The 67,679-nt window shown below is 37.4% G+C and overlaps 3 protein-coding genes and 1 long non-coding RNA gene across 6 annotated transcripts; all 4 read left to right on the top strand.

The window, feature by feature from the left end:
- The first annotated feature begins 11,794 nt into the window (after nucleotides 1-11,794).
- On the top strand, nucleotides 11,795-28,391 carry LOC141828899 (myosin-11-like). Of its 2 annotated transcripts, none has more exons than XM_074716287.1 (39): nucleotides 11,795-11,864; nucleotides 12,037-12,165; nucleotides 12,318-12,461; nucleotides 12,538-12,683; nucleotides 12,762-12,918; nucleotides 13,023-13,081; nucleotides 13,155-13,314; nucleotides 13,416-13,565; nucleotides 13,658-13,794; nucleotides 13,875-14,021; nucleotides 14,139-14,240; nucleotides 14,329-14,386; nucleotides 14,675-14,776; nucleotides 18,979-19,016; nucleotides 19,129-19,255; nucleotides 19,331-19,501; nucleotides 19,609-19,740; nucleotides 19,836-19,945; nucleotides 20,053-20,110; nucleotides 20,390-20,567; nucleotides 20,641-20,846; nucleotides 20,928-21,047; nucleotides 22,145-22,243; nucleotides 22,423-22,644; nucleotides 23,186-23,325; nucleotides 23,967-24,078; nucleotides 24,161-24,211; nucleotides 24,305-24,388; nucleotides 24,489-24,659; nucleotides 24,747-24,896; nucleotides 24,972-25,178; nucleotides 25,304-25,447; nucleotides 25,537-25,607; nucleotides 25,692-25,791; nucleotides 27,006-27,062; nucleotides 27,372-27,428; nucleotides 27,518-27,598; nucleotides 27,691-27,773; nucleotides 27,863-28,391. In XM_074716287.1, the coding sequence occupies exons 1-39, from the start codon at nucleotides 11,862-11,864 to the stop codon at nucleotides 27,984-27,986; spliced, it is 4,587 nt and encodes a 1,528-aa protein (XP_074572388.1). In that variant the 5' UTR covers nucleotides 11,795-11,861; the 3' UTR covers nucleotides 27,987-28,391. The 2 variants fall into 2 exon arrangements, with proteins under 2 accessions (XP_074572388.1, XP_074572387.1); XM_074716286.1 differs by having other exon boundaries at nucleotides 24,741-24,896.
- A 2,485-nt stretch (nucleotides 28,392-30,876) lies between these two features.
- On the top strand, nucleotides 30,877-32,826 carry LOC141828901 (protein BZR1 homolog 1-like). Of its 2 annotated transcripts, none has more exons than XM_074716288.1 (2): nucleotides 30,877-31,211; nucleotides 31,855-32,826. In XM_074716288.1, exons 1-2 carry the CDS (start codon nucleotides 30,993-30,995, stop codon nucleotides 32,560-32,562), a joined length of 927 nt encoding a protein of 308 aa, XP_074572389.1. In that variant the 5' UTR covers nucleotides 30,877-30,992; the 3' UTR covers nucleotides 32,563-32,826. The 2 variants fall into 2 exon arrangements, with proteins under 2 accessions (XP_074572389.1, XP_074572390.1); XM_074716289.1 differs by having other exon boundaries at nucleotides 30,878-31,211; nucleotides 31,858-32,826.
- Nucleotides 32,827-41,324: 8,498 nt separating this feature from the next.
- On the top strand, nucleotides 41,325-44,966 carry LOC141828802 (uncharacterized). Its single transcript, XR_012601831.1, has 6 exons — nucleotides 41,325-41,716; nucleotides 43,278-43,331; nucleotides 43,637-43,746; nucleotides 44,311-44,413; nucleotides 44,499-44,739; nucleotides 44,821-44,966. It is a non-coding gene; the product is annotated as an uncharacterized LOC141828802 (long non-coding RNA).
- Nucleotides 44,967-53,033: 8,067 nt separating this feature from the next.
- LOC141829590 (trihelix transcription factor ENAP2-like) lies at nucleotides 53,034-54,699 on the top strand. Its single transcript, XM_074717102.1, has one exon. The coding sequence runs from the start codon at nucleotides 53,198-53,200 to the stop codon at nucleotides 54,329-54,331; it is 1,134 nt and encodes a 377-aa protein (XP_074573203.1). The 5' UTR covers nucleotides 53,034-53,197; the 3' UTR covers nucleotides 54,332-54,699.
- The last annotated feature ends 12,980 nt before the right edge of the window (nucleotides 54,700-67,679 follow it).

The following is a 67,679-nucleotide window of genomic DNA, read 5'->3' as shown; positions in this document are numbered from 1 at the left end:
ATGTCAAAGTATAAGCCTCTATGATCAAGGTGACTTGAATACAGAGGTCCAAGGAAACTCACACTTAAGCTGCACTGAGATCTTCATTGACATATATAGAACCATGAATCTTCAAGGCAGTTCACTCCAATGAACTAGTTACCTTTAACCAACATCCACGTTTACTCTCAATATCTAATGTCTTCAGCCAGTGAGAATAGCTGCTTGGCAAATCACGGAGTTTAAACGTGCTAGTCTCAACAGAATCAATGACGTCCGTGCTCATCAATTTCTTAACTAGGGATAATTTTAATACATTCATAATTGCACATGTAGAGATGTTCACTAGTTGTGATCCAATCACAAATTCTATCATGCTATGAATCGTATTATGGACATTTAGCAATTGAGTTTAAGATCCAATCAAACGCATAGAAAATGTGCACTTAAATAGTGAATTGCTATTTATCCAATAAATAGTATAACCGTAAGGTGATTGCCTTAAGACATCTCTCAAATATAACAGACTTTCACTTGACCTAAGGCTAATTGCTATGGTATCCAATACCACGCGCCTCTATGTGTTCCTCAAATTTACTTTGAGGTAGAGATTAAAGAATCGGCAAGATTCCTTCAAGTGTAGAATTTTCTTGAGTTGTATTTCTCTTCTACTGATGATCTTTTTGATCAATTAATTTCATCGAAGCATGTGTTTAGATCGATAGTGAGACCTCGGTTCCATCGCCTGCACGATTGCTTCATTATTGTCGTAGTAAGCAAGTAGTTCTTCAACAATGGTCGAAACCACTCTATGTTCAGTGATGAACTTCTTGATCCAAACCGCTTCATTTGCTGCTTCATAAGCTGCAATGATGTGCTATTTGAAACACTTTTAACTTATTACGTCATAATTTAAAGTGAATATGTATCTAGATTGTGACATAGAATCGTTTTTGTCAGTCTGGTAGCTGGCATGAGTATACCCACATGTAACCAATATACCAAGAACACATCCTTAGTTTTTCAAAAATATTTAAGGATCATTTTTTACAGCCGCCCTATGATCTATTCTTGGATCTGACCAGTATCCGCTCATGACACTCAGAGCACATAATACATCGGGCCTCGTACACATCATAGCATACATGATTGATCCTATTGCCGAAGCATAAGGAATTTTACTCATGTAAATCCTCTCACCTTTTGTTTGTGGACACACATACTTCAAAAGGTGAACCCATGTCTAATGGGTATGTAATCTTTCTTGGACTCAAACCTGCTAAACCGCTTTAGCACCTTGTCTATTTATGTAGACTGCGAAAGACTAAACAACCTCTTTGATCTATCTCTATAGATCTTAATCTCGTGGATACAGGTCACTGTCTTTCATGGAGAACATTTGACCAACTCTAATTTGATTGACTACAGAACAGGCAAATCGTTTTCTATCATTAATATGTTATCAACATATAATCATAAGAATACGATCACACTTCCACTAACCTCCTTATATACAAAGGGTTCATCAGATTTTGTAAGAAATCAAACTCTTTTATTGCCTAAATTAAAATGGATATTCTACCAAGTTCTTAAGACTAGCTCAATGAAATCCATTTCTGACTTTATGACTATTAACCATTTATCTTTTTTGAACTTTTCAAATTTTTTTTCATAATAAGTAGGTTCCTCATCGTCAATGAGTAACAAGTCATTCGATTCGAAGAAGGGGCAGCAGTTCCGGCTTCAGGAAGAAGCTGACAGCGACTCCGGCTCCGGCGAAGGTGGCTGAGGCTTGCTGTTCTTTTCAAGCATCCGGCGGCGGCATACAAAGAGGGGCAGGCTCCTTTCCGGTGATGGTGGAGGAGGAGACCAGTGTCGAGCAGAGGAGATCAGGTGCTTGGCAGAGGAGAAGGCTGCGGCGGTGGGAGAAAAAACCAAGCAGGGGAGAAAGCTGTGCGGTGGAGAAGATGATGAACAAGGGCTCACGACACTCCAGCCCTGCGACGGTAGCCCTCCAGTCCGGCAGTAACCTTGCGCCAACCGAGCATGGAGAGCCGCCCATCCTCCTATCCTCATCACCGCCGGCTGTTCCTCGCAACTCCGGCGAACAGCAAGCAGCAAGGAGCGGCGGCACACCGTGGAGAGGAAAACTTCGGTGCCGCTTAGGGTTTTTGGGAAGCCACGAGAACAGAGGCAAAAACCTCTGTTTTATCGCGAGGAAGGGAGAAGACCGCATTGTGCGGCACTGTAGCGAACCCAAGCCAAAAACCTAAATCGAGTTAACACTGTAGCGAACCCAAATTTCTAGGGTTTACTGTAGCAAACCCTAAAACACTTGGTTCACTAACCAAACGAACTCTGATTTGACACAAACCAATTTTGTTCGTTTCGTCTTCGCAAGACGAACCTCCTAATTGCATCCGCTCTGCCAAAATTTCTTCCATCGCGAACCAAACCAAGTTGGTTCAATTCGATTCAAAACTGAATAATTTGGTTCACTAACCAAACGACCTCTGATTTGAACGAAATCAGTTTCGTTCATTTTATCTTCGTAAGACGAATTCCATCATATTGTCCTTTGTTTGGTCTAGCCAGACTTTATTTCTTTCATTCTGAGAATCGAATTCTCAAACTCGTTTTAAGTCCTTCGGAGAACTTGTAGTGCATGTGACCCAATAGGTTTTCGGTTATGTTGGTCGTCCATAATTAACCATTAATTACGGAACGATCATGAGTGGCACCTAGTAGTACATCATGATCCCCAATTGATCAAAAAATCAACGATTGATTCCAGAACATCTTCTAAACCTTTCAGCAGCTACACTGAATCGTGCCTCGTTCCTTTCACCGTCTTATACTTGCTTGGTTCAGGACATGGTCTATGTGTCGGTCCCCACTAGGCTGACTACGTCACACCTAGCCCAAGCTGCTTTCTTGTCCTGTGGATTCAAGTTACTCGTACACGTATCCAAGAGTACCGTACTCTTAACATGTAATGCTTGCTTAAGATGTCAAAGTATAAGTCTCCATGACCAAGATGACTTGAATACTGATAACTGACTATTTGACCGGGTTAATTAGGATCATATTGGGCTGATTTTGATTATATTCCATGTTATAAATTATATTTTGGGCTAATTATTTCTTGTGGATGAATTTTTGATGTTTATATTAATTTTTATAAATTTATAGCATTGATGGATATTAATTGGTTGTAATTTATTTTGCAGGAAATTTAATTTGGAGAAAATTAATTTTGGTTCGAGTCGGACTCAAATCGGATTCAATTGACTCAATCAAATTGAAGAAAATCAAGTTCAATTGGGATCAAATTGGATTTAATCAACCCACAAGCCAGCCCACTTCACTATTCGGCCCATTTCACTAAGCCCACATTCAAACTGATTCAGCCAAATGCAAAATGATTTAGACCAAAGTTCACTTGGCTCAGCCCGGTTCAAATTGGTCCGGTTCGAGTGGAAATAAACCGCCGATTCAGCCTGTGTTAAAAAGCTTCCTTCGGTTCAAAGAAACGAGAGCTCGGTTCGTGTTTTTCCCGATCCCTAATCTCGCGACACCGTCTTCTTCGCCGAGCTCCCGTCGTGAGCTTCCACCTCCCTCTCTCCGATCAACATTCGAGCGGCGGCCGACAACCTCTACAGATGACGAACGCCGACGCCAGCGCAGGAGCCGTCGCCGTAAGCGAAGTGCCCGGCGGTCGGTTTCTTCATCCCCGTCTGCTGCAGGAAGTTGTTGGGAGTGGCCAGCTCCGGCGACCGGCGCCCGACGTCCATCCCGCACAGTAGAGAGCAAGCCATGAGTGGTTGCTCCGGCAAGCTTTCTATCCCTCCGCATCCACCAGAATTTCGAGCAGTGGAACCTTCGCTGACGTGGTTTCAAAGGCGGAGGAACCCCTGTTCTGATCTCTGACCATCTCATCCACCGAAGACGCGAGGTAAGGCTGTGTTTTGGGTTCTAACTTTGTCTGTGGTTTCAGCAAGGAGAGAGCTTGAGCAGAGACTGCATCTGGTGTTCTTCTCCGATCTGAGTTCGCCGGGATTGGCCATCTCCGGCGGCGCTCTTCCGTTCCTGTTAGTGTTCTTCGACTAGTGGTTTCCATACCTCTGTTTGGTGCTGATTGGGGCCGTCCATCCATTTCCACGCTTCATCACTTTCCTCCCCTATCTTCTGTCCCGAACCGTTGAGGGAAGGAAACTAACCCTAACCCTAGTTTTATTTGCTATCTTTTGGTAGTTTGTTAGCCAATTTTGATCAACCAAAACCCCCCCTTATTTTGTTTGCTCATGTTTATTCTTGTTGTGCCGAATGAAGGAATGATTGTGAAATTGAATTGCTGATCAAATTGAAATTGAGTTTCATGTATTAATGTTGACTTTGGATAGAATAAATGATTCATTTTGGTTGTGATAACCGGTTTAGAATGTTTTATTTGTATATTGTTAAAGAATGGGAATGGTGAATGTGATTTGAAATTTGAATGCATGGTTGTGGTGAATCATAGGCCTATTGGTGTGTAGTCTTCGGGTTGATGGTTGAAATGGGAAAATTAAGCATGCTTGCTAGCTGATTTGAGAATGATTGAATATCTTGTTGTGTGGTTATGGTTAAGCTTAGAAGATGTGTATTAAAGTATATCTGTGGAAACCATTTTGTTGACGTTGTAAAGGCATTTGTATGGATTGATTTGTTGCATGAATTGAATAATTGTTGCAAAGTCATTAGTATGATTTGTTGATATCTTTGTTGTTTAATGCTAGAAATGGATGTGTTTAGATGAGTTCATGAACTTGTTATCTTCGCTATTGATTGTGAAGTGTTGCTTGATGTATAAGTATGGGATTTGCCATGAGATGTGGATTATGAGCATGCTCATGTTTGCTTCACTAAAATTGTTGATACCATGGTGGTGTTTGTGCACTGGTTCAATTTAACTTAGCTTAGTTGAATAATTTGTAAGTTGTGTAAGTTGTTGTACTTTAATGTAGTGTTTGAATGATGTTGTGATTGTTCATGTTGTAAGTGTAAAATGATTTGTTGTATGTATAATTTGTAAATAGGATGTATGATTTGATTTAATTTGTAAATGATGTATACTTAGTAATTTTTCTATTAGGATTTAGTTGTGAATAAATGAATTCTTTAAATAATTGGAGTGAATAAAGTTAATAATAGAACCCCGCACCATAGGTCTAGAACAACTTCCATCATTGAGTCCGAGAGAGACGACTCGGACCTCTCTATATTACTTAAGGCGATAGTTAGGGGTTTGGTAAATAAATAAATAATTAATTTTGATGGGTGTTAGTGACACAATAAATAAGGGAATAAAAGTATATAAATAAAGCCTAAGTTCTAGATGTTTATATCTGTGCATCAAACCTAACATGGACTTTAAACAAAGATGATGAATCAAGTTAAGTGTTCCTAAGCATAAGCTAAATGGAATGATACACTTAAATTTGACTAATTGGATCAATCTACTACTTCTTAGTAGTTATCTAAAACCTAAGTTGGACACGCGCACCACGGATATAATTTTTTTATCTAAGTATTTTATTTATAAATAACATGCTTGGACTCAAACTCATTACTTATTTATTTTGATTATGTCAAAGGGGGAGAGTAATAGAGATTTCAAGTTCAAAATTTTTTTATAATTTTTTTTAAAATTCAAAAATATTTTTAAAAATTAATTATGATTTTGAACTTATGTTTTCAAAATTCAGAGATATTATAAAAAAGTTTAAAATTATTTTAAAGTTTATCAAAAATATTTTTTTTCAAAAATACTTTTTTAAGAACTTGAATGGTTTTATATCAATCTGATCAAAACTAAACCATGTCAAATTCAGGGGGAGAGAATAAAAAGCTTTTTCAAAATCTTATTTATTTTAACAAGTATGAATTTAGGGGGAGTCCTAAAAGCAGGGGGAGATAGGTCATGCTATTGTACATTACATGCATGAACTTTTATTTTTCAAGCATGAGTTAAACTTTTATCTGTCATAAATTTTTTCTTAACTTAAACTCAGGTTGTCATAATCAAAAAAGGAGAGATTGTTGGTGCAGGGAGCACCAGATGATCGAACTTTGATTTTGATGATGACACGAGATTCAAGTTAAGTGTATGGTATGTACTGATATATTTATCTAAGTGTGCAGGGAGCACAGGAAAATCCTAGTTGAGGCTAGGCAAAGTAAGTCCTAGTTGAGGCTAGACAAAGCAAGTCCTAGTGTGGAATCTAAGCAAAGGAAAGTCCTGATTTGGAGGATCAGGTAGAAGTCTTAGCAGGATCAAGTGCACCAGGTGCAAGTCTAGGCAGGTCACGAGAATCAGATGTACGGTAGAAATCCAAGCAGGTCAGTTGGACCAGATGCGTGGTGAAAGTCTAGGCGGTCAAGTGGACCAATTGCCTAACAGCAAATCCTGGGAGCCGAAGATTAAGGCTAAGCGGGAAGTCCAACAAGTCTAAAGGACTTGTTGGCAATCAAGTAAATTCTCCCAAGTGGAGTGGGTAAGGACGCGTTCTCAAAGTGGAACAGTAGGCGTCGGTCTAACCCAGGATTCCACTGAAAATTTGAAGTTAAGATCACTTAACAGTTCGAAACTGTTACTCCTTTTTTGCTACTTTTGTTTTTGCACTAACTTGTAATGTAGGAATGGAGGGGCGAGAACTTTGATTCCAGACGACCTTATCCGGAATCTAGGCGACCTGAGTTCAGGTGCCCGGATTGTTGATCCAGGTGATCGGACGTCAGCGGAATCGGCCAGCAAAGCAGTGAGGTGGCATTGCCCCAATGGTCGGGACACCTCAGCTTTCAGGCGCCCCGATTCGAATAAATGCAGCGGCAGTCAAAGTTTATCCGAAACCTCTACGTCAGCATACAAGCGCCCGAAAAGGGAATACAGGCGCCTGGAAGTGCTGAGTCAGCAGCGCCGATAGTGGATCGGTGGACAGCGTTGAGGCGCCTGGAAAGGAGTTCCAGGCGTCCAGAATGCCCTATAAAAGAGCTTCGAGGGAGAGCCCTCAGAACATCAATTCAAAGCAACCCGACGACTATCTATGCATGAAAGATCATTTTGGAAGTCGTTATAACGTCGGAGTTCTGCACCACAAGTCTACATCTTCTACTTCGGTTCGGTAATCGATTACTTTGTGCATTTACTTTAAAAGAATGATAATTATTTTATCGTATCTATTCTTTTGTAATCGATAAAACTCCTCTCCGTGAGGAAGGAGTTTAATAGTGGATTGTCCAACATAAACTGTCAAACGATCGTGGGTCTTGGAGTAGCAGCCTGTGGCTGTGAACCAAGTAAAAAATTATACCTCTTCTTGTTTGTATTTTCGTACTTATTATTTTCGCTGTAAGTTTTATCTCTTCTTAATCGAATTCACGAACAAACGACGATTTTATGAAAACTGGGAAAACGCTACAGATAGCGCTATTCACCCTCCCTCTAGTGCTCTCTTCGATTCTACATTATATATTGCACTAACTTTGTGATGCAAGAAATTAAGGGACTGAAATTTCAGATATTGGGCACCCCTATGAATCCGGGTGACTGAACGGTCCAAGCACCCAGATTGGGTATAAGTGCACGGATGGCAGCCAATCGGGCTAGTGAGATGAATGAGGTGGCAACTAGGAGTGGCTGGAGACACCTCAGCTTTTAGGCGCCCGAAAGGCTCCAGGCGCCCAGACAAGGATAAGGTGCGACGGAGTCAAAACTGACCCATCAGCCTCTACATCAGCATTCCAAGCGTTTGAAAGAGATACAGGCGCCCGGAGATGCTAAGTCAGCATTGAAAGTGGATCGACGTGGCGAGGGAGGCGCCCAGAAGGATATTCAGGCACCTGGATCAGTCAATAAAAGAAGCTGCGAGGGGGAACGCTAGAGCATCCATTCTTAATCAATCCACAACAACTCTGCACACGACTCTCCAAACGCTACCGCGATACTGGAATGCAACACTGACAAACATACTCCCTTGTTAACTCTTGTGTTGGTAAATTTGATTTCAGCTTTTCGTCTATTACTATACTTAATTACTAGGACAATAAAGTATTGTTGGTCCTACATCCTTATGTAAAAGGCAAGATTCTTTCTCGAAAGAGTCCAACGTAAGCAGTTAAGTATTGCGGGCCTTGGAGTAGCAACTAGTAGGTTGTGAACTAGGTAAAAACAAACTTATATTTATTTGTGTTTGATAAAATCTTCCACTGTGTTCTTTGATACTCGAATTACAGATTTTTTGAATATGTAAAAAAATGACAAATGCTATTTACCTCCCTCTAGTACTTCGATCCTACAAAGTCCTACAAAATGGAAGTTGAACCTGACACTTTAATGAAGCTGAATATTGGGCTATAACTTGAGCACATGAGTAGAAGATAAGAGCAGAGATGAGGATGCTCAGGTAGATATGCAGATATATACAAAGATGAATATGATAAGAAATGAAAATATTAAAGAGAAAGTTGAAGTTGTGTCTATTATGAAAAATCTCTAAGAAACTTATTTAAAATGATACAAATAGATACTTAGACGATCAATAAATACTTTAATTAAACAATGAGAAACTATAATAAATACACACATTAAATAAGGAAGAGAACGATCAAAGAAAATTTAGTTAATAATTATAAAATAAGATAAAATTTATTTAAATATAAATGATGATATAATAGGGGATAGAGTCTAATGACAAGAATCCATATAGTCACCTCTACTTAGTGGATAATGCTTGGTTATTGTTGTCATTATTGTAGAGTCTCAAAGTACATCAAGAACTTTTTACACAAATATTCTTGAAGGATCTAGACGCATTTGAGTTGTTTCAAATTAGCACCATTGCATTCATAACATTCCCCTAAGTCATCTGATGTTCAATTTAGCTAGTTCCAACAGTTGCTAAGTTCATTAAGCACTTTTACCATGGTATTTCCCTTAAGTCTTTTACTGTTTAATTTACCTAGTTTCAGAGTATTCAAGTCCATTAGTAGTACTTTTTATCAAAAATGTTTGATGGATGTAGAGATATTTGATTTGCTCCAAACTAGCACCATAGCATTTCTGGCCTTGAGTCTTCACATGTTCTATAGTTTTTACCTAAAGTGCTTAATGAGGAGACAAGTCTTAAAATATGGGGAATTGAGTACAAGAAGAATTACAAAAATATTAGGAATGTAAAGTTATGGGATCAATCTAAGTCATCTAGGTCAATTAGACATTTTTTGTCAAAAGTCTTGATAGGTGTAGATGATTCCAAACTAGGGAAATTGAGCATGCAAAAAATCAAGGAATGCTAGGAATATAAAGGTGAACTTTTGGACTCAATCCAAGTCCTCCAAGTTCATAAGATGCATTTTGCCAAAAGTCTTTGATGAGTATGGATGTCTCAAAACAAGGGAGATTAAGCATGGGTACACTTAGGAATGCCAAAAAAAATGTAAGAGTGATTGTTTGGTCTCAGTTTGAATCCTCTAAGTTCATTAAGAACTTTTGGCAAAACTTCTTGATGGCCATGTTGGCTTCTAAACTAAAAAAATTGAATATGTAAAGAATCAAGAGGATGTCAAGAATACAAAGGTGACAATTTGGATATAATGAGGCATCTAGGTCTACCAAACACTTTTTGTCAAAAGTCTTTAATGGGTATGGAGACCTTAAAACTAGGACAATTTAGTAGGGACAAAATTAGAGGATTGTCAATAACGTAAAATCCTTGATATAGTAAACACATTTTACCAAAATTCCTTGATGGGCATGGGGGGTCTCAAAACTAGGGATATTGATAATGAAAAGAGTTAAGGGAATATTAGGATTGAAAAGGTGTCCATTTGGACCAAATTTGAATCCTTCTAGTTCACTTGTCGTCAAAAGTTTTTGATGGACATGGATGCCTCAAAACAAGGAAAATTGAGTATGGAAAAAATTAGGAGAAGATCAAGAATATAAGGGTGACCATTTAGACTCAATCTGATTCCTACAAGTTCATCAAGTATTTTTGGCAAAACTTTTTGATGGGTATGCAAGATTCAAAATTAAAAAAATTGAGTTTGTATTCGGGTAAAAGAATTGTAACATAAGAGGATTCGAATCCCTTAGGGTTCATTCCCATAGGGAATAAGTTCCTCCTACCTAAGAAACCGTTTGGTATCATGATTTACTATTCCACAAATCTTGGGGGGTGGAGTGGAGAGGGGTGTCTGAGGTAAGCGTTATACGTTTTGCAACACAAGATTCAAAATTAAAAAAATTGAGCATGGAAAGAATTAGAATTATATTAAAATGAAGTGTTTTTTGTCAAATATTCTCGATGGACTTAGAGGTCACAAAATTAAGATAATTAAGCATGAAATGAGTTAGGAGATTATCAAAAATGTAAAAGTGACTATCTTCTTAATTCATCGAACACTTTTTTAACAAAAGTTGATGGGCATGGAGGCTTCAAAACTAGGGATGTTAAGCATGAAAAGACTTAAGGGAATGCTAGGAATGTTAGGATATCCACTTGAGCCAAAATTTAGTCCCCCCAAGTCGATTAAGCACTTTTTGTCAAAGTCCTTTATGGACATTCATGTTTCAAAACTAGTATAATTGAGCATGGGAAGACTCTAATATGCGTCCTCTAAGTAGATCATCATTTTTGATAAAAAGTGTAGAGTGATCTTAAGCACTCCAAGTATGAATCTGAGATAGTAAAGGAGCGGGCTTGCTAAAGTGGGTAAAGATCAAATCTTGATGAAGCCGAGATAATGTCCTCCTCGTAGTGGCCAACTGTAACTTTTCAATTTACCTCCTCATAGATGGCCGTAGAGTCAATCGTATAGGACCGCTAGGGTAGCAAATTCCACATTTTACTGAATGAGATAGCGAATGGATTAATTATGATAAAAGGGTACTCTCCGATAGATTTAGATGACAATTTTGAACAGTATTACTTATACCTAATTCATTTTGAGAATGTAACTTTTTATCATGGATGAAAATAGAGTGGAAGAGTGAGAGATATGAAATTTAACGATGAGGATGATCATAGGGAAAATATCATGTTATAGTAAAAAATAACATTTGTCATCCTAACAGTTTTACATGATCAATTTTATGATTAAATTGATAAATTATAATTGACCATTGGAGAGGGCATTTTCTGAAAGTATCATGTTCTTCTACAAGTATCATGTTGCAGAAGAAAGTATCATGTTCTTCTGTAAAATATGGAATCTGTCACTCCAGCGGTTTCACATAGTTGGTCTTACGACCATTTGTGAGAGAAGTAAATCAAGAAATTATAATTAGGTATGATGCAAGAAGGTATTGTCTGACTTCATCAGAATTTGAATCTTTATCCTCTTCTGCTTAATGGGGGTAGTTTGGTATCATGTTCGAGTGAGTGGAAGAGTGATAAATTAAAGTGGAGTGCATATCTGATTAATGGGGGTAGTTTGGTAAATTGTCAAAACTAACATGATCTGAGAAAATGGAGGGTTCTTCGTAAAAATGGTCGAATTAACCATTTCTGGTGCATCTTGTTTCGGAGAGAAGGAGAGACGGTGAGCTCCGATGGAGGTGGCGAAGGTGAAGGGGAACATCGGCAAACGGACACCACCAGCGACCGCGGATCTCGCGGGAGGTTTCGTGGCTCCCCTCGCGCGTCCTCTCCCAATGGCTGGACAGCGCGCTAAGTCGCTTTTGGTTCAAGCACTCCCACCTTCTTCTCCTTTACTCCCCTCGCCTCGTTTCAGGGTTCCCCGCCCTGCTGCCTCCCCTTCGCCTCCGAATCCTTCCTTACCTACCTCTTTGTCCTCCCTCCTCCTCCTCGAAGAAATTGCTTGATGCGAACTGATCCAAAATGGTGCGTAATTCTAAACGGAAACCTTCCATTTCTGGCCGTATTTTGTTATTTCTCATCCCTCAGAAACAATCTTTCGGGATTTTTTTTTCCCGATGAAAAGGAAAACACCGATCCTTTTTTTTTTTTATTTTTACGATTAGAAGTGGAAATTGTAAAAATTCATTTTTTGCAGGGAACTTCCGTTAACATTATTATGGGTTCTCATGTGTGGGTTGAAGATCCACAGTTGGCATGGGTTGATGGACAGGTCACTAAAATTACTGGTGAAAACGCCGAGGTCCAGACTTCTAATGGAAAAACGGTAAGCCAAATCTAAAAGAATTAATCACAGATTTTTTTTAAAAAAAATCATCTTGGATATCAAAAAGGCGGGAACCTACCAATTCACTCGGAGAATTATCTTTTTATCACATGCAAATGACAGGCTCAATTATGTGTTTCTGGTGATATTAGGTTGTCGCTACACTGTCAAAAATGTATCCAAAAGATACGGAAGCCCCTCCTGGCGGGGTTGATGACATGACAAAACTCTCGTATTTGCATGAACCGGGAGTTCTGCAGAATTTGTCCACAAGATATCAACTGAATGAAATTTATGTATGCTCTACCTCATTTATTGTATGTTTTACTTTTGTGGTTAGTGTTCTAATATTGATAAGCATTTCCGTGGCAGACTTACACAGGAAATATTCTAATTGCTATAAATCCATTTCAAAGGTTAAGCCATCTATATGATTCTCACATGATGACACAATATAAAGGGGCTCCATTAGGCGAGCTAAGTCCTCATGTGTTTGCAGTAGCAGATGTGGCATACAGGTTTTACTTAAATGGTGTTGCTTAAAGGATTCTGTTCTTTAACTTAAAGCAGTATGATTATGAGTTATGTATGACCAGGGCAATGATAAATGAGACAAAGAGCAATTCCATTTTAGTTAGTGGTGAAAGTGGTGCTGGAAAAACTGAGACAACGAAGATGCTTATGCGCTATCTAGCTTACTTGGGTGGACGTGCAGCCACTGAAGGCCGAACAGTAGAGCAGCAAGTTCTCGAAGTAAGTTGAGGGTTTGATGGTTGCTATGCACTGTTGAACTAGAACTGTCTACTAGCTAATGCTATCATCGAGTACTAAGTGTTTGATATGTGACCATTTTTCAGTCAAACCCAGTTCTTGAAGCATTTGGCAATGCTAAAACTGTGAGAAATAACAACTCAAGGTAACACATGAGAAGGTTCTGTTGGTAATGATGTAGTAAACCTCTTTACTAATTCATATTATCATGAATGCAGCCGTTTTGGCAAGTTTGTGGAGATTCAGTTTGATAATAAAGGTAGAATATCTGGTGCTGCCATCCGGACCTACCTTCTTGAGAGGTCAAGAGTATGCCAGATATCTGATCCAGAGCGTAACTACCACTGCTTTTACCTTCTATGTGCAGCACCAACAGAGGTGCGTCTTTCTTTTTCTTGGACAATTATTATTTGTGATGTAACTATGTGCTGTAAGGGTCATGGTGATTGTTGAAACATTTTCCCATCATAACATTCCAGGTGACTGAAAAGTACAAATTAGGGAAACCAAATACATTTCATTATCTTAACCAATCAAACTGTTATGAATTGGTTGGTGTGAATGATGCCCATGAATATTTAGCCACTAGGAGGGCTATGGATATTGTTGGAATCAGTGCACAAGAACAGGTAGAGATTTATTTTATTTTATTTTTTATAACAACTATCATGACTGACAAAAGGGAATAATCTGATTATATTCTGTTTGATTCTCTTCACAGGATGCCATTTTTAGGGTTGTTGCATCCATTCTTCATCTTGGAAATATTGTTTTTGCCAAGGGACAAGAGATAGATTCATCAGTTCCCAAGGATGACAAAGCTAAGTTCCATCTTAAGATGGCTGCTGAGCTTCTAATGTGAAGTCTAAATTCTCATTTACTTATACTCTTGCTATAGATGCTGTCTCTCCAAGGTTGTGAAAATTATCAATTATCAGGTGTGATGCTGATGGTTTGCAAGATGCATTGTGTAAGCGTGTAATGATAACTCCTGAAGAGGTCATTAAGAGGCCACTTGATCCTCAATCTGCAGCTGTAAGCAGGGATGGCTTAGCTAAAACAATATATTCTCGCTTATTTGACTGGTAAAGAAATGCCTGATGACTCAATTTCATAATTATCTTAATGCTCATGATAATTAGTGATACTAAAATTATGAATTTTGTGGGATTGTTTGTTGATCTATTTCATTTTACCAACAGGATTGTTGATAAAATAAATGTTTCAATTGGACAAGATCCAACTTCTAAGTCACTGATTGGGGTCCTAGACATCTATGGGTTTGAAAGTTTTAAAACGAATAGGTAGTTTCTGACTATCAAAATTTCATTCATGATGTGGTCTATCTTACTAGGCTATTTCAAAAGTTTGACTGGAAATTGTTATTCACAGCTTCGAGCAGTTCTGTATCAACTTCACAAATGAGAAACTACAACAGCATTTCAACCAAGTAAGCTCTTCCTATACAGTTCATTCATTCTCGGCTCTAGTAATTACAGTGTGCTAGGAAGCACAATTTCACTTTGTAGACATCATATGCAATTTTTGCAAATTTTCCAAATTACTTTCCAATATGACAAAATTTCCAATAGCAAGTTACTTTTCAAGTTAATGCCTGTTTATACAGTAATACTTCTTTAACCTAGCTGATGAAGAATTTGATCATTCATTGGAAAATGAGGATTAATGATTTGAATGATTAGTTAACAGTTAACTGGATCACAACTTTTTATTTCAGCACGTTTTCAAGATGGAGCAGGAAGAATACACAAAAGAGGCAATAGATTGGAGTTACATTGAATTTGTTGATAACCAAGATGTTCTGGATCTTATTGAGAAGGTTCTTTCATTTCTCTTTACCAGCACACAATCTATTTGTAGTATAGTTTCCTTCTTTCTGGCTCAGTTTCCTGTTCTGAAGCATGCATATTTTCCAAAGTAGTGCTTTGTGCGTGTACCTTAATCAGTGTTCTGAATAGTGTCTATATTGGCTACAATGCTGCTTGAAATTCATATGGTAATGCTGTAGTTGAAATGGGAGTATTGTTGATTATTAAGACTGTTTAAATCTGAGTATTCGAGCTCATTATGATATCCATTAGACTTATTAACACGAAAACAGACTTGTTAGGAGATTTCTGTCAAATCCAAGCAATATAATGGGATCAACTTACTCTATGGCCTTAGATGTCGAGAGTCTTGGATCCATTTGGATAACAAATACATTCTTGGGAGATCTTATCATACGGTCTTACCTGACTAAGATCGTTGAATTTTTATTTTGTGCATCCACACTTCTAAAATTTTTTCTTTATGCTATGGTGGTACTAAGAACAGCAAGTCATTTATGTTACTAAAACTATTTGACATTGTTATGTAAAAAATGGGAAAATTTGTGACCATCTATCTTCAAACATTATAAGGAGTATCCAAATATATTGCTAGGGTGTGGGCAACTAATGTATAATTACAAAATTATGAAATGAAGTGCAATTCATAGAAACCAAACCATACAAAAACTCTATCAATTGAATTATAAAGAATTATAATGTAATTGAATTAAAACAAAAAAAAGTATACAAGAAGCTTGTAGTTCTAAGAATGTCACTAGAATAATGTGATTGAATACCAGATCTACAATTTACAGGAACTATATACAAACTATATTAAAGAACTACATTAGAACTATAAATTGTGGACTTGAAAAGAAATATGAAAACACATGCTATTTATATATCTTTTAGTTGTAAGCCACTATTATTGACTAGAAAAGGAATAATTTAATATTTCTTCTCACTATAATCAAGTATCTCAGGTAGTTAATCAAAATTGGCAACAATGAAAAATGTGCATTATTAACTATTTATTATGGATCCTAACCATCCTAAATGTGAATATTAACAAGGAATGGCATATGGGAGTCTAAATATAGAAGGTATGCCAAATAAATTTGTGTTGCAAATGTGGAAGAAAAGACAAGAAGGTAGAGGCAAATGCATTCAACTTTCTCATGAGATAGTGGAAGGTAGTAAGGATGCTAGAAGGAACTATATAATGGAAAGATGCAAGTGATAATCTCCTGAGATTGTGGAAGGAAAAAGGGATTTCTGAAAGGATGTCAGATGTGGGAGGGAAGGCGTGTTGATGAAGTAGAATGAGATGAGACAACAAAGGCAGGGGCACAAAATGGAGACAAACGGATATGATGGAGGCGAATTGTTCAATCTTGTGAGGTTATAAACAATGGAAGAAAAAAATAGAAACTTGGAAGTTGAAAGAAGAGACACATGTAATGACTGTGCAACTTCTCTAAAATTAAGTAGCTATTTTATTCATTAATCTAATATACAACTACTTGATAACATAAAGCATATAAAATATATATTAATTATGTGAGAAATGTTTTTGTTAATATAGTGTGTGTGTGTATATTAACATATGATTCACATTATGTAATATCAGGTTTTTTTTGCCTAAACACTTGGACACCTTATCCAAACTCAATATAAAATTTTGGATACCCAAACCCAACTAGAAAGCATTTTGCATTTTTGGGTTGGCATGGCTTTATTACCCATTCCTAGTGAGAAATGCATCAATCTAAAAGAAATAAACTAAGCATATGTGTAAGTAGAGCCTAAGCAATCTCAGCTAATTGATGATTCTTACTTTGTAATTTTGCTATAGAATGTAAGGGAAAGAAGGCTAGTGAAGGCTACTTTGGCTCAAAAGAGAAAACTAATGTATAAGGTTTCTTAGAATTATCATTGTGAATCACTTTAATAGACAATTTTAAAATAAAAAGTTGAAAATATAGAGAAGTTTAAGGCTTTCGTTCATTAGAAAGTAGCATGCCATTTGAGAATAATCATCAATGACAACCATAAAGTACTTAAACCCAAGAGTAGAACTCACATGACTCAAAACCATTTGAAGACTAGGATGATCTGAAGAGGAAATGGGATTGTGAAAAAGTAGAAGGAAATGGAAGTAGATCTAGCTGCCACAATTACCGAGACTTATGCTCTACATCGATCACCTTGCTAGTTATTGAATCTTAATGAAAACAGAAATGACATCGAATGCTACACAACAAAGGTGAATAGAAATATTGTGAGATCTATTGACTATTGTGGCATTGGTAGGACATGCTTGTAGTTAAGCTATATGAGTAGTGTGTGAAGGATGACTAGTGGGTAGCCGTGCAAAGTAGCAAACATCTTTGATATTGCTTGAATTTCTCTTAGTTGGAGTGCTTGAGTTTGTCTTGTTCACTAGATTGCCTGTTATAGCCTCATTGGGTGAGAAGGTAGTATAAGCTTTCAATATCCTCATATATATGTTCGATAAAGATGGAATGGAGGAGTCTCATACAATGTGAGTTTGTCACTGGCTGTGGTCCAACGGATACAATCGCTTGAGTGAAGTTGGTAGTCTCATCTCATTGCCAAGAGATGAACCAAATGTATAGGATTAATTTCTCATTCATACCATGTAATGAAAAAAATTATTAAGGTTGGTAATCTCATCTCATCTATCTTTATTATTCGTCAATGTAAAATTACAAGCAAGCCTCTAGTATTATATGGTATTTATATTTAAGTCCCTAGGTTCATAACATATTTCTTTAGATTAATCTTCTGCTGAGTAGCATGGAAAAACCTTTTACATTTAGTAACAAGGTTCACAAACCATCATACAAGATTTAAAACACTCCTAGTACACAAGGAATGATTTTAGCTTGGTTCACAACTTTGCCAAGAAGCCCAGCGAGAAGCAGCTGCAACATGATAAATAGGTAAGGTGATATAGGATCCCCAGTCTGATGCCAATATTCCCCTTAAACTCCTTGGAAACAATTCCATTTAGTCGGCAATAAAAAATAGGTGAAGCAAGATAGGCCTTAATCCATCCTAGAAACCTCTATGAAAGACTCATGAGTTTCATGATAGCATTATCTGCATTTCAAGAAAACTCTATCAAAAGGACTTTGCCAACAATTACATAAAGACTTGAGCTTTGTCACAAATAGAATGAGCACACTATCTTACAACAATAATGTTGTCTTGAATATTTCCTACCAGGTAAGAGAGTCCCTTGGTTCATTGAAATCTAGGTTCATCATATGAGGCGTCATTCTTTTTACTAACAACTTAACAAAGTCATTCTGTTTTCATTTTTCTTAGGAATGAAAATGATCCTTCTTGCTCCATAAGCAAGGCACAACCCGTTCAATCAGCTTAATACTTTCCTATATAAGCACTTAGACTCTACACCACATCCATCTAGACCTAGGGTTTTACCCTCACGCAAGTTATTCAAGGCAGACCACGCCTCTGAAGGTTCTTAACTAAGATCAGCAGTTCTAGGAGCCAATCCATTCCACCCAACCCAATACATATTTTCAATCAGGTTAGCAGTAGAATTAGATCTTCACAGGTTCTATTACCAATGGACAAAAACCCTACATTAATCCTTATATCCCTTACAGTGCCATTATCCCATTGATCAACAACTTCAATTCTCTTCCTCCTTGTTTTAACTGAATTAAAATAATGGTTTTTTTTTTGTCTTGATCTTTGACCTAGATCATCTTGGAATTAGATTTCCACTTAGATGTTCATAGAGATGATAAAATTTGCATAATTGCATTATATTTGGTCCCTAACAGTAAATAATTGCCTCTTGTGAACTGCAAGCTTCTTCTATTGTAGTATTCTCTTTATTCAATGAAGTTTCTTAACCCCTTGCTACCAACTCTTCCTTCATATATTGCTCCTATTTCCATGATTTTCTTGTTATTTGATGAGATGTCTTATTTCATGCAAACTCATATGAGTTCTTGTTTACATGTTGCTTCTTATACTATTGTATTTCTCTTTATTCGATTTAAATTCTATTTCCTTATTAACTCACTTGATTTTCTTATATTATAAAACTGATTAAGACTGTAAATGCAAATGGTTATAAACTGTTGTAATGAATGGAGATTCATGCAAGGAAGCTTATTCTTCTATTCCTCTTTTTTTTTTTTTTTAACAGAAACCTGGAGGTGTGATTGCACTTCTTGATGAAGCATGGTTTGCCTTTTCATCTTATTTATTACACTTGTGCTCTTCTACATTTTAAATGTTTTGGATATAAACTTTTTTAGAATGGATAACTTATGACTGATAATCTTCTTAAATGCAGTATGTTTCCAAAATCAACACATGAAACCTTTGCACAAAAACTTTACCAGACATTTAAAACGCACAAGCGCTTCATCAAGCCCAAGCTTTCACGCACTGATTTTTCTATTAATCATTATGCTGGAGAGGTTGGATTTCTTGATTTAGCTTATAATTATTAAAAAACATTTTTTAATTTAATGTGTTTGTTTTTTTATTATTAGGTTTTATATCAATCTGATCAGTTCCTGGACAAAAACAAGGATTATGTTGTTGCAGAACACCAAGATTTGTTGAGTGCATCAAAATGCTCATTTGTTTCAGGACTTTTTCCTTCTCTGCCTGAGGAGACAAGCAAGTCTTCTAAATTTTCATCAATTGGGTCTCGATTTAAGGTGTATAATTATCTTCCTCTATTGTTGATAAAATTCATGTTTGAACATTTTAAGACCCTCTTGATATGGAATAGTGTTTCTAACTATAGTTTGAACATTTGCTTCAGCTACAACTGCAGGCTTTGATGGAAACATTAAATTCCACAGAACCCCATTACATCAGATGTGTGAAGCCAAACAACCTTCTAAAACCAGCCATATTTGAGAATGTCAATGTCATGCAACAATTACGCTGTGGTGTGAGTATCGTAGAGCATGCTATTCAGTTTTGAAAATTTTCATACAATTAGGCATTCCATAATCTATCTTTTCCTTATGATTTTGGTGGCATTAGGGTGTTCTTGAGGCTATAAGGATCAGCTGTGCTGGATTTCCTACACGTCGTATATTCTATGAATTTTTACACCGTTTTGGTGTACTTGCTCCTGAAACTTTGGTTGGGAAGTAAGTTCTATTTAATCTTGCATATGATAGAGTGTGTGGGTTATAAATTAGATTATATGACTTTGAATTTATGAAGTTTTCTTTTTTGGTTTTGCATTCATGATTAGTGATGAAAAGACAGCATGCAAGAAGATTCTAGAAAGTAAAGGGTTGAAAGGATTTCAAGTAATTCCTCGACTATATTTGTCACAATAGTTTTCTATATTTGCAAATTCATCATTTCTGAATTCTTGCTATCATAGTTTAGTAATATTGACCACATTTGCTATATTGACTACAATTTCATACTTATGACACATGTAGGCCACTTTTATCTGGAATGAGCTTGCATCATGAAACTCACACTAGAAACTTTTTTGGTGTTTGCCTTGGCTTTCAAGTTTTGGGTCAATTATTAACTCTTTACTCTTTGTGTCTTTATTGCACTTCTTCCTGATTTTGCAGATAGGTAAAACAAAAGTTTTCCTTAGAGCCGGTCAGATGGCAGAGTTAGATGCTCTACGAGCTGAAGTGCTTAACAGAGCAGCAAAGACTATCCAAAATCAAATACGAACACATATTTTGCGGAAGCAATTTATTGCTTTACGGAAGGCTACCATTCACGTGCAATCATTGTGGAGAAGTGTGTTCAACTCATCTCAATGTCTTGGTATACTCTCTGGCTCTTTATTCATCTAACATGATTATGTTTATAGGAAGATTGGCTTGTAAGTTGTATGAGCACATGAGAAGGGAGAATGCCGCAATTATAGTTCAGAAAAATTTGCGGCGATATAATGCTAAGAAGGCTTACAAAAAGATGAAACATTCAGTTCTGATCCTACAAACTGGTTTTAGATTTTTGGCTGCTCGGAATGAGTTCAGATTTAGGAGGCAAACAAAGGCAGCCACTATTATTCAGGTTGTTCTTTCACAATGAGATCATATGACATTAACTCTGTTCTTTTTATAATCCTCTTTATCTTCCTGTCTTCTTTTGCAGGCTCAATGGCGTTGTTATAGAGCTCATTCATACCACAACAGGCTGAAGAGAGCAGCAATTGTCACCCAATGTAGATGGAGGGGAAGAGTTGCAAGAAGAGAGCTTAGGAAGCTAAAAATGGTTGGTACTTTGCTTTCTGGTGATTTAGCTATTTGTGCTGGTTCATGAGGATAAAAACATGTGTTCAAATTGGGTTCTTTACGTTTTCTTCTTCATTAGCCTACATGTTTTCTTTTCATATCCTTTAAAAAAATTCTACCGCATCACTGTGTGAAGTTTTCACGTGTCTTTAATGTAATATTTACATATTTTCTTGGAAGATGTCAACTTCTTTTCTCTGGACAAAGTTTGCAATATGAAACACTTTTCTGATGAAACTTGTTGACACATGTTTATACTGGGAGACAATCATGTAGATGAGCATGCCAAGGATTACTTATTAACCTTTTATTGTCCTATAGATGAACTAGCATGAGCTGCATGTATTTTGAAGAGAGAATTAATGCATTTTGTTTCACTGCACTTGGTGGTGCAACCATAACTTTTAAGACTAGGATTTCATGAAGTTTTTTGTTAGTTTTAAGAAGGTCCAAACTGTGATTTTTGTACATATAATTTTACACTATAGGATATGCTTGGAATTGGCTTATTGTTTAATTTTAAGAAAATGAGAAACTATTAGTTGTAAACTGAAAATTTTACAACTCCATAATTTTATTGTTATGTAATCATTTTTAGAAATTGTTGCAAGGTATATAAATCCAGACTACATTTCTGTTGCTTGGAATTTCATGGGCATAAATTGGTACACATTCTATGCATTAGTATGAGAACCCTCATTTGAAAAGGAAAGAATAAGCATCCATCCCTTCCCTTCCCATCCCTCTGTATAAAAACATAACAACAAGAAGAAACTACTAGTTCCAACTACTTGGTAGCTGCCACAATGAATTAAATCAATGATTGTGTTTGTACATTGTGCTTAGTAGTAGTACTCTATAATCTTGAGTTGGACAACTGCAAAGAAAAGAGAGAAACAAGAAATATCATAACTGTTTCATTCCCAGATATCTATTCTTTCATTAGTGCTTATACATTAAGGAAATGCTTCCAAAAATAACCACATCCTTCCTAATTTTTTTATTAAAGTAGTTGTTTTTAAGAGGACTACTTGTAATCCATGATATGCCCCATCATTAGTCTTTTGTTTGTTTCAGGCTGCAAGAGAAACAGGTGCTCTCAAGGAAGCAAAGGATAAACTTGAAAAGGCGGTAGAAGATCTTACATGGCGTTTGCAGTTGGAAAAACGTTTGCGGGTAATGTTTGAATATCTCAGTCACTACTTCAACAGCTACAATTATGAATCTGGCCTACGGTGAATAATCATGAATGGAACACAGATCTTCATGCTATGTTTTTTGTATTCTCTTACTCATTTTGTTGCATTTTAAACATTGTACTGAAGTGGAGTTAGGTTAATCATGTGATAATACAGACAGATTTAGAGGAAGCTAAAGGACAAGAGATTGCAAAATTACAAAATTCTTTGCAAGATCTGCAAAGTAAAGTAGACGAGACAACTGCAATGCTTATCAAGGAACGAGAGGCTGCTAGGAAAGCTATTGAAGAAGCACCTCCTGTTGTCAAGGAAACTACTGTTCTTGTGCAAGATACTGAGAAGATTGATTCCTTGACAGCTGAGGTGGAGAATTTGAAGGTACTTATCTTCATCTATGGCCATACCTTTAGCTTCATGTTACTTTTTCTATAGTGCAAAGCCTAGTGGGTATGATGTTCTTTCAATGATTTGCAATCAAGAATCAAGTTTCATTTAATTCTGTGATTCATTTCCCCCTTCATGTTCACATCCTGAGGTAGTAGCTTCAGGAATTGATTCTGCTGATAGATTATATCGGGGTTAGTTAAATTGAATGAGAAATGGAAATACTCAGTATTTTCCTTTCCAGATAATGGATGTTTAATGAGGTAACATGGTTCAACATGTGGCTTCTTATCTATCAAGAGGAATGTATCGAGTTTAATTTTCCAGATTTCATGATTTTATATAGTTTATGGTTACTGGATTAGCTAACATGTGTTGGTCTTGTTGTTTATCCCTAGTTTGGAAGAATTTTCTAATGAAACAAATTTCTTGGCAAGTTCTTTTTATTATTTTATTTTACACATCTCCCAGAAATTTTAGCTTTTACAATGTGAACGTATCGATTAATTTCAATGCAATCTTCTTGTTCTTTTAGGCATCGTTACAGTCTGAAAAACAAAGAGCTGATGATGCTGAAAACAAATACACTGAAGATCAAGAAGTAAGCGAAGAAAGAAAGAAGAAGTTACTTGAAGCAGAAGGAAAGTTACTTCAACTAAAAGAAACTGTGCACAGGTTTTAACTTTTCCTTTGTCTTGTAGTGTATCTGGAGTTCCCCATTATTAATAAAAGTGTTTAGTAGCTCTTTCTCAAATACATAGTTATGGTGAAAATCAAGGACTCCATAGAGTTTAATAGGTTGATATTATTATGCCTATTGAGAAATGTGTTGACCTTAGCATCAATCTGTCAACTATCTGGTAAGTGGTATCTACTATACTAGTTTTGGGATCTTTGCTGTAAAAAATTGCCCATAAGTTGAATTCCCCTGCAGCATTTGTTATGAACTTTAGGAATATTTCAAGCAGTGTATTTAAAAATCAATCCCGCTGAGGTTGAATTATTTGCACCATCATTTATTCTCTACAAGTGATTGATGCTGAGAAAATTTATAATGATTGTGTAACAATAGCTCTCTTAAAAAATGCTACTGTTGACTATGGAAGATTAACTTTGTTTTGTTGGAAGAGACTCAACACCAAAAGTTATGGCTATGATTGTAGTTCCATTTGCTGCAAAATGCTTTCTATTATTATATTCATTTTATGTGGCATGATACAAGAAAATAGATATCTGAAGTTGTCTGTACTGCTGACCAGTTGAGTATAGTAGCAAAGTCGATTTTAGGTACATTAATTATATACTTGCTGAATTAGGCTGGAAGAGAAACTAGCAAACGTGGAGTCAGAAAATAAGGTATTTCGTCAGCAGGCTTTATCCATGGCACCCAATAGATTGCTATCTGGACGTTCAAAATCAATACTTCAGGTGAATGTAACAAAATTATTACTTCATTTATCATGCTCATATTTTGTCCTATTAAACCTATTTTTCCTGGTTGTAATGCCAGAGGAATTCTGAAAATGGTCATGCTATCACTGGCGAGACTAGAACTATCTCAGTAAGATGAAACTTCTTGCTGTCCATAATCTAGCTTTGTACAGAATAACTGAACATGATTTTTTTCTTAACTGATGTGATTTGTGTGGTTTAGGATTCCCTAAGTGCATCATTTAACATGAGGGAGAGTTCTGATATAGAGGATAAGCCACAGAGAAATCTCAATGAGAAACAACAGGTTGAATAACTTCTTATCTTTTTTCTGCAAGGATGATTCTCCAATTGTGCACGTTTGTTTGGTTCTGTCACTTCAATTAACTTGTTTACTGCATTTACAGGAAAACCAGGAGTTATTGATTAGGTGTATTGCACAAGACTTGGGATTTGCAGGGAGCAGACCTGTTGCTGCTTGTATTACTTATAAATGTCTTCTGCAATGGCGATCATTTGAAGTGGAGCGGACAAGTGTTTTTGATCGTATTATTCAGACAATTGGTCATGCTATTGAGGTTTAAATTGGTTTATTATTTCTATTATTTTTTCTTTGATTAGTTTTATTGATCATATGATATTATTCTTTCTATACTAAGACTCAGGATAATAATGAAATATTGGCATATTGGCTTTCCAATTCTTCAATGTTATTGTTGCTGCTCCAACGCACCCTGAAAGCAAGTGGTGCAGCAGGCATGACGCCCCAACGTCGCCGCTCATCATCAGCTACTCTTTTTGGGAGGATGACTCAAGTATGGAAATATGTTATCTAATATATTTATTAAGAAATAATGGCACTTTCTTATTCTGCACCTTTTTTCCCTTAGAGTTTCAGGGGTACACCACAAGGTGTGAACCTTGCCTTAATTAATGGGAGTTTGACAAGTGGAGTAGATAAATTACGCCAAGTTGAAGCAAAGTATCCTGCTCTATTATTCAAGCAACAATTAACTGCATATGTGGAGAAAATATATGGAATGATCCGGGATAATTTGAAGAAAGAGATATCTCCATTGCTTGGTTTTTGCATTCAGGTAAATTTGGGCTGCTAACTTTGTGTTACAAGTTTGACCATGATGCTTTGTTTCTGGTTAAAGTGTCTTTATGGTTTGGTGTTTTCTCAAATTTTATGGTTTGTTTCTGTAATTAAATGATACAGGCTCCACGAACGTCAAGAGCTAGTCTAGTCAAAGGGTCTTCTCGTTCACCTGGAAGTACTGCTGCACAGCAAACTTTGATTGCTCACTGGCAAGGGATTGTCAAGAGTCTTGACAATTTCTTGAACACATTGAAATCAAATCATGTCGGTTTATTCTCCATCCTCAAACCTTGCTGTACTTTCTCTATCATTTTCAATTCTCTTACTCATGATAGTTGCCCTTTTATGACCAGGTGCCTCCATTCTTAGTTCGGAAGGTCTTTACTCAGATATTCTCATTTATAAATGTTCAATTATTTAACAGGTGCACATTTTGGACTGCCTGCTTCTGAAAGAAATTTTGTGGCTGACATGGAAAAAAAATTTCAAACTCTGTTTCTTTGTGCAGTCTTCTTTTGAGGAGAGAATGTTGCTCATTTAGTAATGGTGAGTATGTTAAAGCAGGATTAGCCGAACTGGAACATTGGTGCTACAAAGCAACTGATGAGGTAGCTATCCTATTCCAGAATAATAATATATTACTGAGTTTTTATGCTAGGACGAACAACTGTCTTATAGGATATGCTTTAGCCTTGTTTCACTTCTCTGATTTTTTTTCAAGGTTATTTTTTTTCTTTAAATGACAGTGTCAGATGAAAAGTAGGCCAATATTATTTGTTAAGTTTGCTTATCTTAGTAAACTGTTTACTCTATGATAAACTTTACATAACATGTTGAGAAATTAGACATTAATAGGAATAAAGAACTATGCAGGGTATAAAATTTTACGTGTCTAGTTCTCATATTATCAGTTAGCAACTGGTAGTTTAGCTCTCCACCTGAGGTGATATTGGACTCAGGAAGGGGTATGTAAAAGGGAATTAGACTAACAAGAGTACCTCTTCCTTAGTTTCACATTGCTATTTGAGGCTTTCTTGGACATGCTCAATTTTCAAAAAAAATCCCACCTAAGAGTCTTGACATTTTGGTTTGGAATGGTTTATTTAGGCTTTCATGCATTGACATTGAGACATGAGATAGGAATAAGTCTCACCTCCTTCCTTTTGTTCACATGGCAGTGGGAGGTCCTCTTGGCATGCTTAACTATCAAAGGATCCCCCTTCCTCACATAAGTTTTTTGGTTTTTGGGTTGAACTGGCCTCCTACTATCAAGGCCCTCTAGTTATCTTGGGTCTAGGAAGGCATGCAAGAATAATAAAAGATAAGCTTCTTCCTTCAGTTCATTGTGGTTAAGTGGGATCCCTTTTGGTCAATGCTTCAATATGAGTAGCCTCTTCAACAAAGAATCTTGGCAATTTCAGTTGTACTGAGATTTCCATTGGGCTTTATACAATGAACTCATAATAGAGCATATGGTTATTATCCTATGGGTGTTTTTCTCAACAGTTTAGAACTATTAATGATAGTACCGCATGAAACTATTAATGATAGTACCGCATCTGAGATCTTGATGCCTATATAGTTTTTCTTAACTCTTGTATTCGATTTTGGATAAAAAACAATTGGCATGGTAGAGTACATAATAATCTACATGCAGCATTAGCAATGACAAGTTAATGTCCCAACTATTTGTTATACGTGAAGGTTGATTTATTTGTTTGCTTAAAATACTTGCTGTATGTTGAATTAAATTTAGTCAAACTAGGTTGGTCGAGATTACCTTGTTTATCTTCTTCCAAATCTATCCATTTCTTGGTTACAGTATGCAGGTTCGTCGTGGGATGAACTAAAGCATATAAGACAGGCTATTGGGTTCCTGGTAATTACTTCCACTTCATTTTACAGTGCATATTTTTAGAACCACAATGACTAATAATTCACCACAGTATAATTTTTTAATCAAGCTCGACCTGATACTTTCGACTAGTAATATATTCTTACAATTATATTCAGTTTGATCTCATGTCATATCAGCCAAATCAGCAGCTCATTCTACAATCAACACACTGCTTCATGTATCTTGCACGCTGTAATTAGTTGCTTAATTGTTAATTAGAAATTTAAAAAATGATTGCAAAGTCTACAACTTCAAATTAGAGAATCTACAAATCAACTGTGAATTTTTCAGGTCATCCATCAAAAGCCAAAGAAGACCTTGGATGAAATTAGCCATGACCTTTGTCCTGTGAGTGACAAAGTTTATTTTTAATCTTTTTTGCTTCTCCACTGCCACCTTTATTGAGAATCCAATAAATTTTACTTCTTACTTTGCAGGTACTTGGTGTGCAACAATTATACCGGATAAGTACGATGTACTGGGACGATAAATATGGGACACACAGTGTGTCTCCCGAGGCAAGATTCTTGTCCAGTACATTCATAAAGAATGCTATGAGAAAAACTATTAGATTATGAGATATCCAATAATCCATCTGCAAATTGACTAGGTTATATCAAGTATGAGGATGCTTATGGCTGAAGAGTCGAACAATTCTGTGAGCAACTCATTCTTATTAGATGATGATTCGAGGTAGGAATTGCATTGCTTTATGATCTTTTGATGGCTGTTCTACCATTTGAGAATCTTCTGGCTGCTCATATTCTTTTTGGATCATGCAGCATACCATTTTCAGTTGATGACATATCAAAGTCAATGGAACCAATTGACATTTCTGATATCGAGCCGCCACCACTTATTAGAGAGAACTCAGGTTTCATGTTCTTATTGCCTCGCATTGATTGAGAATCGAAGCCAATTGTCTTCATTCATCTTCAATTTTGTGGGTTATTTGAGTTACTCCTTGAGGTGCCAATGATCAGCTGCCTCAAAAATTTTCAAGCTCGCAAGATCATCATTTTTAGTGCCAATAATCCAGTGGGTTTAGACTCAATTGGCTCAACTCAACTGAAGAAAGCTGCTATCGCTGTTTCGTTTATTTAGAGGGGCCAATTCGTTAGGGTATCTTGGATGTAACTATATATGTATATTTGTCTTGCTAGAAACGACAGACACTACCATTACATTCTTTTATTTTTCCACTCAACTGAAGTATTCATCTTGAACTGTTAGTGTTTGGAAAATACTTGAATCTCGATGAAATCGAGGTAATATTTTCCTCCGTAGTAGTTAATTGTAATTTCTTAATTTATTTCCTCACATATGATCATGAGATTGATCATGTAAAACTAGTGGAGTGATAAATTTCATCTTTTGTTATAGTTGAATTGTTAGTGTTATATTAAACTAATAAGAAAGAAATAAAGATACTTTATTTCTCCTTTTGCATTTTGACTTTGAGTGAAGGTTATAATAATGAGAATGATTGTACAGAATCTATAATAAAATCAACATATGAGGCGAATGTTTGTTTAAAATTTGAACTTGTATTTACATAAGTTGAAAAAAAAATAAAAGCAAGCATGATAATCAATCTTCCTCGTAATGTAATATGATCAATAAAGTCAATATGAATAAGATGAATGTATTTTTTTTTATGACTTAGGTATCTGATTTTTCGAATTGATTAAATTTTAAGATGGTCAGTCTGATCTCACAGAAATTTTTTAACCGTTATTAGAATAAATTAGGAATTATGCGACTATCTTGCCAAGAGCGATCTCAACATCTTAGGTATATCATCTCATTAGAGGAAGAATGAATGCATTTGAAGTATATGCGATGAGGAACTTTGAATTAATCAATGCAAATTGAAATTTTAACGTAGTAGATATTTTATATTAATCATTTTTTAGCATTATTTTCAACCTATTACCAATAAATATATTCTTCATATGCAAAGTGGAGTTCTCAATTTAGCAAATACAAGGACAAAGCATTTAATTCATCTGATTCAAGAACATCAAAGATATAAGTAATTACCGAAGACACATGTTAAGTGATTTATAAATTTTTAAATAGTTGTCTTATATTATTAGAACATATATATATGTCTTTTTTCTTTAGTTTCCTCATTTGACTTCTTTTAATAATATAAATCAGTTACAATATCAAATTGATTAATCTTTAAAGAGGTCAAGTCAACAAGAGATTCTTCTAAGATGGCATTGTTAAAGTTGTATAAAGTGTCAGGGATTCTTCTGAATTGTCACCAGAGACTTGTTTTATAGGGGTTTAGTTATCAAAATATTTATTTGAGAACAACTCTTTTATTTTAGCCAAAAGTTCATGAATTATAAGAGAACAGATCTTCGGGTGATGATTTAAAAAAGACATAAGGCTGTTTTGATTTTACATAATTATTAGATAATTATCTATTAAAATTTGGTAGGACATATCTTTTCATCAATTGTCTTTTCATTTCATGTTAATGTATAATAGATTCTTCTTCATTTTGGTCTTTGATGCTTTAGACACATCACCAATAAATATGAATTTAGCAAATTATCCACATTCAGTAGAAGTAAAATTATGTTAGTAAAAATAATTTACAATGTCATCTGACTAATTAAGAAATAGATTAGGGTCCATACTTTCATGAAATATAAAGACACTTGTCCTACATGTAATTCACAAAAATAATTAGATTCTTCTTTAGACACGGGATAATGTAATTGTGATCTAGCATATATGTCACTCCTAGATTTAGCAGTAGCATACAAAGAATAACTATTATAGTCATTATGTTTATCATGTGAATAACCATTATAGTCATTATGTTTATCATTCACATGAGTATAATTTGGTTGATATTGTTGATGTAATCGACTTCCAGAGTTTTGATATTTATTTGATAATATATTTATTAAAGTTTGGTCAATGTTGACCTAATCAAGACAGAAGTCTAGTCAGATTAAGGTTGACCAGATAACTAGCAAATGAAAATATCCAAATAAGTCAAAGTTGATCAGATGATTGATAAAGGGACAAGTTTAAATAGGTCAAGAGTGACTGGATGCTTGGTAAGAGAAAAAAATCATATGCGAATGAATCTTAGGTAGTGAGAAGTTTTTGAGGAGTGAACTCCAAGTAAAAGGAAAAGCCCAAGGAAGTGAAAAGTTTTGAAGGAGTTTTGAACTCCAAAAAAAAGAAAAATTTCAAAAGAGTGAATCTTAGATAGTGAGAAGTCTTGAAGGAATGAACTTCAAATAAATGTGGCCGAAATAAGATTTTCAATTGATTGCGCATGGTCGACCAAACTAATATATTTGGTCGATCAAAATATAGTTTTTTGCATTGAAAGATAGTGAAGATGTGTCCCAGTTAGAATAAAACACTTAGACAATAATTTAATTAAGAAATCAACTTAAAATTTTAAATCGAGATCAAACAATCTAACTATCAAATTTAACAACTTTTGTTTCGCGCATTTGCTGTTTTCGGGTTGGCGGAAGTAAACCAACTCGAACCAACGCTAGACCAGGAATCGGGTACGAGATGGGCCGAAGCGGGCCCGTGCCAGTGCTCGTCACCCCATCGGAGCAACAAACGCACGTGCATTCCAGAGTGGACGGATGGCGACGTGATGCGAGGGAGGGATGCTTATCCCATTACTCACGCGTGAGGGCGACCCAAGCACGTGCGGGGGCTTATCGACCCCGGACCGTTGACCGTATTATTATTATTATTATATTGTAATTTTGTTTGGGTTGAGATGTTTTTTCTTTTTATTAGTTGCATACCATGAAATTAAACTAGGCGATGAGATGAGGTAGAGCAGGGAGGCTTCCCTGATCTGCCTTTTCTAACTCCTTCCTTTCTAGGCTGGATCTGAGCGCCGGATCCGGAGGGATGACGGCTGGAGAGGGGCGGCAGCCGACGCTGAAGGAGAGGGAGAACAACAAGAGGCGGGAGCGGCGCCGGCGGGCGATGGCTGCCAAGATCTTCTCGGGCTTGCGGTCGATGGGGAACTACAAGCTCCCCAAGCACTGCGACAACAACGAGGTCCTCAAGGCCTTGTGCCGCGAGGCTGGGTGGATCGTCGAGGAGGACGGCACCACCTACCGGAAGGTATCATCTTTGTTCTTCCCTCTGTTATTATTATCATGGTATCGCTTGATTGTTTAATAAAATATGGATAACTACTTGACCGAGATGTTGTTGTTATAGCAGATCTCAAGCTCAATCAAGTAGATCTGTGTTTCTAGTCCTTTTGATCATTTTATTCGTTTTCATGGATTATTCCTAGCTAGTTTCAGCCAATATTTTTTCCCCTCTTATTTTTCACTGCTTGGTATATGATGTTTTCTTATTCTTCAAGCTATGATCTTTTATTGAGTTTGAGTATATACGTTAGTGCGTCTTGTCGATCCCTAACTAAGGTTATATGTCGTCGTTTTTTTGTTTTTGAAAGATTTTATCTCGTATGGATCTGGATGCTAGCCATCCCTTATAATGTTTGCTTTCTTTACATCCATTGCTGAACTTCTTGTACCATTGTCTTACGTTTTCCCCTTGATTTTGGGTTCCTTTTTTAAAGAGAGAGAGAGAGACAGAGAAGAACTGATAGTTGATATAATAATAACTTCTCTAGATCAAACTTGATTTTAATTGAGAATTGAAGAGCATCTAAACAACAACGATTTCTTTAACCAAATCTTTGCTTCCTTTTAACTTGCAATGTATAAATATTGATTCATGATGGGTACATTAGCAGGGATGCAAGCCACCAACACCGCCTCCAGAATTTGCTGGTGCATCTTCAGGCATAAGTCCTTGCTCCTCCCCGCTGTTGAGCCCAATCTTGTCATCTTTCCCTAGTCCTGTCCCTTCGTACCATACAAGCCCTTTGACATCATCTTTCCCAAGCCCTAGCCGCAACGATGAGATCCACAACCCCAGTGTCAACCCCTCTTCTCTACTTCCTTTTCTGCAGAACCTTACAAGCCTTCCTCCACTTCGCATCTCTAATAGTGCCCCAGTGACCCCGCCACCGTCTTCACCTTCAGCTTCTCGTCCTCCTAAGATCAGGAATCTAGATAACACATTCTGCCACTCTCTTTATGCTATTTCTGCCCCTTCTAGCCCTACCAGAGGCCACCAACATGTACAGCCCATGACAATACCTGAATGTGACGAGTCTGATGCTTCAACCGTCGACTCTGGCCAGGGGGGCGGTTCCCATATGGCCGCCCCTGGGTCGCCCACTTTCAACCTTGTTAAGACCTTTGTTGCAGCAAAGGGGACTGCAGTAGGCACATCAGGAGGGGTGCCAGAGAAGGGACGAAGCATGGAGTTTGAATTTGAAAACAGATGGGTAAAGCCATGGGAGGGAGAGAGGATTCATGATGTTGGACCTGATGATATTCAGCTCACTTTGGGAGTCGGAGGTACAACTCCCAAGCTCAACATCACTTCTTGAAATGTTACTTTACTACTCTAGCACCGGTTTTCCAAGTTCAATTGAGATTAAATTCCTTGTGTATTATCTATGTGGTCCTGTCCCCAACTCATTTTTAGTCCTCATTTACGTACTTGTTCATGCTGATCACTTCAAGGGAAAATGATTGTCTATTGTCTGTCACAATTGTGCTTAGATATTTTGGTACCCAATTCACTATGGTATTTGAATTGTAACAGCTTGTAAGGACATGCTTCTAGATATCAGTAAATACTAGTTGGGATATGGATCTGGCCGTTTACTTCACAGTTAGAGGATTGTTCTTGATCTTTGTATGTAAGAGTTACCTTTCCGTTGGATTTTCTGTTAGAGTGGGAAATTCTAGTGTAGCGATATCTCATTAATTACTGCCAAGTGTATTAGCGTTCGTTCGTTTCTGGATCATGAATATTTGGTTATGTAGGGTTTATAACCTTCAGAAAGTGTTTTTTTTTTTCAATTTGCATGCACTTTTGTTTATTACTTTTCTATCTTTTTATTGTTTTCATCTACTAAAAGAAACATACGATAAGTTTTTTTTATTATTAACAACCAGTTCTGTAAGAGCGCCGTGCCCTAAAATGATTAACTCGCTAGCAAAATTATGTGATGTTAATCGGTGTTGGTTGGTCAAAATATAGAGCTGCACAAACCAAGTCTGCAGCAAGGTTATGCACTCGAAGTCACTGCGTCGGCTACAAGTGGATTGGGTCCTCGGTTGTGCCACCATGTGGATCCATTCCCATGCGGTGACGATGGTTTATGTGTTTGATTTAAATTATCAAATATAATCTTGGTCGTATGATTATTAAATAATTATATAATTAATATTATGAAAAATAAAATATAATTTAATATTATTTAATTTAATCTTAAATATTTTTATAATTAAATAAATTTGTAAGAATATTAATATTAATGATATTAATGATAATGATAGATTCATAATATTTATAATTGAAAATAAATATAATTGATTTATAATTTATAATTTTAAAATAAAATTTTCCTTTGCGATTGCAATCCCTCTCGGTACAAACTAAAACACTAAAGTCCTTTCTTCCTCCACAATCGCGATCCAAACTCTTCTGCAACTCTGCTGCAGAAGAGTTTGGCGAAATTGGAGAAGTGGGGGGGGGGGGGGGGGGGGGGGGGGGGGGGGGGGGGGGGGGGGGGGGGGGGGGGGGGGGGGGGGGGGGGGGGGGGGGGGGGGGGGGTCAAATCAATCAAATTAGTAATGAAGAAAATAAAATTAGGTGATAGATCGTGGACCATGGTCATATTGCGGACCATCATTGTTGTAATAGTCGATGAGGTGGACGATGTGTGTGCAGCAAAGGCGGAGTAGAATGTTGAGTCCCTATTGGAATGTTCAATGGAGGTACTCATTGGGGCGATGTAGCTTGACGACAAGGGAGGAATCCGGGAGGTGAGCCAGGTGAACATTGTTGGTTCCTCCTTACTCGACCATCGCGGAGGCAACAACCTCGACCTCCCCCCAACCAAATCGCCACGACATCGACGCAGAAGCATTCGACATCAAGCATGAGTGTCGTTTAATAGCGGAGAATTGGTGGGCATATGGGGAAAAAAATGAAAGGATAATTTTGAAAAAAAAATATGTTAACCTTGAAGTCATGAAAAATCTTATACTTTCGAGATAATTACATTCCGAGTTATATCTCTCATTGTTGACGTGACAAGTATACTTCATTATTTTAGAATCACTCATTACATGAATCAAATAAGGTTAAATAACATAACCTTTGGTAGACAATCAAAATTATCAACAATAACTCTCAACTAAACATTCCTTAGTGTATGGTTCAGATTCCATGCCTAATGCATCAATAAAATTTAACAAACTAGTGTTGATGTCTTCGACTAATCATGCCTCAAAACTCTTAATTCACGATCCTATCAATCTAAAAAAATTAATAAAAAAATTTAATCTTTTTTTACTTTTAACAAAGTGTCTAGTTTAAGATATACATCTCTAATGTACTTTAAGATATCATTGATATTTTTTTTACACTTTTTTAATCTTGTTCGTGCGAAAGTTTTAGGATTTCAAAAAAGTTATCAACAATTCAATCTAAATTTTAAAAATTTTAACTTTCTTTACTTTTGATATAATATCAAGACTTAGACATCTCTAGTTTATATTAGGATAATATTCTTACACTCCTCTATCATAAATTTTAACTAAAACTCATTAATAGAGATCAAAAAGTAAAAAAAATAATTTTTAAATAATTTTTTTAAATGGATAAGAGTCCTGAGCCTAGATTTTTTTAGCATAAGAGAGTGGAAGAAATCTATTGGACCAAATTTAGATTAAATCTAATATGTTTAGATCTATCAATGAGTTTTCGCCATTTTACTTAACTGAGTAAGTAAGTTTCGGTATCACCTAAATCACATACTCAACTTTCATAATATCCAAATCATATATCATATTTTCGAAATACCTCACCTCTTTCTTTATAGGTTCATCAATTAATTTCATCCAAAATGGGCCGATGGACTTAGAGAATATCGAATTATTTCAAACGAAAATCAATGTACTCATGGAAACCTCCTTAATATATTTATGCCATCGGATCTGAATTCAATAGTGTAAATTGAGAGCAATAAATTTTTAAACTTGTAAAAGCTTGATAAAATCTATTACAAACTCATTATAAGGCTTAGGGCAATAATACTCACTAACCTACACCACTAATAGATGTTAGTGCAGGGAGCACCAGATGATCGAACCTAAATTTTGATAATGGCAAAATGTTCAAGATAAGTTTGTGAGGTGATCTGATGAGCTTAGCTAAGTATGCAGGTAGCATAGGGAAACCCTAATTGTGGCTAGGCAAAGGAATTGTGGCTAGGCAAAGGAAGTACCTAATTGCGGCTAGGTAAAGACCTAGTTGCGACTAAGCAACGAAAGTCCTAGCTGGAGGCTAGGCAAAGAAAGTTCTAATATGGAGGATTAGGTAAAAGACCTGGTTTGGAGAACTGGATAAGGAAGTCCTGGTCAGGAGGATTAGGCATAAAGTCTTGGCGGATCAAGAGCACCAGGTGGAAGTCTAGGTGAGTTTCGAGGATCGGATGTCAAGCAGTGGAAGACTTGGCGACTGAGGATTGAGGCTACATAAAAGTCCAACAGGTCTAGAGGACCTGATTGGCACAAGATAAATTCTTCTGAGTGGAGTGGATAAGAATGTGTTCCCGGTAAGGGAAACAGTAGACATCGGTCTGACCTAGGATTTTACTGAAAATCTAAAGTCAATACCAAATAGTTTGTAAAACTGTTCACTTTCCTATTATATTTTATGTTTTGGACTAACTTGTAATGCAGGAAAGGAGAAGCTAGAACTTTGTGTTCTGGGCGCCCTTATTTGGATCCAAGCGACCAGACAGTCCAGGTGCCCGGATTGGTTCTAGGTGATCGGACGTCCGCCGAATGGGTCAGCAAGGCAGATAAGGTGGCAGAGTCCCATTGGTCGGGACACCTCAGCCTCCAGACGCCTGGATTTAGTTAAGGTGTTGCGGAGTCAAAGTTGATCCAGCAACCTCCATGTCAACATACATACGCCCGGAAGGGATACAGGCGCTCGGAAGATGCCAAGTCAACGTCGAAAGTGGATCGATGGGATGATGTGGAGGTGGTTGAAAATGCCCGAAAGGGATACAGGTGCCCGAAAGATGCCGAGTCAACGTTGAAAGTGGATCAATGGGATGACGTGGAGGTGCCCGGAAGGACTTCCAGCGCCCAGATCAGTCTATATAAGCAACTACGGGGGAGAACCCTAGATAATTTGAATACACCTCGATGAAGACCTCCTGCGTGCAAATCTACGATCCGGAATGTTGTCGTAACGCCAAGGAGCTGCACCGACTACTGCACATCCATATTATCGGTCGGTAAATTACTTATTGCCTTTTGTACTTAAAGTTTTTAGGACGGTATACATGTGACCGATCCTAATCGATTTGTAAAAGCGATAAAACTCCTCGTAAGAGGGAAGTTCTTTTAGTGGATTGGCCGTCGAAAACGATCATTGATCATGGGTTTTGGAGTAGCAACTTGTGGCTGTAAACTGTAAACTAAGTAAAACCAACTATGTTCACTTGTATTCTTTTTCATTACCCGTTCTGAATTACATAAGTTACGCAAATTTTTTTGTAAAAGAGTATAAACGCGAAGAAGCACTATTTACCCTTCCTCTAACACTCTTATTCGATCTTACAATTGGTATCAGAGCAAATGGTGCTCGATCTTATTGCAACCACTGATTGAGTGGTTTTTTCAATTTTTATTCTTTTTTTGCTCTAATTTTCTATTTTATTACTCCCGCACTATTAATTCAAGACCAAGTCTTCGTACATATATTTTTGTTGTTATTGTGTGTGTAAGATTTATGATCCATTAAGAAGGCTACTGTTAGGATCGGTTGGTTCGCTAGAGGGGGGGTGAATAGCGTTTCTCGATTTTTCTTGATCTTTCTCTGCACAGAGATTAGCGGAAGCAAAAATATAAAAGAGAAAGCAAGAGATCAACGCTAACCCGGTTTGTTTACTTGGTCTCCACCTCCGCAGAGGTGACTAATCCAAGGATCCACACGCACACACACACCCGATGCACTATGAATCTTCTCCTTCTCGAAAACCTCGAAGGCGGAGAAACCTTTACAACTCTTTTGATCTCCTCAAGAATGATATGAAAGAATGTCCAGGAGGAGAGAAAGAAAGCAGAGAATGGAGAACAAACAAGTTCTCAGAAGAAGCACAAAGCAATAAAAGAATAGCGAAAAAGATGAGTTGTTCTCGTGCAGGCTTCTTCTTATAACTCTGCAACATCAGTCGACTGCTGGCAGGGCCAGTCGACTGATGCCTTCAATCGGCAACAAAATCTTGCATTAAAGTGCATTAAATGCTTGCCAATTTTCTGCAACGTTCAAATCACAGTCGACTGTTCCAAGACCAGTCGACTGGCAACAGTCGACTCACCATAACACCAGTCGACTGCCCAGTCGACTCCTGTCTTCCTCTGGCTCGACTGATTTCTCTGTGTGCGTCTGATTTATGAGCAGTCGACTGCTGGCAGGGCCAGTCGACTGGTGAAGCTGAAAAATCACATTTCAGCTTCTCTTGACCTAGACCTCGGCCTTCAAACATCTCCCACAGCCTCATGCCTTCCCTGCACTAGCTTAAGATGCTTCCATCAGCTTCGTCATGTCAAGTCCTTGCCAAGACTACCCACTTGGACTTTTCCTTGCCAAGACTTCCCACTTGGACTTTTCTTTGCCAAGACTTCCCACTTGGACTTTTCCTTGCCAAGACTTCCCACTTGGACTTTTCTTTGCCAAGACTACCCACTTGGACTTTTGCTTTGCCAAGACTACCCACTTGGACTTTTGCTTGCCAAGACTACGCTTGGACTTTCCTGTAAACTTGCATCACACATGTTAGATCACAAGTATTGCCTAACTTCAAACATAGTTTAGCCAAACATTGAAACTCAATGCACTTGGGGCAAAGATTGCACCAACAGCTTCAACACCACCAGATGATGTTGTCAATTTCAAAATTAAAAATTTATAATTTACCAAACCCCTAATTATCGCTTTAAGTAATATAACAGAGGCCCAGGTCATCTCTCATGGACTCAATAATGGAAGTTCTATTCTAGACATTTGGTGCGGATTTTTATTTATTAATTCATCCTCAATTATTCCTAACTATCCACAAGATTCTTTTATTGATAATTTAATCCTACAATTTGGTAAAACCTATGATACATTCAATCTACAATCCTATTTACATTAACATACAACAAATTTCCAAATTGGCAAACCACTCCACTAATCATATATAACTAAGAACATGGGAACAATATAAAACATCTATATAAAAGCTAAAACATCATACAACAACATATCACACAATTGCAACAACATCTTCAAATCGATAAAATCATATATAAATTCATCCATTATCACAAATTCAACATACAACTTGAATTCCATTTACACTACATACCACAACATACCACATACATCCTACTTACATTTATTAACACATAACACAATGCTAGAACACACAACTGGCTATCCCACACATATCATCCAACATCTAATTAACCCACAATTCACATAAGCTAAAATGATACAACAACATCTTCATATAAAACCATTCATCCATTATCACAAATTCAACATACAACTTGAATTCCATTTATACTACATACCACAACATACCACATATATCCTACTTACATTTATTAACAATACTTAAACAACACAATCCACATACCCATGAATTACTACAGAATCACACAACTGGCTAACAATCCCATAACACATATCATCCAACATCTAATTAACCCAATCCTATAACAATAACAACACATTTCATACAAGAAAAAACATTCTATAACAATAGTTGAGCAATGTGATTACACACCTAATTCAGCCAAACAAAGTCTTAATTCCCCACATTCATACCATTTCAATCAATCACACATACAACATTAAACATTTGTAATCGGTTACAACTCTTTCTTCTGTCACAACCGAACAATAAAAACCTAATGTTCCATACAATCCTCATGTTATCAAAACCGAACCAACAACACAATAATAATCAATCAACATTGAATCAACAATCAAGGAAGAAAACAGAGGATTTTTTATTTTAACAGCTAACAACAGAAACACAAGAACACAAAATAACATAAGAAGCTAGAAATTAGGGTTAGAATTAGGGATAGAATTAGAGTTAGGGTTAAGGTTAAGATCAGAGTTAGGGTTAGGATTAATTTAGGGGGGGGTTTATGCCTAATTGAAACACAACAGAACAAGAACAAGTAGAAAAAAAACAAAGCAATAGAACAAGGAATATGAGAATTTAAGAATTAGGATTTTCTTCCCTCTCCCAATCGGCACAGAATAGGACTTCAGCACCTTCCGATTGAATCACGCTAACGGGACAATGGACTTCACTGGAACAAACCGCTCACAACTTGGCATGATCGAAGAAGATGAAGGCTCAGGATCCTCAGCCGCTGCTCTTATCTCCTACTACAAACTGCAGACAAGACCATCAGTAACATCGGATTGAAACCCTTACCTTGCCATTTTCCTGGGACGGTGGAAGTCAAAGTTGGCCGGTGATTCTCTGCTGCAAAATCGCAGACAAAGATCGGGGTTTCCTACTGCAAGCCGCAGACAGGGCCTAGCTATCACTCGGGTCTTCTACAAACGCTGACTACCACTCACGACACTCGATCACTACAGTGGCCGCCGATAGGGAAGGAAGAAGCATCTGTAGGAGCTCACGGTGGAACACTTCTGCGGTGGTGTCAACAATCGTTAATTGATGCTGCTGCTACCGTGTTTGTGCTGATCAGGAGGAGGAAGCGGGAGCTCGGATCGCGATCGGGGAAGGAGATGAACAGTAGTCACGATTCGCAATTGAGAAGTAACAATGCGAGCCCTCCTTCTCTCGCTGAACCGGCTTCGGCGTTATAACGCTATGCTGAACCAGGCTTAATTGGGCCGGTTGAAATTTGGGTTGAATTGGACCGAACCAAATGATTTCAATTGAACCAGATGAAATGGGTCGGGCTGAAATTGAAATGGCTGGGCTGATCTGAATGGACTGAGCTATGTATTAGGCTTATCATGAAAGCCTTTCACTACAAGAAAATCGGTCTTTAACAACACTCAAAAGACATCGGTTTTATGTCAAAACCGATGTCTTTTACTTTTTAACAACGGTTTTAACAAAAACCGATGTCTTTGAGACATCGGTTAGAGCCTACGACAACGATTTTTGGAGGCTACAACAACGGTTTTAAAATCGATGTCTATGTGCGCTTTCAACAACGGTTTTTGAAGACTACGACAACGGTTTGAAAACCGTTGTCTATTTGCGCTTTCAACAACGGTTTTGGAAGCTATAACAACATTTTAAAATCGATGTCTATTTGCGCTTTCAACAACGGTTTTAGAAGCTATAACAACAATTTAAAACCGTTGTATATTTTCGTTGTCTTTGAGAGGTTGATTAGAGTCTACGACAACGATTTTTGGAGGCTACAACAACGGTTTTAAAACCGATGTCTATGTGCGCTTTCAACAACGGTTTTTGAAGACTACGACAACGGTTTTAAAACCGTTGTCTATTTGCGCTTTCAACAACGGTTTTGGAAGCTATAACAACATTTTAAAACCGATGTCTATTTGCGCTTTCAACAACGGTTTTGGAAGCTATAACAACAATTTAAAACCGTTGTATATTTTCGTTGTCTTTGAGAGGTTGATTGGAGACTACGACAACAGTTTTTGGAGGATACAACAACGGTTTTAAACCGTTGTCTATGTGCGCTTTTAACAACGGTTTTTGAAGACTACGACAACGGTTTGAAAACCGTTGTCGATTTGTGATTTCAACAACGGTTTTTGAAGTTATAACAACAATTTAAAACCGGTGTCTATTTGCGCTTTCAACAACGATTTTTAAAGCTATAATAACAATTTAAAACCGTCGTATAATCGTGCGCTGCGAATAATATTTTTTACAACGTTCAAAAATTCTGCGCTGTTAAAAGAGGGTTAAAAAAAATAGTATTAACAGCGCGAATAAAGAATACGCTGTTAAAAGTATATTAAATATATTAAAAAAAGGCTATTTTTTTTTCGCTGCCTCGCTCGCGATTTAGGTTTCCTCCGCATCGCCTCTTTCGCGATTTCGCGATTCCGCCTCTGTTCTTTCGCGACCCGCCCGTTCTCGCCGCCTAGATCTCCCGCCCTTGCTGTCGCCGCCCTAGATCTTCCGACCAGCTCGCTCGCCGCCCAGCTTTCTCGCCGCTCAGCTCTCACGCCGCCCAGCTCGCTCGCCGCCCAGCTCGCTCGCCGCCCAACTCTCTCGCCGCCTTAGATCTCCCGGCCAGCTCGCTCGCCGGCGCGGTTTCTTGAGATTCCGCGCTCACCGGCCGACGACCAGTGCTCGCTCGACCGTCGTCACTCCTCCCGTGCTCGCCCAGCCGCCGAGGTCTCCTCCAGAGCTCACTGCCCGGGCGCCCGCCTGGCCATCAATCTGCAGCGCCTATTCCCTCCCTTTGCAGCGGCAAGCAGAGGTAAGTGTGTTTGAGGTGGTAATTTTATTTGAGTGAAACTGATTGATGATGGGTTTAGCATCTGCTTGCCGGTGCAAAGGGAGTCTTGGTTTATGGAAGAAGTTTGTTGTTGTTACTATCATAGTTATTTGTTGTTAAGTAGTGTTTATGGAGGCTTGGTTTATTTCCTTGTAATAAGTAAAAGCAATTCTAACCTTTTAGTTCATGACGATTGTATGTTATTAAATTGACTTATGTTAGCTAGTAACATGTAGAAGAAAATACCATAGACAACTAGTGATCATACTGCAAAACATGTTGGTTTCCTTTCTTCTATTTATATTTGCCCACGAGTTGCCACCGCATGGTTCTAGACCCGTTGAAACTTCTTGTAGTCAGATCTGATGTTATTCTTTTTCATTAAGATGAATCTTTGCTGGAACCCGAACAACACAGTAAGAAAGAAAAAATTGATTAAACTATTCAGTAAAAGAAGTGTGGTAGTGTTTACTGCCTATGCTGTTACCTAGAATGGAAATTGATCTTTCACTCGAGTATTAAGTTACTTGTATCAGATCACGTTTTTTTATCCTTGTTTTTGCAGAGTAGCTGGATTCATAATTTGTTATAAAAAGAAGCTTCAGATTCATAATTTTAGTGGTGGTTGAGTTTGGATTGACGTGGTCGATAATGATTTGGAGGGATTTTAATGTCTCTTGCTGCTCTCTTAAGTTAACATTCTCTTCTATGTTGACTTCTAGTCTACTAGAATTTAAGTTGATGAGATATATCAGGTGGTCTTGTGAGTCATTAAGAATCAGTGCAATTAACTGTATCTTGATTCAACAAGAACCATTTGTATCTTTATACTGGAAAATTTTGATGATCAACAGACCACAATACTAATTGGTTCAACCAAATGGCAGAAGTTAAGCTTTCATTTGTAACAGACTTCTATCAATTCTATGCCGTCATGTTCTTTTCCTGTTCTCTTTTGTTCATTGTTTTTGTAGTGAGCATTATCATAAGGTGAACAGTAGTGCTTACTATTAATGTGATCGACTTATTTATTTATCAGAGAAATTCTTATTGGTTTAATCACTATTGTTTCGGTATATCTTGATGGAAGAAAGGAGATTTGGCAATTGTATTTTGACCATTCATATTCGACATGTAATTCCTTTACTTGTCAGGGACAAGACTCAATGAATTCGAAACTAACCACTTGACCTTCACTGTGTATATTTCCTACTATAGTGAGTACAATACATGTAGCAATATGAATAGTTCAACATTGGTGGTTTGCTTATTGTTCCTAGATTTGAGTGCTTATGCCTTTATATTATTCTACACCATGATACAGTAAACATTTGTGCATTTCTCCATCCTTTTATGCATAGAGTAATTGATTTGTATGCCAATTAATTATAATGTTGGCCCTGTTTAAATGTTCCGCTTTTGTATCAAGATAGATGATGGCAACTTTTAACTTCTTTAAGCTTTAAAGCAAACAACAACGTGTTCAGTGAATTTCTTTGTTAATTTATTCTGTTGCTAAAAGCTTGCTTTATTGTTTATTTAGATCAGAAAGAAGAGGTAACATCACAACTAAAGTCATTGCAACTGGAAGCAAGAGGTAGAATGTTTTTTTAAAGTAATTTGATGTTTTGTAGATAATGTTGAGTAGTCCTCGAAAGAATGTGTAAGAGGTGTAATTTTGTATGTTAATTTTCTTCTTTCATATTCTTTTTGTAAGCATGGACTTACTGTAAAACATTTGATCATATGGCACACTGAGCAAGACTTTCCCTGAAAGGGAAATATTGCCAGCAATCCATGCAGCAATTTTTTTATTCATTTAGAAGCTCCCTGATCCTTGTACCTTCGGATGTTAATTTTGATTTCTTTTCTTCTTTTTAATGCTTTCTGGTGAAACTTTAGTGAAGGAAAAGGAGTCAATTGCAAATGATTTAATTGAAGACATTGAGGAGCCTGATGAGGAGGAAGACAAGAAGCAACACTTGTGAATGTGGTTTTCATTGGCCATGTTGGTATGAATCTCAACTGATCGGGGATATATATTTTCTCTATTTGTTTCACACTAATTTGATCTTCTTTCATTAGTTCTGATTTTGAATGTCGTGTCTGCATAAGTGCATGCTTCATATCTAAATTGTTTCTTCAAATATTATTCTTGGATTTGCTGAACTAGTTCACCAATATTCAATTTTTACAACATAATATGAAAATTATCAGTAGCTTGATTACTTAAAATTTAAAGCTTAAAATGACTTCTTTATGTTATTAATTTTTATTTTGTCTCTTTCGGAGAAATCATGGTTCGGTGAACTGTTAAGTTGGAAATCCAGTTTATATGCTGAATTTACTCTCTAGGTATTTTAAGAATGGGACAAATACATATTTATCTCTCAAACTCTTAAATAGTATACTTTTTTATGATATAATTATGGAATACATAATTGCCATTCCATCCAAAAGCATTATGTGTTAGTACCTTAGCTATATTTCAATCTAGGTTTCAAAATTATGGAATACATATATGTGTTTGCAATTGCTGGATATTTGTATTAGTGATGAATGTTCTTATTCATCAGTTGAAAATGTTGTTACACTATCAGCTGTTCTTCAATTTCTTGGCTGCCTCATGATTTGTTACACTATCACCATTGCCTCAAGAATCAGATTCTGCAACAAGAGGTAATTCATATTGCAGATCATCATCATTCGCCATCACATCTCCAACTATATATATAATTACTTAGCTTGTCTGATATGACAACAGCCCAGGGATCACTCCATTCTGAACGCCAGTGATTTCTGCTATAAAGCCATCAGAGACATCAGCAGCGAGATCGAGCCATCTCAGTGCAAACCAAGAGGCAACCTGAAACATTCTGCTCAAGATCACAACAAAAAGCAATAGCAGCTTCGAGTCTTCAGGTGATCCAATCAGTATCAGAGCCTGCTCCAATTGCAACACCACAAAGACTCCTTTGTGGAGGAGTGGCCCTCACGGCCCCAAGGTAAAAAATAAAATCAAAGAATCAATCTTTAATTTCGTTAATTTTTTTTATTAAAAAGGAGTTTTTGCTTGTTTGCTTCAGTCTCTTTGCAATGCTTGTGGAATAAGACAGAGGAAGGTGAGGAGGGCCATGGAAGCTGCTGCTGCTGCTGCAGTGAATGGAGTCTACGGAGAGCATCCAAGGAAGAACAGAATGGAGTGAATGGAGTCTATGGAGAGCATCCAAGAAATTAAAGGTTGCTGGTCCAAGCCTGTTCCAAGTAAGTGAATGGAGTGGCACATGATTCATGCTCATGATTCATTGCTATGCTAGATGGAGATTTTGTTTACTTTTCCCTTTTGGATTTGTATCTGTAGAAGTACAGCAGTCAAAAGGTTATTTGTAAACGTTGAGGATTCTATATTAGTTCCTTCTGAGGATGAAAACAATGTAATATGTTGCAAGAAGAATAATTTTTGTTAGTTACTTTTGATTATTTGTAAATATTGAGGTGATTAAATATATCGGTGCTTTTGTATTTGTGATTTGTTTAACATTGGTTTGGAAGCGTTGTCGTAAAGTGATATTACATCGGTCGAAAACCGTTGTTAAATTGATGTTGAACAGATATTACATCGGTTTTAAACCGTTGCGAAACCGATGTCGTTGTGATATTACATCGGTCGAAAACCGTTGTTAAATTGATGTTGAACAGATATTACATCGGTTTTACACCGTTGCGAAACCGATGTTGTTGTGATATTACATCGGTCGAAAACCGTTGTTAAATTGATGTTGAACAGATATTACATCGGTTTTACACCGTTGCGAAACCGATGTTGTTATGCTATTACATCGGTTGAAAACCGTTGTTAAATTGATGTTAAATAGATATTACATCGGTTTTACACTGTTGCGAAACCAATGTCGTTGAGTGATATTACATCGGTTTGACATCGGTTTGTAACCGATGTCGTTGAGTGGTATTACATCGGTTAAAAACCGATGTCTAAAATGTCAGACCTTTTACAACGCCTTCATAGACATCAGTTGATTTTCTAATAGACATCGGTTTTCCACCGATGTCTATGACTGTTTTTGTTGTACCACGATCTCATACGGGGACCTATCTCTTTCTTAATTGTAATCCTATTTAATATGAAATAAATTCTTTTATTAAACGGCATTATTAATTTATTTTGCTGTGATAGATATGATATTACATTAATCTAAACAAGACAACATGCTCTGATCTCGATCGAGAAAGATTTTATCACATGTGGAACATGATTGGAACCTGCAACTTTCCACAAAACCCTTATCTAATTAATCAGAAACAAAAGCCTTGTTAATTGACCCGCATGATCCATAATTTAATCCAAGTTATGCACATTCAATATGTTCAACATATCGTATCACATGATACAACAAATCCACACGAATGGCAGCGCACTAATTAAAAATCAAAACGGACACACATGAAAGAATTCACCCAAGTCATGTAACTTGTTTTTACCTTGATATCATCATTCATCATGCAGTGAAATTAATCATGTTCAAAAGATCGATTGAACGGGACTGAACAAAAGATCCTCGAAAAGTATATATATAGTATCCAATTAAATCAAAAGTACGTCACAAAACAAAGAACGATCGATCGAGGACATTAATTTCACGGTCTTCTCCGAAAAGCGATGCAATCGAAGACCTCCCCGAGGCCCTTCCTGATCTTGCTCACGGCGTTCGCGTTCGCCTTCGTCTTCTTATTCTTCTCCGTCTCTGCCACATCTCCCCACACGACCATCTGCGCCATCTTCTTCTGGCTCGCCGGCGACTCCCCAGCCGAATTCTCGGAGTCGGGCAGCGCCATGGTGTGGCGATCTATGATGTGCGAGAGCGAGGCGAGCTCGGAAGAGTCGTAGAGAGGGCTCCCGCAGTCCCACACGCGCGCGGCTCTGTCTTTTGCTTCCATTCCGATCGACTGCATGCCGGCCGTTGGCGTACGTCTCTGCTCGATCGTTTCGGTGAGGCGGCGCTCGTGTCTCCTTGCTGTCGCCCCCGATGCTGTCAAGGGAAGCATAAAACATAAAACATAAGAAAAGCGAGAAGAATGTGCGCTGCGCTGCGAATTAATTTGATTTGGTTCGTTGAATTTGGAGGGGCGGTGCTCGGTCTTTCACACCATGTTGCATGTATCACATGTATGTATGTAGTTGGTAGAGTTGTCAAACGAGTTAACCCAGAACAGGACGGGCTAATCCATGACAGACCCATCATATGGTGGGGCAGGGCAGGGTTGAGAAATCTCCAATCCAACCCAACTCAAGGCGGGCCACGGGTTAGGCGGACCAACCCGCGAACCTGTTAAAAAATATTAAAAATTTTAAGTTTAAATTATAATTTTTAAATTTAAATTGTATTTTAAATAGATGAAACTCATTAATTCATTAAGTTTTATACTTTAATTTTAAAATATAAAATAAATAAATAAACATTTTCAATCCACGAGTCAATCCAAGCCCGTCGCGGGTCAACCCACACAGGTCACGGGCCTAGGCGAGCCAACCCATTTTAAAATGGATTGATAAAATTTCAACCCAATCCGCCTAAATTACTTGGCGGGGCGAGCCAATCCAGCGGGCCTAACCCAACTTGACGGCTATAATAGTTGGAGATCTATTTTGTGGGTTGGTGGACTTGACATTTTTGTATTATGTATCTACATACCTTAAATCGATTAATAAAAGAGTAATGATTATTTACAGGAAAATCCAGTAGAAAAAATGATAGACACATAGAGCTGGGTCCTATTTTCATACCTGTATCTGTCCTGTTGTATTTTGCTGGTGGATTTTTCTATAGAGAATCATTACTTTTAATAAAATTCGGACCAGATTATAGTGTAGGACACCGCATGGGGCCCAAATTGGGCACGCGCCCATGTGTGTTGCTGTGTCAAATTTGGCGCAGGGCCAACCAGATTGAGTGGGCGAGTCAGGGTGGGAACACGACACGCGCCATGTGTGTTGCTGTGTCAAATTTGGCGCATGGGCCAGTCAGGCAGGGAAAAGGACACGCACTAGAGTAGAGGATAGTTCTCCAAAAACTATCGAAAGATCGACCTTGGAGAAGTTACCGAATAAAAAAATGATAATAATTTTTGTGTCAGAAAATAAAAAACTATTATTTCTTTATTGTTATTATTAAAAAGGGTTTTCTTTAATTTATCAAAAGAGTTATAGAATTATTTTATTAATACGAACGATATGCACCGATCATTATTCTAATGATGTATGTTAGTTTCTAGAAACTATCCTTGGATGCTTCAAAAGTTGGAAGGTGAATTTGAAAACATATGAAAATATTGGACCAAATATGAATGTTATTGCCCATAAATGGGATCGTCTGATCGTTGCTAGTAGACTCGAACTTCATACTATGGCCATGGCTGTTGGCTCAGAATCGATGAATAGCACCCTCTACAATACACACACTAATACAAAGAAAATAGAAAGCAAAGAGGGAGCAGTGACTTCACGAAAATACTCTTGCAGTGAATGAATTTTTCATACTGTTCCGGCTAAAAACCGACGACAGTCAACCCACTGGTCAACAATATGCCACCTCAACCGTCAGGGGCCCAACGAGGAAAAAGACCTGCAAGAACACCGAAGAACGAACGGATTAGCTGGCGCCGGGAAGTTCCGGCAGGCCACTCCGACGCTCAAGTTAGGTTTCAGGTGGAAAAAATAGTGAGAACGAGGAAGATTGTAGTGAGTATGCAAAAGATGCGATGCCTCCTTCATACCTGTGAGAGGACTTATATACCTGTGGAGAGAACCTTCCACCTGTCAGCACAGCAGACTTTGAGGGTATCCGGGGGGACAACTTCTGATACTGTCTGACATCTGCGCCAGGGGGATGACATCTGAGGGACAAGGGCAAACTGTCTGTAACCGTCTTCCAACGTGGCGATATACCTGACTTTTGTCGTTTAGCCGGAAAGGGGAAAATGATTGCCACGGGGAGGAATGATTCCGAAGACATGAGCGTAGCCCGTTCCCTGCATACCAGTTTTCATGCTTCTTTGTCTGTAGTGTGAGTTGAACTTGAGCTGGGGTTATATACTGGAGTGGGAAATCATCTGGGACCGACAGCCATCGGGTTTACCCAGGACCCAGTATGGGGCGTTGCCCGAGCGAACCAGATACCATGGGTGAATGGCCGGGCTACCTGGCAAGCAGTGCTACAGTGAACCGATACACATAGCTTAGGTTGATGGTGAGGGATATTTCCCGGGAGTTGCATCCAGAAGGTAAATTAAGCTCGGGACTGAGTATGCTCAGTAGTAGCCGGGCGAGCCATGCGCCTCGGAGGGATGGCCGGGCAATTAAGCAGTATGGATACAGTGAGCAGGTTACCCGGTGCGTATCTCGGGAAATGAGACTAGGAGACGAGGGATGCTTGGGAGTGATGGTACTCAATGTGGTCGAGCAATTCCGGCAATAGGGAGTGATGGCCGAGACATAATATGAGGAACTGGGAATGTGTTTGGGTGACACTCGGGGAAAGGTATAGATGGTGATAGCCGGGTGAACCGGGCCTTGTGTAGGAATGGCCGAGCAAGAGACCCCTAGCTGAGCCGGGATCCGGGGATGTGATTCCCGGGAGATGGCTCGGTAGTGTAGTCAATACTCGGGACAAGGTGTGGATGGTGCTGGCCGGGTGAACTGGGCCTTGTGTAGGAATGGCCGAGCAAGGGATCCTTAGCTGAGCCAAGGTCCGGGGATGTGATTCCCGGGAGATTACCCGTTAGACTTCTCGGATTCCCCTAACAGAGGGTACCCACATCGAGGCTACGGGCCCCAGAATTTGCCACGTTAGCCAATTTGTTGACTTTTAGGGCCGCTTATAACCGGGCAAGACTTCCTTGGCCGTGGGCCCCCTAACTGGCCAGGATGGGCATTCTATTGACCGATTGCGCCACGTCAGACCCGGCAAGACTTACCACATCACATACAACAAGTCTTTTCAGTATACATCCTAACAATTATTGATAGACTTAAGCTGTGTGTTCGATAAAGAACATGGGAAGCTTAAGCCCATCGGGAGACCAAAATCAATTCCTCCTCTAGGTCCCTGCTATAGCCTCTAGAAACCCTCAAACACACCTTGGAAGAATTCGTGAAGAAACCAGACATTCGAACCCATGCTAGGTAGTGTAATCGATCAGCTGATCGATTACCAATCTCCGTGGGAGATCAACTGGTAATTGATCACCTGATCGATTACCAGTGTTAATGAGGAAAAATAGCGATGTTTAATCGATTCCTTGATCGATTAAACACCTCGGGTTCGAATTGAAAACTTCCGAAATCATACCAAATTCTCCTATCGGATTAAATCCAATCATACCAAGTTTATGATTTAAATCATACCATATTTATGAAACAAATCATACCATATTTGGGAGATGGCTAGACTATAAAAGAAGGGGCTTGCAAAGGCTTGAGAAACACACGACTTAAATCTTTGGTGGCCGAGAGTCTCGACAGCCAACCTCCCCTTTCCTCTTCTCTTCTCACAAAGAGAAGGAAGGAAAGTTTGCTAGCCATCGGAGAGGAGAATTCTGGTGGAGAAATTCTCGAAGGATCGTTGCCCACACAACGTTCGAGAAGAGGAGAGGAATACAGCAGAAGATCAAGAGGTCTTCGGGTACAAACTTCATAAGGTATAATTTAATGTTTCCACATAAGTTAAATTATCTCTTTTATATTGGATCCTGTAAACCAAACACAAGAGCCCAATGATCTAAATGCGTCGATCAAACTTCGTTTGATCGACTATGAGGGCAACTTGAGATCGTTTCCGAAAAAATTTTTATTCTGCAAGAATCTACCGGAATGGTTTTTCAAGACTTTCCCATCAAGACCTAGTTTAGAAGACTGAGCAAGGAAGTCCTAGTCAAGGGTTGGGCAAGGAAGATCTGGTTTGCAAGACCGGGTAAGAAAGTCCTTGTCAAAAGGATTAGACAGGAAGTCTTAGCAGATCAGAGTACCAAGCGAGAAAGTCTAGCCGGGTTTGGAGGATCGAACGTCTAGCAGAGGAAATCCTGGAGGCTGAGGATCAAGGCTAAGAAAAAATCTAACAAGTCCGAGGATCTAGGCGGGTTTTATAATGGATTTCCCAACGTAAACGATTAAGGACCGTGAGTTTTAGAGTAGCAGCTAGTGGTTGTGAACTAAGTAAAATAAACATGTCAATTTTGTGTGTGATTACATCTTCCGCTATGTTTACTTACTCGATACGAAGTTTTATGAATACGTGAAAAAGTGACAAACGCGCTAGCCACTCCCCTTTAGCACTCACCTCGATCCTACAAGCATAACTTTGTGTCAATTAGCTTGGACTCATAACTTAGCTTAGGAGGCATATAACAAGTCATACACACCATACCTACCTTCTATACACTCCTCCTCCACTATATGTCTATTTTTCATAATTTAAACTTCTTAAATTCATTAATGGGTTTCAGTGAAAACTCATTGCTGGACTTAGCAAGCTTTAATTAGGCTCATTCCAAGTTCAGTAGGTTTATGCAGTGACTCTGAGTCCAAATATGTCCTAAGTTATCTGCTTGGAGTCATTCCTAATGGTGCTGAAAAGGTTTTTAAAGTTTTAGCACTATAGTGATTATGTTATTCGAATAATAGCACAACAGTGGTATTGATCCTTGTAAACCAACACCACTGTTCTGTGAAATCAATAGAACATTGTTGTTATGTTCTTTAAACAACATCACAGTGGTGCTGCTCTTTAAACTAACACGAGACATTGTGTCAATTGACTCCAACCCATAACTTAGCTTAGGATACTCAGAACAGTCATGCATACCATACCTACTTTCTATACACTCTCCTCATCCATTACATGTCCGTTTTTCATAATTTCAACTCTTCTAGGTTAATCAATAGGTTTCAGTCAAAACTCATTTATGGATTTAGCAAGCTCTGATTGGACCCATTCCAAGTTCGATAAGTTTCTATAATGACCCTGAGTCCAAATATGCCCTATGTTATCAGCTTGGAGTCATTCCCAACCATGTTCAAAATATTTTTAAAGTTTCAGTACCGTAGTGGTTCTACTCTTCGAATAACAATAACACAATAGTGTTGATCCTTAAAAATCAACACAGTTGTTCTATGAAATCAACAAATACTATGGTCCTATTTTTCGAATAATAACATCACAGTGGTGCTGCTCTTTAAAATCAACACCAAAGTAATTTTTTTATTTTTAGCTATTTATTAAATAATAATAATAATTTTTATTTTTATTAATGTTCTTTTAATTTTATAATTTTTTTATTAATCTTCTTTTGTATTTTAATTTTTTTTTATTAAAATTCTAGCATTTTAAAAAAATATGATAAATTTAGAAGATTATCCTAAGTTTAATGACATATATTAAAAAAATAAATGTTTTAAGATCATGACTTTTATATGAAATAATTAAATTTTTAGTTTTATTTTTTTATTTCAGTTCAATTCAATTTGATTCTATTCAAATAAAAAAAAATTAATTTTTCTACTTTGATTTAGGACTGAAAGGGGAAAATGCTATATCGAAAATAATTACGCCCTTTGTGAAATATGAAAATTAAATGTGTTTTTTAAGAATTTCATAATTTTAAATGGGCCTTTCGGCAATTATCATTTTTTTTTACTTTGGTTTAAGATTGAAAAAAGAGAAAGATGTTATCACAAATAAATGCGTCCTTTGATCAATATGAAAATTAGATGCATCTTTTTAAAATTCAACAATTTTAAATACACCCTTGATCAATTATCTAATAAGATAGGAAGGAAGATCATTTTCAATTGTAAAGGGAAGATGTCTTTTTAATCTAATCAAATAATTTTTAATTTATTTATTCATGATTCATAAAAGGTAATTTAGTTCAAAACAATCATGACCGTTGAAAATTTTGGTTTTCAGAGTTTTAATAATATTTCATTTCAAAAAAAGGAAAAAAAAAAGTAAATCGAGCCGAATAAACCTGGATTTTGTAATCAACCAAAATCCTCTCTAGTTTTGTAACCCAAATCAAAGCCAGTTCTCCGTTCGCACGTTGGCGTTCCGGCTTTCGGATCCACGCCCATGCCGTCAAAGTCACACCTACGTTACACTGCCTCCGTCAACACCCTGCTAAACCGGTATCGTTACAATCTCTCCCTTCTTCATAACGGAAAAAGTTACACGGTAACGATATATAAATATATCATATCGGAACGCCGGTCGGCGGACGAATCCATCAAGAAAATAATACCCTCTTTCTTTCGCCTCATCGCCTTCTCGGCCGCCGCCGCCGACGACGACGAAGCCGCCGAAGCTCTCTTTGACCGATCCCCTTCGCAGACCTCGCCGCTGGCTTCTTCTCCTTCTCTGCTGGCTGAGCTTGGATACCCTCGTCCCCCACATGGAAGACGATGAGGACACGCAGTCTCCGTCTCGCTCGCCGACACAATCCGCCTCCCGATCTGCGTCGCCTGAGTCGTCGTCACCACCTCCGGTTTCCACCTCCATCGTGGTCGCTTCCTCCTCACCTCTACACGCCAACGGCGGAACTGCCGAGCCAGTCACCGTCGCTGCCCCCGCCCCGGAGCATCACGCAGTCGCCCTAGCTCTGGCCGTCCCCATCCAGCAGCCTCGCTCCTCCCCTGCTGGTGGAGGTGGAGGCGGCCGGGACGACTGCTGGAGCGAAGGCGCCACCTCCATCTTGATAGACGCGTGGGGGGAACGCTACCTGGAGCTCAGCCGCGGCAACCTCAAGCAGAAGCACTGGCAGGAAGTAGCCGACGCCGTCACCAGCCGCGACGGCTACACGAAGGCCCCAAAGACCGACGTCCAGTGCAAGAACCGGATCGACACTCTCAAGAAGAAGTACAAGGCCGAGAAGTCCAAGATCTCCGGCTCCAGCGGCAGCTCCTCCTCCTCCTGGCCCTTCTTCCACCGCCTCGACCTCCTGCTCGGCCCCAGTCACAAGTCCACGGCTCCCAGCGGAAACATCCCCGCCGCCATCCCCATCCGCCCCCCGTCCCGCCGCTCCCAGCCGGGACCGCAGGGGCAGAGAACCAGCCAGCCGACCGTCAAAAAAGCAGGGAAGTCTTCGCCGCCGTCCGTGTCGGCCTCATCCGCCGATTCTTCCGATGGGTTCCCGCCGCCAAGGGCAGCCAACGGAAAGAGACAGCAGGAGCACCAGCAGGAAGCAGAAGAGGAGGGGGAGGAAGAGGGAGGGAGGACAGCGGAGCTGAAGGAGCTGACGCGGGCCATCCTGCGGTTCGCAGAGGTGTACGAGAAAGTGGAAAGCTCGAAGCTGCGGCAGGCGATGGAGATGGAGAAGCAGCGGATGGAGTTGACGAGGGAGCTGGAGCTGCAGAGGATGGAGTTCCTAATGAAGACGCAGATGGAGCTTTCACAGCTCAAGAGCCACCACCATGGAAGCAGTAGGAAAAGAAAGATGAATGATGATGGTGGTGGTAGCAGCAACCACCACCACCAACACCGCAACAACACGAGCAGCAACAGCAATAACAGTGACAATAATTGCTAGGGTTGCCCTAGCTACTGTACTAGTGGGCCGCAGAGAGAGGGCTTTGCCCTTCCTCTTGTTCCTTTGTCATTTTACTAGTGGTTAGATCTGTATCAAGCTGCCCTGCAAATTGTATTAATCTCTATCCCTATCCCTATCTGAGTTTCTTTCAAGTCGGTTTGAGGATTGTCATCTTATTTATCCCGCTACAGACTCTCTTTTTTTTTTAAAAAAAAATTTATTTTAATGTCCTCATTTTAGGTCACTCTAGGGCTACGCGATCGCACTACTTTACTAATGCTTTATTTTCATCAGCATCCTAATGATTCCTATGAACTCTAATGATGAATCTATATTAATTTACAGCACTGTTATCAATCTGTAACATGCACCGGAAATCAGTTCCAATGTGGTGTTTCCAAACAATCTGTCAGGCCTAATCTTGCTAATCAAATACCAAATTGTGTTACTAAATAAACATTCGTGGCTGAGTTAAAACCGCTGATGCAGCCAAGTTCTTGAGACAATGGCTGGTGGCAATTGGGACATGCTAACCAATTGGACCAGAGAAGAGAAGGATCTCATTCCTATCTGCATTGCTGAAAAAGGATAAACTCTTCCCTAGCAGTGCTTCTAATGGTAGAGCGACTGCTTCTTCAAGTTTACGGCAAACATCAGCAAAATAAAATAAAATAAAATCTGCCATTCCAACGGATTCACACGGTCGATCTCACGATCATATGTGAGCAGGTAAATTGAGAAGCTACACTTGACCATGACGGAGAAGGATATTACCTCGGTTTCGTCAATATTCAACCCTTGTCCACTTCAACAACTCTGTTCCGTCATAATCAACTCAATTATGTCTCAGAGATTTTGCGGCAAACAACCTTGAGACGAGCACTGAGCAGGATAGGGATATAGCGCATATTGACTGAGAGAGGCATTCCAAGCTTTTAATTTAATTTCTCCTAATAAACCTGCCGCAGTGTGCAAAAAGTCCATTTTTCAAAGAGACCTATTCTCAACTAGAAACAGGACAGAAGAGGTCATAAGTTTACCTATGTTCTCAAATAAGAAGAAAGTATCTGCTAACATCTTCCAGTCCAGAATGCCAGAACATATAAATGAGGAAAACCAACTAGCATTCTCTGAGTTACTTTGAATTGTCTTCAAATTCAAGGAGCAGAAATGATGAGATGCAATATGCATAAACTGACACCGATATAAGGGACTCGTTATTCTTATTATAGAATAAACTTCTGATAAACTTCATTAGGACTTAGATTAAAATAGCATATTCTTTTGTTAATAACAAAAGAGATAAATCTGCAAAGTTCAGAGTATGCAGGCTTACCTCTGCTAAAAGCAACACAAAGACCCGACTGAGCAACAGCAAAAATAACATTTTTTGCAGTAATAATCTCCATAATTTGAGACCCCTTCAGAAATTGCAACTTCAAAATCCAGTAGACATGGTGATCATAGGCGTTGTACTCTTCCTACCCAAAAGAAAAAGTTACAGGAATAAGGAAATTTGTCAACAGACTAGCAATGTAAGGAAAATTGTTACCTCAATATGGATAATAAATTACACGCAAAGCTAATAAGAAATTCCATACAACTTAATTTTTAAAAAATGCAGTGTCGACCTATTCCTACTCAAAAGAAAAAATGTTCAGGAATAAAAGAAAATTGTCAACTGACTAACACGAGAAAGAAAACTGTTAGCCCAACATGGATAATAAATTATAAGTAAAGCTAACAAGGGATTACATACAACTCAATATTGTAAAATGTGAATGTAGGCAACATGCCATCAGAATCAGATAATCCCATAATTCTTACACACTATATGAATGCATTCATCATTAAAAGGTTATTTAAGATTGATTGATCATGAAAATATATTTAAGTAATTGTTCAGGACTTGAGAAAATTAAAAAATTATAAACCAACCACATATTGATTAGTAACCATAGTAAATAAGAGAGAAATTTTCAACACTTGCCAAGAATGTCAAATATAATGCTTTATGTAAAAAAAGTTGAAGATGGTGTTCAAATTTGGCAATGTTCTTTATTTTAGGAAGCATAACTACTGTTCAATTTCCCAATCATCATAAACCAACTTTTTCTCAAAGTTACTATTCATTAGTTTCACTGATGTTATAAGTCTAGAGCATCTAAGTAGTGATGGCTCATTAGCTCTACATGTTTTCACAAATTGCAATAGAAATATTTTACATGAAACCTAATCCAAGAGCGACTTTTCTTGCAAACAATGAGGCAGTAGTCCTTTATATTCATTGAATTTTAAGTTGTTTTCTTGCAACAGTAGTTCTTTATATTGATTGAATCTTCTAAGTAATAGGTTCAGTTTTTGATTATGTTGATTCTTTTTAAATAGATTAAAATTAAAGAAAAATTAGATAAATTATCTTATCGTATAATTTATTAAAGAAAATTAGATAGATTATCTTCTTGTATAATTTAATCATAAAGAAAGTTGGATTGAAGATCTAAATAGAAATTACACAAGGAAGCAGATAGTAAGTACAACTGAGATTTTTCAATTGGATTCATCTAAAGTCACCTTAAGGTCACAGTTTTGAGTCGATGAATCAACCTTTTGCAAAATGTAAGATAATATTGCGTACAATAGACTCAATGTAGTCTGACCTTTCCTTAAGATCCCGCACTAGCAAAAACTTGATACACCAAATTGCCCATTTATTCATCTAAAGTCACCTAGTATCTTCATTGAGTAAAATTGAAGGTTTCAAATCAAACCTTGGAATCATGTCATTCGCAGGTTTCTAGAAATTTAAAATTAATGGGAATCAACTACTTGACAGTATAATTTTATATGGAAATATAGCATTTCATTAAACAAGCCTACCCTGAGATGAACCTCTATCCCTAATTATCCATTCATGTGCTGAGAAAGGCTATAGGGTAGCATATGGGCATGTCATCACATGGACTGCTTACTTCCGCCTACTATACAAATTGAATACAAGAGGGCCACATGTTGATAAGGTTCCTCATTGCAAGCTCATAAATGTATACATAGGGATTGCATATGATGAAAATATGAGCATAGACTTCCTATTCTTACGTAGTGAACTATATTGCACAGGATCAAATATGCTGTGTGATGAAGTCCTCAACTACAAGCGTAAAAGCAGCAATCACCATTCAAAACACAGTTCAAAACATACTACGCTATGAAACTTAACTTTCATGTATCTAAGTGCCTTCATATCAGAGTATTTGATTAACTCATATGGTGGTGATGGTAATTCCTCTTATCATTGTGTATATTTTTTTCCCTTTTTTGCAGGACAGAATATGGTGGTTCTCATACAAAAAAAAACACGAAGTACTTATTTAAACTAGGGTATGGTGGGTTATTGTACTACTAAAGTAGGTTGGAGTTTTTGTGAACTATAGTATTATGGATTTTCTTGAGAAGAATTAATTATAATTCAAAAGTGGCTCAGTATTCGAGTTGTTATGTTTGATGGCAACATAACAAGAAATCTCTCTATGCAGTCATAGACAGCAAGCTCCCCGAACCACAATGATTCTGTGCCTCTCTCTCTCTCATTCAATTGTTGATTTGTATTCACATTGTTTGCATTTTTTTCTTCATGTTCTAGGTGATTCTCATTTTTACAAAGTGCAAATAAGGGGTTGTAAGTTCTAGCAAACGGTGTCCAAGCAAGATCACGATCCTAACAAAGATGTCATATTTGAGTAGTATTCTTAAACTTTCAAAACAAGTTTATATTGTCCTACAAAGATGTCGTATTTGTGGAAAATATTTGGTGGAAAATCAATTGATGAAAAACTTTTTCTTAGTTAACAAAATAATATGAGAATTCTGAGAAGAAGAACTTAAGCTTGAAAGGAGTGAGATCCTCTGAGGAAGTTTGCCCTAAATTCTTGAAAACAACTAGAACCACGTGCGATAGTCTAATCCAAAATATGGAAAATAAACAGCATAAGTCATTATATAAATACCATCCAATATCAGTCATTTTTCATGTTATATGCATAACAGTATGGTTAGCTAGCAGAAACATTACTAAAATCTGATGTCATCTTCCAGAAAAGTAATTTGGGCTAAAACATAAATTTATCCAAATTTACACACATTTTCTCAATTTTATCCAAACTTTTAAAACTTTCATATCTATCCTATCATTTATAAAGTATAACAAAATGATTCCTTCATTTGAATGCTATCTAACTCGTATTAAAATGGCATTTTAGGAACCATGCATTTCACTTTCATCAATACCCAAATCACATACCACACTTTGATATTTACCAAATCATGCACCTCGTTCCTAAAATGCCCCTCCGCCTGTACATGCACTTGTTTGATCAGCCTGAGCCACCTAAGCACATTTAAAATCTCGAAACAAGGGCCATAGTTTTAAAACTAGTGAATTTTTTAAATAACTCACAACAGGCTAAATAGGGTGCGAAATTAAGATTGAAGGGCATGCTTACCCTAGTTCTAGCTTGGATTGAATCTGACAAGCGCAAGTCCATCAACAAATTTTGCCAAAATTGATGGTTGTATAACGTCTAGATTCAGAATTTTGAACATGGTCAAACTTACAAGAGTCTTAGGAATACATAGGTGTTGTTGAGTGAATATGATTAGCCTAAGTGCATGAGCGACTTTGTGATAAAATTACATAAGCTTGGTTTTCCTAACTATGTACCCTATATCACATACACATATGAACCTTCAACTTCTCTTATGGAAACTTTTTTTTTGTCATTACATGACCCCTAAGCATCAACACTTCAAAGGTGTTTATATGCTTTTTTTTCTTACTATTTGAATCCTAGAAGGCGTCTAATAGTATTAGCCAATACTCTTGGATAGACTTCAATTGATGAAATTCCTGAAACAAGCAATGTGTTGTGTTCCTTATATAGCCTTTAAAGTTCTATTGTAATTTGAGTGTTGCTAGGTCATCTATCCAGTTTGATCAAATTGCCAAATAGACCTTATTGGCTAAATTCTACAATCCAACCATGTATTGTATTCTTTAGAATCTATTAAATTATTTTATGTTCATTTTGTTGTTGAAGTCCTATAAGTGTATCAAATAGTTTTGGCAAAATCTCCTCAAATGGACTATTCATTGTTCCTTAGCCTCTAAAGTGCTGCTTTTTTTCTTTTTCTTTTTTGTTTTCATACTAAAGGTCATCTAGTAGTTTTGTTAGAACTACTAGATGATCCTAAATTAGTCAAATTCTACAAATAAACAATGTCATGTTCTTTTATTCCTTGGTAGGGGGGGGGGGGGGGGGGGGGGGGGGGGGGGGGGGGGGGGGGATTTTTACAAATGTTTTCTTTTTGTTGTTTAAGGCTTACAAAGCCATCAAAATGTTTCACTCAAATCTGCAAGATGGACCTAAACTTATCAAATTTTAAAAATAAGGCATCCCCATCTATTATGTGTTTCGGAGCTAAACTTAAATTTTCTCCTTTTGTTGTTTGAGTTCTATTAGGCTATCTAACACTTTTCACCAACCTTACTAGATAAACCTAAAATGGTCATATTCTCTGAACCAGCTAGCTATGTGCTATATTCCTTGAAACCTATGAAGGAATTCTATGTTCTCCTTTTTACTATTCAAGTTCTGCTCAGTCATCTAATAATTTTAGTCAAAGCTGACATATGAATTTAAACTTATCAAAATTTACAAACAAGTTTCGTATTATTTTTCTTTGTCCATATGGAGGCATTATATTACTCTTTTTTTATTGTTGGAGTTTTAACAATTTTGGTTAAAATTCTTAGATGTAAATTAATTGAATTCCAAAAAAAAAAAACAAGTTGTGTATGATGTTCCTTGGAGTCTATGGAGTAATTTTGTTTTCTCATTTTTGCTTTTTGATTCCTTATAATTTAAAAACTGCTAAATTATTCAAATTCCTTAAACAAATCATCTGTTACATTCCTTGAATCTTGTGGAGTCCTTTTATGCTCTAATTTTATTATCTAAGTCTTGCTAAACTATATAGAAGGTTTGACTGACACTGGTAAATGGATCTAAATTTGTCAAAATTCACAAACAAGCCATATATTATATTTTAGTGTACTAGTGGAGTCATTTTATACCCTCATTTTTTGTTGTTGAAGGCATAAAAGGTCATGTAGTTTTAGCCAAAATTGTTTGATGGACCTAAAGTGCTCAAATTCAAACAAGCCATGGTTCATTAAGGTTTGGGGAGTCATTTTATTCTCTCTTTTGCTATTGGAGTCCTATAATGCCATCTAGCAATTTTAGCTGAAATTGCTAGATAGATCTTAACTGGTCAATTTTCTCAAATGAATTATGTGTCAATATTCCTTGGAGCCTTTGTAATTCTACTGTGCTTTTTTTTATGCTACATATATACATTCTAAAAATTTGATCTGTGTATATATCAGTCAAGTGACAGATAGTTTTACCATATATAGAATCAGGAGTATTGAGGATGGTTTCCATGAGGCATCCAGCAACATTGTCTAGGGCTTTGGTACTGATTATAGAAGAAAATTATTGTGGACAAATCTGTTGGTAAATTTAGATCAATTTTACAAATCAGCTTACTGGGATAAAGAGTTTATATGTTTCAATTAGTCTCAACAACAATAGGCTTATTGGTCCTATAAGGAGTAATTCAATTTTATAGATGCATCTAAAAGTAAGGAGAATTATAACACCAAACAATAAAAAGTGAATGTAAAATGACTTTAGCTCAAAACACAATGCATAGCTCATCTCAACGTTTTAATCAGCAGGCCCATTTAATCATTTAACAAGTTTGACTAAACTACCTAACAAAAGTAGAGATAACACATTATAAATCCAAATGTTTGAATCAATAGTATGTTAAGATGCCTATGAAGGATCCCTCGATGAAAATTCCTATAAAAACATCCTTTGTGAAAGCTAGAAAAGCCTCAATCACATATGCATACATAGATTCTCAAATTTTGTTATCTCTTCACTAGGAAGAAAAATGACAATCTTGATTCAGAGAATAAAAAAGGGAGATAATCCACAGTCAGGTGACGAAATGACAGTTAACCACAGGAGAGATTTGGTATTGTTTGGGCTGGGAGGTGGCTAGATGAGTTTTTTCAAGTGCCAATTCATGCATAGTTCATGTGGTTCACCTACACAGATGAAACTCAAACTTGTCATTTGATATATTTCTATGGGTGTGGCGGTCTGGCGGACCCTTTGGGTAAATAGGATACATGGGGTGTCTCTTGAGAATAAATGAAAGTCAAAGGCACCCTTTAAAAATTTTACCCTTTTTCCTACATTGACTTGTAAGAGTTCCAAAAATGAAAGGTGAATTACACAGAAGGTCCCTCCATAACCTTTTCTATGGAGGGCACGTTTTCAATAATCTAACAAGCCCAAATCAAATCACTTGTTGATGATTAATAAAAAGAGCGCCCATAAATTACCAAGATGTGATCAAATCAACATAAGAGATGTTATAAAAGTTGCTTCATGAGATTAGCATTCAAAAGACCAACATAAATTCTTGTTGGACCAACATAGGAGATGTTAGAAAGGTCGCTTCACAAGATTAGCACTTAAAATACCCACATAAGTTATTGTTGGCAATTTATGAGATCTTGCATAAATCTCCTCATTCTTAGAAAAGTCATATACTGATTCTCCATAAAAGAAAGAAGAAGAAAAATCAAGCATCAAATTGTTCTCCTAATATTTTATTTTGGCGATTTTCTTTCTAATTATCGAACTACTTGTTTTTTTGTTTTTTGTTTTGACAAAATCAATCACTTTACCTTTCTACTTTGATTTGTGAAGACTTTGATGCTAGATTACGAACGCAATCCTCTTGAATGGATTCTCATCTAACTTCCTCCTCGCCCACTCGTCGTCACCAATCACACTGCTGCTGCGTGCTGGTCCTCCATCGTCGCCAATCACACCGACACGGAAAAAAGCTACCTCTTATCCGGAAGTGTCAGGCCCGACAGCATCGGCCACTCTCCTTGCGAGGAGATATTCTTCCATCGTAGAGTGGGACGGGAACGCCATCGCGGCAGAGAACATCGTAGGGCTAACGACCGCGACCGTAGTAGTGGAATCCACACGATCAGGGAGAGCCCAAAGTGGTTGAAGCTCGCACCGGCAGCCAGCAGTCCGGGCTACCACCGTCGCTCACGGTCTGTGTAAGGAGGTAGGGAAGTGTAGTGTAGGAGCGCGCTTCAAGGGGAAGCCGAAGCGGTGCATCAAAACTGATTTTAATTTTCTTTGATCGATCGACCCAAAACTGGCCGGCTCGTTGAAGCATTAAGGTGAAAAAAAAACAACAACAGGAAAGATACCAAAAAGGTGTGTTCTTAGAGCACCCGTTAATTAGGAGTGTTATAATGTCAATTAACGCTTCACGCCAACGTGGGCCGTTAAAACACTCCACATATTTTTTTTTTTTTTTATTATATTTATTAAATGATTAATTTTAATAGCTATTAATGATTAATTTTAATTTTTATTAAAAAATTATATATTTTAAAATTAAAAATTAAATAAAATAGTTAATTTTTTTAACAGTTATTTTTTAATGACTAATTTAAAATTTCGTCCAATGTATAAAAGTAAGATTATTATTTAAAATAATAATAATAATTTTAATATTTTAAAATATATTTATTTAATATATATAATTTTAAGATGATTGAGTGGATAATGGAATCCATAAATAATAAGTGTTAATGTTAAAAAGAATGTGAATAAAAGAGATATGTTGTTATAATGAATATATGACAGTAAATCTTATGCTCTTTAATAAGGTAGAGGATGTTATAACAAGGATGCATTACGGATGCCCTTATGAGTATCTCTTAAATGGAAAGATCGTCCAACTTAATCGTCAATTTAAATTAAATTTATATATTTTTAATATTTTTTATAATTTTTTATAAATTCATGAATTTAATAATTTAACTCACAATTGGATCAGTCTGTCACCCAGCCTACTCTATCCTATGATGAGTTTTGAGCTGATCGATCCACCCGTATTGATCCGTTTGATAGCACCACTGCAACAATGATTTTTTTCCATTTCTGGTCAATTTTTTTTACAAGTTAAATCAAATTAGATTAAAAGAAATGAATAAAACACTTTTCATTATATTTTGTGAAAATCATATAAAAATTATTTGACTTCTATTTTATTCATACAATTAAAGCTTTCATCATCATCGGAGAGGAGGAAAAAATAGGATGTTAAACTAGATAATTTTTAACCTTTTTTATGTTGGATAATGATTAGATCTAAGTAATCGAACATGAAATAAATACGAACAATTAATTAAAAATTAAAAATATTTTCAATCTTCTAAATTTTATAATTTCCCTTGAATAATTTTTAAAATTATTATTGTTACATTAATTGCTAAAGATATAATAAAATTAATTTGGACTTAAAATTAAAATTTAACCATCTATCTTATAATTAATTTTAAATTTATCCCTTAAATTTTAATTTAATTAAATAAGTTAATCAGTAATTTATTTTAATTAATTCCTTTATTAATGAAAACAATTAACTCTTATTTAAGTGATTAATGAATTAAGATAATTAAATTATAATTATCGATTTTATCATCCTTTAATTAACCTATTTGCATATTATGTCGAGAACTAAGTCTTATGTATGTTATTTTGTAGGCTATAGATTACCATTAATGGTAATGCAAATAAGTTTTTTGATCACACATGGAAGTCATTCATTATCAATTTAGGTACTCGAGTCTTATTTGACTATATTTAAATGTAATCCTCTAGTTAATCTTGTATCAAGGCATGCCCATTGGACTAATTAATCTTTGTTCTAGTAGAACATCCAGTTATTAGATATAAGCATAACCATTAAAAGAACTTCTCAAATGATTTTCATTATTTGTAGATTTTATTCAATTGATTAGTATTCAAATTGATTCTGTAATATATGCTCATATTTATATTGGTACGAGGAGCACTTTATCAAATCTATATTTTGATGTATGATATATTAAATTTAAAATTAATATGCATCGCGTACTAATAAAATATTGTTAAATGTGTAGGTGTAGGTTACTTGACAAGAGGAAAAGTTCTAATTGGAAACTAAACATTGACTAAGTCAAAGTGAGACTAGACAACTAAAATCTTAGTTGGCAACTAAACAGAAACAAAGTCTTAACAAGGCTAAGCAATGCAAGTCTTGGTTGAGAGGTATGTGGTGGAAGTCTTAGTGAAGCTAGGTGGTGCAAGATCTGATTGGGAATCAGGTAAGTAAATCCTAGTTGGGAACTAGGTGGTGTAAGTCCAAGTGGAGTTAGCTGAGAGTTAAAGTCTTGGTAAGCAAGTCCAAGGGAAATCAGTTGGGAGTTGTCTCTTGGCAAACTCAGACTAGGTGGGTCAATTAAGAGCTGAACATCTAGCTAAGGTACGCACAAGTAACATTAAATTATATATCATACTCATTACATGTAACAAATGCAGGGAAGTGATTTTCAACGGTTCCAAGCAACCAGAAGGGAGTCCGGGTGATTGGTTGGGGATCCTCGACTAACAGAGTTGGGAGGTTCCAAGCGACCGAATCATGTAGCAGGGTGACCATAACATTTGAGCGATCGGATGGCTTTCAAGCGACCGATAGTGACAAGATCTAGTGATCCAAACAAATCTATCAAATTTTGATTTGACCTAGCGCTAGGCAATCGAAAGGAGTCCAGTATATAGAATCGAGAACGATGAGAAGGGGGGGGGGGACAATCTCGTAGGTTTAAAAACTCTTTTCTTTGTTTACAGAAACACAAACAAAGTAGCAGCGGAATAGAGATAAAATACAGTGCAACAATACAATTCCTTTTTTTTTTACTTAGTTCATAGTCCAACAATTGCTACTCCAAGGCCGGTGATCCCTTGGAACGTATATGAATGGACAATCCACTAAAGACCTTCTCTCTAAAATCTTTCGGAGAAGAAGAGAATACGTACATGAATAAAGAAGATAGTAACACACTACTACTTCTTTTAAATATAAATGTAAGAATTAAAGATTACCTACAATAATAGATATAGGATGTTGCATAGGTAGTTGGAAAAGCCTCACGGCATAGTAGTGGAGATTCTTGCACAGACAAAGCAATAGAAGAGAAGAATTTGGCGTTCAAAAGTTAATCCTGAGCTTCATATCTAGAGGCTTCTTTTATAGGTTGTGTTACCTCGAGTGGTTCAGTCGACTGCTCCCGTTTTGTCGACTGATCCTTTCCATCGATTGATCATTTCCGTCGATTTGTTCTATTGATTGATCCTTTCTGTCGGCTCAACCTTGCTTTCCTTGTGCGCTTCAATCCGATTAGATCACTATTTCCGTATTTACTTGTTCATTCGATTGCTCCTTTTGTTCAGTAGACGGATCAGTAGTGTTGCCTTTATCATACGATCCAATCTCATTCGATTTGAAGTTTCCAAATAGGTTTCGTCGACTGATCTTCATTATCAGTCGACTAAACCTCTATTGCCTTCTTTGTTGGATCACGTTCGGATATGAGCTTATCCACCTTTTCCCATCGATTGAACGTTCCATCGCTTGGACTTTCAGTCGACTGAACCTATTCGTCAACTGAACCTGTTATTCAGTCGACTGAAACCTTTAGTCACCTTGAGTTTTATTGTCTTACAAACAATGTTAGAATAACAAGAATAATAATAATAATCGTGCAAAACAAAGTTAGAATAATTCATATATGCATGGATTATTTGACAGATAGACTGTCTAATCTCGACTTAGAAATCTCTATTGGTTTTTTTAATCAGATCACCGCCTAAGATAGTCTCTACTAAGACACGTCCTCATTGTCTTTTAACATAGAAAAACCTCTCAAGCACTTACCTTAACTCATCTTCGAAACACTTGGTCTAGTTGACCTATTTGGACTTCTTCAGCTTAGTGTCTGATTGACCCACCAAGATTTTTCTTACTTAATGTATGTCTAGGACCAGTGGGTGCACTAGAGGGGGTGAATACTAAATTTTTTTCATTCATTACTAACATAAAAATTTAGTAGTGGATTAGATAAAGAGACAGGGGACTCACGAATTTACTTGGTTCCTAATCTCTCAGGATTAGTGCATCCAAGGCCTATACACGGAAAGACGCTTGTCCACTAATGGTCTCCTTTCCGGACCTTTGTCCGAAGGCGGATAAACCTATCTTATAGTCCAAAATATATATAAATAAAAACACAAATTGTAAGACTGAAATAAAATTAAGAACAACACCCGTGTAGCCGATCTGGAAGTCCTAAGCGCAGGCACTCCTCCTGGAACTTCTCGGGTTGCATAAGTGAGGCGTTGGTCACGTTCAACAATACGACAAGATGAAAAGTAGTGAAGATTAGAATTGGCCTAGTGCTCCATGCTAAGGCCCCTTATATAGACCCTTCCAGGTGTTTGGATTCTTATCCGAGCGCCTGAATTCGATCCGATTCGATCTGATCTTTTCGGACTTTATCAAGGCTGATTCTTCTTATGATCCGGGCACCTGGACCATCCAGGGACGCTTGGACCGTCTAGGTGTCTGGAGTAACATCTGGACGCCAGATCCAGTCAACTTAAGTTTGACCTAGGTTAACCCTGAGCTGGGCTCGACTACTTCTGTTTGCTCCTCTTATGCTTCATCTATCTTGCTTCTAGTTGTTGGTCCCTGCAAGATCAGCATACAAACAAACAAGCAACCTAAGCCTACCTGTAGTCTGTTTGACCTACTAGGCTTACCTGAGCCTTACCCTATAGATCTAATCTACTGGCTTACCCGTCCTCTAACTTTTCGTAAAGACTAGGCACTTCCATAGGTAGACTTCCGCGTATCCTTCCTGGAACTTCTTCAGTCACATGATCTTGGCTTTGTTCGCATTCAGTTGCATCGCAGGATGAGGATATATGAGAGTATTAGATGATTCTCTTGTGGTGCACATTGAGGCCCTTATATAGACTCTTCCAAACGCCCAGATTCTTATCTGGGTGCCTGAATCTAATCCGATCTGATCTGATCTCATTGATCTTTATTGGGGTTAATTCTTCTTGATCTAGGTGCCTGAACCATCTAGGGGCACCTGGAGTAATATTCGAGCGCTCGAATTCAGTCAACTCGGGTTTGATCTGACTTAACCTCGGGCTTGGTTCGGCTGCTTCTGTGTGCTCCTCTTACGCTTCCTTTATCTTGCTTCTAACTTCTAGTTGCTGCAAGATAAGTATATAAACATGCAAGCAACCTAAGCCTACCCGTAGTCTGTCTGACCTACTAGGTTTAC

Source organism: Curcuma longa, chromosome 5 (genome assembly GCF_044706935.1).
Source record: "Curcuma longa cultivar G26 ecotype Majalengka, Jawa Barat chromosome 5, ITB_CL_G26_1.1, whole genome shotgun sequence".
NCBI classification, from domain to species: Eukaryota; Viridiplantae; Streptophyta; class Magnoliopsida; order Zingiberales; family Zingiberaceae; genus Curcuma; species Curcuma longa.
This window is presented reverse-complemented; position numbering and strand designations above follow the sequence as displayed.

What these genes read in the sequence shown, in the direction of transcription:
- LOC141828899 (XM_074716286.1), top strand. An exon ending in CGTGCAATCATTGTGGAGAA is followed by an intron (nt 20,568 to 20,640) that starts GTGTGTTCAACT and finishes TTATGTTTATAG; the next exon opens with GAAGATTGGCTTGTAAGTTG. An exon ending in AATGTTCAATTATTTAACAG is followed by an intron (nt 25,608 to 25,691) that starts GTGCACATTTTG and finishes TTCTTTGTGCAG; the next exon opens with TCTTCTTTTGAGGAGAGAAT.
- LOC141828901 (XM_074716288.1), top strand. Translation starts at nt 30,993, where the DNA reads ATGACGGCTGGAGAGGGGCGGCAGCCGACGCTGAAGGAGAGGGAGAAC. An exon ending in ACGGCACCACCTACCGGAAG is followed by an intron (nt 31,212 to 31,854) that starts GTATCATCTTTG and finishes TGGGTACATTAG; the next exon opens with CAGGGATGCAAGCCACCAAC.
- LOC141829590 (XM_074717102.1), top strand. Translation starts at nt 53,198, where the DNA reads ATGGAAGACGATGAGGACACGCAGTCTCCGTCTCGCTCGCCGACACAA.